The 62,244-nt window shown below is 38.4% G+C and overlaps 1 protein-coding gene across 2 annotated transcripts; it reads left to right on the top strand.

Moving 5' to 3' along the window:
- Positions 1 to 1,978: 1,978 nt before the first annotated feature.
- FAM135A (family with sequence similarity 135 member A) lies at positions 1,979 to 61,798 on the top strand. Of its 2 annotated transcripts, none has more exons than XM_063125006.1 (22): positions 1,979 to 2,196; positions 16,913 to 16,998; positions 20,212 to 20,336; positions 25,735 to 25,814; positions 26,611 to 26,750; positions 28,731 to 28,801; positions 31,134 to 31,307; positions 34,478 to 34,604; positions 35,163 to 35,316; positions 38,890 to 38,967; positions 42,441 to 42,496; positions 42,589 to 42,744; positions 43,742 to 43,815; positions 45,367 to 45,521; positions 46,203 to 48,489; positions 49,508 to 49,668; positions 51,031 to 51,122; positions 52,354 to 52,451; positions 54,156 to 54,307; positions 56,455 to 56,565; positions 58,932 to 59,045; positions 60,810 to 61,798. In XM_063125006.1, the coding sequence occupies exons 3-22, from the start codon at positions 20,260 to 20,262 to the stop codon at positions 61,013 to 61,015; spliced, it is 4,563 nt and encodes a 1,520-aa protein (XP_062981076.1). In that variant the 5' UTR covers positions 1,979 to 2,196; positions 16,913 to 16,998; positions 20,212 to 20,259; the 3' UTR covers positions 61,016 to 61,798. The 2 variants fall into 2 exon arrangements, with proteins under 2 accessions (XP_062981076.1, XP_062981075.1); XM_063125005.1 differs by having other exon boundaries at positions 1,979 to 2,215.
- Positions 61,799 to 62,244: the final 446 nt, after the last annotated feature.

Genomic DNA, 62,244 nt, shown 5'->3' with positions numbered 1-62,244 from the left:
AAAGCCCTGGCTGGAGGCGCCCTTTCTACATATTGATAGAATAATACTTCCCCCCACGTCTGCTAATATTTCTAAAGGCAGTGGCATTCCCACAGTCCTAGATAAATTCCATTTCTTAAAAAAAAAAGTTTTATATCATGTTTGGACTCTGCTAGGATTTAAATGCATAGAAGATAAAAATGTTTCCTAAAATTATTTCTTTCAGTAAAGCTGGGTTTTTTATTTCAGTAAACATAGGGGATAAAATCTAAATGGAGGAGTATACCCAGTTGAATTTCTGCAGAAACCCCCATATATGTAATGTGGGGGGGACACCATGAAGCAAAGCCAAAGGTGCCAAACTGATACACTGAAGAGAATGCAATTATTGATGTATCTAACTTAAATATTTATCCATAAAGATCAGAAATTCCAATGTATTTTGATACAGCTGTTCCTTTGTTTAATACCTCCCCCCCCCGTAAAATAAAACAGCAATTGTTCAATCCAGCTCACCTATGCCACAAACATAGTAGTTTGTAGCCCCAACGCAAGCCCCCATTTCTCAGCCTGTTTCCCATCTGCAACGTAGAGAGCAATACTGACCTACTTTACATGTGCTTTTCAAAAGTGCTGAAATGTATCTGACATGGTATAAACACACTCTAAAGTGCTATATAATTTATCAGTAGTAGTAGTAGTGATACACTCCAACTCTGCAGAGAAGCAAAATGGATCTCCACAATGCAACTACCCTCAAAGGAAAACCCTGCTTACAAGTAATCCAGGAGGGTAAAATTATGCCGATGCCAGAACTCGTTTCTGAGAGGGCAGAGGTTAAGCATTCCCACTTTCTAAGATATCTGCTGATAAGGGTGAGGAAACACTCTCATCAGCCGGTCAGGTTTTTGCTTGTTTGTTTTTCTTCTGGTGCTATATCTTGATGAGAAGGCAAAGGTAGATTGTTGTTTGGGGAGGGATTTGGGGTGTGTGTGTGGCTAAACTATTTCTTCTTCTTTCTCAAGATAACCTTTTCAAGTATGACCCGAGATTACTTGTGGTATCTAATCTGCCTGCCTCCTTTGAACATCCAGATTACTATTGAGAATTTACCTTCTCGTTTTCTGCCCGTGACTCACATGTGACCTTACAATTTGCTTTGCTTTGCAAAACTTTTCTTTTTCGTTTTGCTTTCTGAGTTTGGCATGCTCGGTGCATCTGCTGAGAGAAGGCACGTTGCAGAGAGACTTTGTAAGGCTTGCGCTGCAAGAAGCCAAGAGGTGGTGCGACTTGGCCTAGCGCGCTACAGCTGCTGGCTGCCTGAGAACCTCGAACCAGAGGCCACAGCTCTGTCCCTCGAAGCAGCTTTGCTTGCAGAAACCTCCAATGAGGGAAAGAAAGAAAAACCTCAGTCAGGAAGAATTACAGGTAGGTGAGTGAGTGAGTGAGTGAGGAGGCCTCTTCTATGCTGCTCAATAGCCTTGGGGTAGGAAAGAAAGTAAGGTTGAGTTCGGACGACACGCTAATCAACGGTTGTTTTCCATTTTGTTCCTATTACCCGCCCTCCGGTGTGACGTCCGAACTCAGCCTAAGAGAACCGGGCAATCCTCAAGTATGCTGTGGGCTAGCTACTGCTGCTGCTTTTTCCCGCTTTTTTTTTTTTTTTTTTACTAGTCTGCAGTGGGGGAGCAGCTAGCCACTCTCTCTAGCCCAGCCGGTCCCTCACCCACAGCAGCAGCAGGGGGAGCTCGAGCGGGGAGGGAGCAGCGGCGGCAGGAAAATCTTCTACTAGGACTAGATCTCGAGGAAAACCGGAGCGCGAAGGGAATCAAGCGCCAGAGCCGCCCCAAGATGCCGCAATAGCTCCTGCTGCTTGCCCAGGCTGCATAACTTGGGCGCTCCCTTTCAGCCCTCCCTGCGCCCGCCTCTTCTAGTGCCTGCCTGCTTGCGAGCAGGAAGCGGCGGCAACAGCAGCAGCAGCAGCTTGTGGAGGTGTTGTTGTGACCGGCGGAGTCGGCTGCTCCTAGTCGCTTTCCAACCGCGAACTGGAGGCGAGCGCGCGCAGTCAAAACACGGGCCGCTCTGCCGGCGAAGTGGGGCGCCGGCGTCGGATGCCTGCGTTACGCCACGCCGGTGCTGCTGTTGAGGCCTGGGCGCCTCTGGAAGCGGTGACAGGGAGAGTGAGAGCGCCGGACTCGAGCGACAGATCAGGAGGAGGTGAGGAGGGGACCGGCAGGTAGGCGCTTCCCCCCGGGGACTAAACGCCTCTCCTTTCTGCGCCTCTCTCTCAGGTGGGTCGATGGCGCTATGGGTGAAACCTGAGACGGAACAGAAGGGCATAAAGGGGCGGGCGAAGGGGGTTGATAATGCTGAGGGGGTGTTTCGGTCCTTTCCTGCGCCTCTTGCGAGCTACAGAGAAGAGGGTAAGAACTGAGATAGATGTGTGTGGCTTTAAAAGCATCGTGGGTGTATGTATGTATGTATGTATGTATATATATATATATTTAAAAAGCACTTCCCTTTGCCCTAGCGAGAAATGAGCACCTCTGGTTTGGGAATGTGAGAGAGGCTCGGGAGTCAGTCCAGTTCAATCCAGTCTAGCCCAGTCGAATCGAATCATCCCTAGTTATGGCTTTCTCTAAATTTAAGGAGTGAGCAGCAGAAGCCTGGCTTTTGGGGGGGGGGTGTGACTTTACCTTTCTCTATATTTAGCCTTGTTATTTAATAATAATAATAATAATAATAATAATAATAATAATAATAACAACAATAACAATAACAACAACAGCCACCTCAGGAGACCAGGAAACTTTCCCTTTAACGCCCCCCCTCCCACTGACACACACATATCCTGTATGAGATCTAGGGTACTGGGATGTCCTTTGGCCTTTTTGTCCCTATTAAATATGTTTCACACATATCTTTATAGTACAGGATAGCTGGGGCTGAGAACCAAATTGTGGTTTGTTTTTAATATTTGAAAATGTTGTGTACTGCAATTACATTTCTTACTAAATCCCCCCCTTTTGATAACCTTTGGTTTGTTTTTGTTCTCTGTTTATCAAGGCATTTTGCCCTTGAAAGATTTTAAGTTCATCTAGAAGAGAAAGTATTGGAAGCAGGGGGGGAACGGGACACACGTCATATATTGTACCTTAGCCAAGTACAACTTTTGTAAGTGTTACCTGGGATTATAAAACCTCATGTTGTTCTGTCACTTTTCCTTCCCTCTAGGGACTTCTACTATGTCTTTGCACCAATGTGAATTTCTGGCATTCCTAATGTAATATTGTGTCCTCGTTTAACTCTCTGGAAGCTACCTGATACCTTGTAAGACTAGAGTTGAGCTCTTTGCTCATATATACAGCTTTTTAGGGGTTGCTCTTGAAGGCCTTGCCAAGTACATATGGACTACATTAGTTAATGGACTGCAGAAACTTCACTTGAGTGTACTTAATATTATTCTATTGGCCCTTATTTTAACTACAGAAGCATATTTTAGTTTAAAACACAAACTCTATAGTTGTGGTACTTTTAGGAACATAGGAAGCTGCGTTAAACCAAATCAGGCCCTTGAGCCATCTAGCTCAGTACTGTCAACATTCCTTTGCAGTTCCTTTCCAAGGTTTCAGGCAAGGAGGAGTATTTCCCAACTCTACCCAAAGATGTGTACTAAAACTGGAATCTTCTGCATCCAAAACTGAACTCCATTTATTTTTTATGTGTTACCTGTTTTCCTACAGACTACACATGTGTCATTTTAATTAACTACAGGAACTATGTTTTTATCCAGTGGATCTGATTGAACTTTATAGACAAATGTCTGTGAAAAGGACACAATTATTGAAATTTTCCTAATTTTTATTCTATAAGGGATACTATAAAAAGGATCCACTGACCCCACCAATGGAAATATATTTATTCAATTAATGGCCGCTCTTTGCAGAGATTCATTTTGTGCAGCCTATGTGCAAGGGTGGATAAAAATCAGTGAGGTAAAAAAAATTAAACTAAGTGTGTCTTTTAAAAATAGAATCTGGTTTAACAGGAAAATGCAATTCAATACAAATTGGTTAAAGCATTCACTTACAATGATGATTTAGATGGTTTGGCTTTATATCTGAACCAGCCCCATCTGACAAATTGTGAAGCTGATTTAGACATACTGAGGTTTGGTGTTACATCCAAACTGATGTCCTATGCTTTGGGATGTTCCTTTGCTGTCAGAAGCCATTGTTTAGGATGGTTTCAAGGGAAGAGGGGAAATTGCACAAACCATGGTTTGGTGTTAGGTCCTAACCAACCCATAATTTCTTAAAACTCAGTCAAGGCCATCTGTCGAACACTGAGTTAAAGGCAGCTTTTCTGGGTAAAAGATAACCAGTAGGAAAATATGGGTGCTTCCAGATGAGGATTTTAGGGTGCAATCATACTGCCTCATTCCCAGAATTTTATGGTGGCTCCAGATAATGTGGTCTTCAATTTGTAGCTCCCATGATTTCTCATTGATTCTTCTTTTTTTATTACTAGAAAAAAATCCATCAAGGAAAAAGGAATAGCCTGGTGCTGAACACCTTTTGATTGTTAGGAGATCTCCATCTGGAAGCATCCTATTTGACATCTATGGTTAAGCATTATAAATGACACACTAAGTCATGTATTATATTATTGTAGGCAGATGCTACTGTCAATGCAGATGGTTAGTATGTAGGAGATGCCATCCCATTTGTCAGCAGGGGGATCATCCATAAGTCCATTGGATGACCTTGTGCTTCTATATTATGCTGTCCAACTACCAGCACTGTGTTCTGTTCTCAAATTTACTATTTAAGGGTAGGATCCAACTGCTAGTGGCGAGCATTGTCATTCCCAGTGCACATATGACTGGCCCTGGTGGTGGTGACATGCACACAGTCCCTACTGTTGCTGGCGGTGACATAGTGCTTCTGGGGGAAAGCCCCCAAACGACTGTAATCCTACATTTCTGGTCGTTTGGAGGCTTGCTTCTGGAAGCGCTATATTGTTGCCAGCAAAAATAGGGGCTGTGTGCCTTGCTGGGGCTGGCTGCATGCACATCACAAGCGGGTGATGCTTGCTGCTAATGGTGGGACATCATTGGATCCTGCCCTAAGACTCTACAATGCAATATGGTCACTCAGTGCTCGGTGGTATGGAAAGTTATTTTGCCTGGTTACTACTATTCCTTGCTTCTAGAACATTCTGGATACATGTTACATTCTGACTATGCATGCATTTACTCAGAAGAAAGTCCTAAATTGTTCATTGGAACTTCAAATTACGTCTGCATAAGATTGAAGCCCTAGCCTTTAAGTAAGTGATCTTGCTTAGTACACTTGTATGTGTAGAGAACCAAAAAAGAATGTGCCACTCAGCAGATATAATTCTGTAGTGCAAAAAGGCAGATGGACAGCATGTCCAAAGATTTTGAATTGTATTCCTAAGCTGTATAAAAGCTCAGTTGCAAACCAGTATGTTTTAAATTGTTATAGCAACCAGTTAGCTCACATGCTCATTTGGAATAGCTAATTTAAATCAATTACTTAAATTGGGAGGGTTTCCTTGGTGATTTCAATCATTGATGTAAATTGCCTTGTTTCAAGACATACAGACATAGGCTCCTTTGCAAATGGAACTCTGAATATGTGGAGGTTGGTGATAGGGCCAGTGGATGCAATCCAAAGTGATTCTTCACATGTTTAGTTCTAAAGAAAGTGAATGCATATACTGGGTTAAATAAATCCCTCAAATTATACAATCCAAAAAACAAACGATCTATATAAGAAAATATTTTATTATTATTTATTACATTTATATACCGCCCCATAGACGAAGGTCTCTGGGCAGTTTACAAAGATTAACTATAAAGAAATGGCATTCAAAATTTAGCCAGCATAGGTGATAGGAGAGAAATTATATTTTGTTTTCTAAAATGTGTAGTGAGATAGAAACTAATCTTATGATTAAATGCAGAGGGAAATATTTAACTGCACTTACATTGCTAAAGAAAGTGCCCAAAACATTTTTGTTAATTACATCCTCTAACCAAAAATCTATATATGAATTTAGGAAGGAGTTAATTTGCTCAAGTAAGAAGGTTGTTCTCCTTCCTTCAAAGGGATTCATACTTGTTGGGGATAATTATTGAATTGAGTTAAAGTAGTTTTTGGATGCAGTTCTATGTATGATTCCTTGGGAGTAAGTCCCATTGAACTTGTTTGGTCTGACATCCCAGTAAACATGCCTAGTCTGTTTAGCTTTGGAAGATTGCACTGTAAGCAGTAAACAGGAACGTGTACCTGTTATGTTATGAATGCACGGGGTCAGTCCTTGCCTTTCTCTTTACCTTGGTGAATAACTTAGATGGTTAGTCAAGAATCCATATTTGAGTTACCAAAGCAATCTGAGCTACTGAACAGCCTAACAAGGATGATTATGTAGTTAATTTCAAATCTTGTTTAGTCCCTTTATTGTAGTTTATTTTTGTGTCTATCTATTTGGTTCAACTGTCTGAACTTTATGTACTCTTCTTTCTGTAATTTTGGCATTTAAATATGAAGGTACTTAATCTCTATTATTTTATATAAAATGGAATGTGTTACTTTACAAGCACTTAAAATACTGAAATTAGAAGCCACAGATGAGACCTGCTATAAATTGTTGTCTAAGTTCCCTGATCTTTAATGGCAGTAGAAAAGATGTTCCCTTCCTTTTTCTGAGCTAGAAGGAGGGGGGGAATCTCTGTCACTGGTGGCTAGGTTTGAACGGACATGAAGGCGCTTTCTCCCTTTCTGTCAAACCTGGCCAGACAGTCAGGGGCTATCACTCACATAGACAGCTGTTCCTGTTTGTTGGGAGTGCCCTGAGAGGTAAGGGCTGCACGGACTGGTTCCTTTGTGCCCTATGGAGTATCCCTAGGAGTTGGGGGATCTTCCTAATCACCTGCTAAGTAAAAGAGTGTCTGTCCCCATAATAGATCATAGAAGTACAGTGCAGTTCAATATATGTCTACTTAGAAGTAAGACCCACTGAATTCAGTGGAGCTTGGTCCTAGGAAAGTTGGTAAAGAGTACAACTCAAGTCACTTATGGGACTGGAACAGCTGGAGAACTTCTTAATTATGTGGAATGTTAGGGTGGATTGATTAAATAAAGTTTCCTGTAGAAACTACTTTATATATTTCCTTAAAGCAGGGGTGCAGACCAAGGGCAGACTTCTATTTTGGAGAGGCTCTTGGGGTCCACATTCCCAGGGTAAGTGAGTAAAGACAAGATTGCTCCCTTCAGCTCAACAGATTTAATAGCGCCATTGATTCAGTTTAGAGATTGAGGGTGCCTCCATTTGAGGCATTTATTGTACAATCACTCTACCTCATTCATAGAATTTTATGGGGGGTCCAGAGTGAGATATTGATTTGTTCCATTTGTAATCAGCACATGTTTACCCACTGCTGAATGTGTCGTTTTCTAACTGCGAAAATCCAGTTAGGAGAGCAAGAGTGGAACAGCAGTGCAAGTTTTCAGCAGGTGTGGACAGGAAAATGTACACGAGGCAAGGTGGGAGGAATTGTCCCCGGAAAAGATGTGTGGCGTATTGGGGTGCCTCTCCTTTCTCTATTGCTTACCATGCATTTCTGGTTGCAGAGCTATTTCATATCCTTCAAAGCAAAATCTTTTCCCTCTTCCAAGGCATCTCTGAACTTAAAAGCAGGCAGAGAGTCCATTGAATGCAGCCACACTTACATCTGACTAAACATGTGATAGATCTGGCTGTAAGGCTGCAGTCCTCTTACTGGCGCGCTAAATCACTGGGTTAAACCCAACTTTCTCCCTCTCACCTCCTCTGCAGCCCTCTGTGCCATCTACTCCAGAGCAAATTTTGAGGGGACTGAGAGGAAATGGGAATTGTTCACCTGTCAGTTCTGCTGACAGATCTGATTCTGTCAGCAGAACAACCCAATTGGATTCAACCCACCATCATTTATTCTTAGAAATTTCACTCTGGTAGAACAGGGGCACTCTGTTGCTGTCCCTTCTCTCTTTGAAGAAATAATGTTTGGAAATAATGAATCAAAAGAGCCCCTTCAAATATGAGGAGAAGGGGATGTTGAGGACATAACAAAATTCTGCAGTTTTCTAGTCTTACTGTGAAACTGAAGGGAGCATTTGTAATTGATTTTGTAAAATCCAAAATCAGGCAAACAAGTTTCCTAGCTGGGTTGTGAGTAACTTGAAAAATCAAGGGGCCCATCGTAACCATGTTTGCTCAGAAGTAAACACACAGACAAACAGGGTACTAAAGTTATGCTGAGAAGCATCACTTCAAAGTTTCAGAATGTGAATGTGCAGCGACAATGAAGCATCAAAAACAGTAGGGATCAACACTGCCCTTTTGGCTGTGTCACATCCACCATGTGGATGGAACATAGTGAGATACGCACAGCAAAAAAAAGTGCTAGACCCCTTCTGAAGTGTGGACAAATGATGGAAATTCTGCATTTGGCTTACAGGAGAAAAACAATGATTGGTGGTGTTAGGGGCCATCCCTTTTAGTAGGACCCTAACAGTGGAGTAAACATACTTTAGTTATTTAGTATGTATGTTGCCTGAGCCTTTGGCTAAAGGGGTTAAAAAAAACCAAAAGTTGGCACCAAAGATAGGAATGTGTTGGTGCAGCTATTTTGGCTACATAATGGCAGGCACTCTCCCTTGAAATTTAGAAACAGAAGATATGTTTAAGTTAGTTCTTTTTAAAGAGAAACTTCATATTTATCCCTTTTTTTAAAAAAAGTTAAATTTAAACAATCTGATTTTTAAAAGCATAGATTTTTATTCATCCTGCTGAGTACAATTGTTGTTGCTGCCTGCTTCCATTTTGCTGAGTCTTGGGGGCATTCAGGTAGAATGTGTTTGAGGCCAGATATGCCCAAGGCCCCAGGACTGGCGTGTGTCCAGTTCCTGTTCCTCATGTTGGCCCATGTAGGCTTTTGTGGGTGGGAGAAGAGGAAGCCAACACTTTTTAGAGCTGTGTGTGCTGTTTATACTCTATAGGATATCTACTTTCTTTACATGCCTTCCCCCTACTGTGCCAGTTCAAACCACTTGCTGGCCATGAGGTTCAGACACATCTCAATTAGTGGCACAACTAAAGCGAGCAAACAAAGAATGTTCATGCCCAAGGCAGAGAGTATGCAAATTGTCATGGAGAGCAAGGGCATGATAGGGCTGCACACTGGCCATTTAACCTTGATTTAGGATTTTTGCCCCCTTTGGAACTTTTCTGGGGGAACATTTTCTACTTTTCAAATCTCAGGTTTCCCCCATGCATGCAGAGACTCCCTTCTGCCTGGAAGATCAACATAACAATGGGTAGGCACACCCCAACTTGGCTATTATGTGTAATAATTATTTCTTTTACTAACAACTTGCTGATATTTATCTTGAAACACCATTTGTGATGTCAGTAGTCAAATTTTGACAGGGATAACAAAGTACTTGAAAAGAAATAGCTGTTAGTATGACTTCATTCGCATGGGACTTTATGTTTTTGTCATTAATGCAGGATTGCAGTGCTTGTGTCCATATATTCCTCCTTCATATGGCATAACACTGGGTTTATACTCCCTCGGTAACTATTAGCCCTCTAATTGAGTGATATGTTACTATTTTTTGGAGATAATTGCCACCAAAGCACTACCTTTCACCTTGCCCTGAAGATCATTTATTCTGGAAAGTTTAGAAACAGATACCTGATTCTCTGAATTTAGAATGTTAGAGTTTGGATCAATAACTGCTTGGGGAAGGATAGCTATGGTAATAGGAACATTCCCCATAATTATTACCATGGTAAAAATTATAATACAAATAAACTTTCAGAATAGTGGTGAAACTGATAATAGTACAATCTTGAAAATCTAGAGTAACTAAAAATATTTTCAGCATAGTTTTATTGTGTAAAGTCAAATTGGGTAGTTAGCATTGATTAATGCTAAACAACATCAGCATATATTAGTCTTTGTTAAAAATATACAGAGTGCAAAACCAGGCAGCCAGAAAAACACATTGTTTCCCTTTGTTGTGGAACTCGCTTCTATGGGAGCTTTATCCAGGGCCTTCCCTGTCACTTCTGCTACTGTAGACCTTACTGGTAGTCTGCATGGTACAGGTTAGGGAATATCCTTGCTGATTTAAGTATTGGAGGGCTATTGAGTTACCTATAAAAGGACAAGAAAGGCATGATCAGTGTTAAGGACAATGGCTGGACAGGGAGTTCCTGTGTGTGGGTGCTGGTTGATTGAGATAATTGTTTCTGATCTTGCTAGTGTACCCTGGTTCTGATCCTGCAAGTAACAGAGAGCCAGTGTTTGGCTAGCAGTAGCAATAAGTAGGTTGGAGGGCCTGGTGTTCACCCACAAAGTACCTGACTCTGTTTTGCCTTTACTGGTGCATTGGGAGAGCTTATCTGCATTTGTGGGTTTGTGTCACTACCAGCGTATAGGCCTTTTGTCCCCTGTATGGAAGACCTGCTAGAACCTGTAGAATAAGGGAGAGTACTGAAGTCAATATGTGGATTGAGGGTAAGCTACCCTGTGGCCATAGGTATTTAAGAGCTTTGCACACTTTGAGGTGGTATTATTATAGCACCTTTCCAGGCATAAAATTCTGCTGTTGTCAGTTGCAGGATTGATCCATGAGACTAAGCTGCATTGTTCCCTTGCCACCAGTAAGCACAGTTAAAACATTAGTAGTGTGTTTTCTGGATGATGGTGTATCTTTGGGCTCTGCTAGTGCAGAAGGACTTAGGAGCAATCATCCCTGTCCAGCAGGCATATTTCAAAGATAGGATTGCGCTATTAAGATTCTGCTTCTCAGGAAAACATTTCCCATTCAAAGTAGTTTGATATGACATGGGATGGGTGTGTGTGTGTGAGAGAGAGAGAACAATTAGCTACTTTTAAAAAAAACCACTGGCCTATTGGTCTTGTATGAAGCCTAAGTATTTGTTTCTTGGCGTGTGTCTGTATACAGCCTTTTAGCTTGCAAAAGTAATGACAAATGACTCCAATCATAAACTGGTATGCATAGATGCTAGCAAGTAAGTTATTTCAGTAGGGTGTACTTCATTGTGCTGATTCAAGGCCACATAAAACTTGATGAAGTCTATTTCTATCTGTAATGATGTATGGTAACATAACATTTTATTCAGTCAGTAGGTTTCATCAACTTCTTATGTACTCAGGAATAAAATAAACTGCTACAGTTCAGCATGCAGATACATCTTGACATTATAGGCTTAATGTATCATATTCAGTGATATGGTTTTTCTGGAAATCGTTGAATTGGAAAACTTCCCAGAAAAATTTCCAGTGCAAATTTGGTTAATTTGCAGAGGGTCATTTGCACAGGAAAAAATACAGTTTGTATCAGGAAATATTTTGATTCCTTAGAGCAGGGCTGGGCAACCTGTGGCCCTCCAGAGATCTAGTTTAGCATGTTTATTTTACTTTTATTTAGTAAACAGAAAAGCTAAAAAAAGGACCCCATGTTAATTTTTTTGTCCCAATACACCACAAGTATTTGACATGAAATATATGAGAAATAATTAGAACATACAATGTGATTTAAAGGTTACATTCTGTACACATTTTTATTGAAATATTTATTAAAACTTTAAAGACAATAGCATGCAGTTTCCTTGCATTGTTTGACTTTAAGAAGAAACAAACAAAGTTTGTTTGTTTGTGTCAGTACAAAGGTACTGACACAGCAATTTTAGCAACTCAAACAGAACTGTGTATGATTTGCTGACAATCAGTCATCTATTTCGACAGCGTTCCTCTCTCGTTCACTAAGGTTGTTGGAGCACCTTCAGTTGTGCTGTCACTATTTATTAGTTCTATTGCACTATGATGTATATGTATTTCAAATGACAGATATGTATGCTAGGGATAATAACCTGAAAAACATTAATTACAATTTTGAAACTGCAAAGCTTGTCTAATACTGTATTTGCAATTGATATACATTCATTTTTACTGCAGAATTTATGAAATGGAAAATTTTCTACTGAAAAATAAAACATTGGGAAATTTCCCTCCTGACAGCACTTACCATATTTCATTTCAAATATGGTTCATTGTTTTTTGAAAGTTAAATAACTCTCCACAAAAATGACACTTTTATATACAGTAAAAACCTGCACAAGGAGAAATCTTTATGGCTGTGTTTCCTTATTCTAGACATACTTTTATGTTTCCCCGCCTCCTCAATTAGTGCTTTCTATATAACTCTGCTCATCTCTCTTTATTTCAGATTACAACTTACTTGCTTGCTTATTTAGGTTTCTGACTATTTCTAATACTTTTTTATTTTATCAAACTTGTACAATGTTATAAATTTTTAAAATATATTTCTAATTTTATTTTACTGTGCATAAAAAAATAATCAATCTTATCTACCTACTCCAGACAGTTGTGTTATATTCTATGGTTATTTCTTATTAAGGCAGACAGTGGGGAGGAGATGGAGGGAAGCAAAATATATTCTATGAGTGCCTAGGGGGGAAAGGTGTCTGTCTGTGTACCTAGAGGATTCCTGTCAGTGGATGCTAGGTTGCTCTGTCTGGGAGCAGAGTAGAAAGAAACAAGTGTGGCCACCACCACAGTGATGTAGGGAAACAAAGGAGAAAGTAGACATCATTGACTTACATGGGGAAAGCAAGGACACTGCTGGGAACCCAGATAGTTTCTTTGAGAGCAGCACTTAAATCTCACCCATAAACTTTCATTGCTGTCTTTCACTTGAATGAGGATAAGTAAACCACTGTTCTTGGGGAACGTTCAGGTGAGAGCTGAGTCTGTTTTGTGCCCAAGATACTGTTAACTCAAGGGGCATGTTTTGACCCCACCTCATCACCGCTACCCACTGTAGCAATTTATTTTCCACCGCGGAAGTGAATTGGATCCCTTCACATGTATGGCATAAAGTTACAGTCTGGAAGGAAGACTGACTGATTGCTATGGTGAAAAGCCCGCAAAATGTAGCTTAGCCATACTCTTTATTGCTGTTTATGAGGATAAGCCTTTGACCCTTAGCTCTTTAGCCTTCTCCAGTGGTTGATACTTCTCATGTTTACTGCTCTGATGTTGCTGCCTGTGACATCACAGAGATTTTGTTAGAAGACAGGAATGATGCTTCCAGGTCAAAGATGAGAGGAAGCATGATTCCCAGTGCAGTGTAAGGAGCAGGAAAGGAAGTGCCAAAGAAGGGCAGAGACTGAGGTGGGGTCAGATGCAAGTTGGCATAAGAATTGTGATCCCTGCATTGACTGGGAAGGTAGAGGTGGAACAAGAGAGACAGGAGTTGGAAAAGGTGCTGAAAGAACAAGAAGAGGAAGAGTAGAGCTTAGAAAGGTGGGGGCCAAGGGCCCAGCACTGGGCCATAGTCACTATGGTTGTGAAAGACCTGGCCTGGGCACAAGCCTGTTATTGGTGAGAAAGGCAAGAAACTGCATTCTGTCCCATTTGAGGGAGTTGGGGTGGGGAGAGGACCCTGTGATGGAGATCCAGAGGATGGTGTCTCAGCATCTTGGTGGGTGGGCGGAGATCACTGAGCCTTAAAGACAGAAAGCAGGCAAGTAACTACCAACCAATTGTGAACTGCCCAGAGAGCTTCAGCTATTGGGCGGTATAAAAATGTAATAAATAAATAAATAAATAAATAAATAAATAAAATAAATAAATAAACCAATACTGTGTAGCTACAATAATAAAAAAAAAGGTCTGGCTTTCTGCACATCGGTATTTCTTACGGTACCTTATATAGATTCCCCCCCTCCCCCAGCCAGCTGCAGGGAGACAGATCTTTATAAGCCTTGGGCCACAAAGTTAGATCAAAAGGGAATATTTGATTCTATATTCAATGATTAGTCATATGCAACTTCTGGCTAAATTGAAGAGTGGTCAGATGTGTATGCCAGCCGCTTTTGGGCAACATTTTGCTTGTCAGTTGAAGTGTTCTTGAGCATTTTTCTGGAAAGGACTCCATTGCTTATAAGGCAAGTTATGAAATGAAATTTTATGCTTGGAACGTCAGCTAGTCTATCACTAAATATTATGAGGCTTGCTATCCAATGGATTCTGCAATATGTTAACCAACAAATATGATTATTATTTTCAGTCCATCATATATATAAAACCTTTCAGCTCTCAAAAGGGCCCCCAAGGCAGTTTACACCATTAGAATAAAATAATTATAAAAATTAGAATATTAATACAAGCTTACCTGCTTGCTTTCATTCCCATGCTCACAAAAAGCCCCAATTGGTCTTTTTTGCTATTAAAAGTCTATTACATCTTAATATTCATGCATTAATTATAGTCATTAAATTGTTGTTCAATAAAATCACAGTTATTTCCCAAAAGGCTTAGAATGAGAGGCATCTCCAATGAGCAATATTACTTTTATTTTAATTTGAGGAGGAAAAGATTAATTGATTACAAATTATTTCAATTAACTAAAAACAGTGACCCAAGTATATAGTCACTATGTTCCTAAAGACCTGAAAGCATGGCAATTTCTTTATATTTCAGTTAGGCTGTAATTTAACTTATTTATTCTAGTTTTTAGAATTGCTTTGCCTCAACACTCTTCTCGTAAGTTACTGTCTTTTTTACTTGCATATTTCAACATTCCTCCATTCCATTGAGTAGACTTTTGAGTTCAGTTCTTTGATACATGTTTCTCTTATTGTTACAGTGATATGTCAGTTTGATTCTGCTATTTAAATCCAAAAATAGATAATCCTTGTTTAATATGCTATAGCGGATTTACAGGGAGGCACTCTCATTAAGGAAAATTTAATTGATTTAATCATATCAGTCATTGGTCCATCTTTTTAAATTTGCATATGGGTAAAACAGTGTTTCTGAAGCAAGAAGTATGTTTTGGTGTTCGATGAAGTGCTCATATGCTTAGAGAAGATAACCTTTTACAAGAGACATTCCCTTTTTATGTGAGAGAAAGGGGGAAATGCCTGTTAAGCTGGTGCTTGTTACCTGAAGATTTTATAAGCACTTGTATTAATATATATTGCCGTGCAGTTAATTGGGATAAAATGTTTTCAAATCAATTAACCTAATCAATTAATTGGTTAACATTGTAGCCCTAAACAAAGGAGTAAGTTTTAGTTATGACATGGAATTAAACAGGAAAATAACATTTCAGGTGACACATTCCTAAATATCTGATGTACAGGTAACTTTGCTTTTTTAACTTGTTAAACTTTGGACACAGTATTACCTACATAAGATAACCAGAGGATGATATATTCCCTAGTTTCTGTGAACACATGAAAATATATTGCATGTCAAAACAGCAGTAATTTCAGGAATGCTTCTGATCCCATAGTTAGTATATAGTAGATTTGTCAACCCTCAATCTTCACATGCTGTGCAATCTCCATGGAAAGCTTGCTGTGTGCAGCAGAAGAATGTCCTGAGGACAAAGTGCCTGGCTTTCCCTGGAATACTAGCAAGACATAGAGTTAAGAACTAGAGAGCCCACCTTGGAATATGAAGAGGTCCTGTCTGTACAAGTTTTTATAATTATATAGCTAGTCCTAATTCACTGCTGTCTTTGTAATTTTTTCAGCTTTGTAAATAAGCCCACAAAAGTTAATAGCTTGCAGGGTTTTTTCCTACTAGTCTGCTAAGAGGCTATTACTCTGAGTTTATATGCTGGCTAGAGAAGGTGGTATGTTATTCAGTGGAGGTGATAGTTACCTTATGTTAATATCCTGACCACCTTACCATTTCTATAAAAAATATATTGCCTACTTCTTAAAAAACAAAAAACAAAACCCTACAACAACAAATTGTTGCTTGGTCAACATACAAAGTTGTATTCTTTTCTGCAAAACAGCTTAATTCATATTGCATCTGTTTGTGCCATTTAAATGACCCCAAGGATAAACCCGCTTAAACTAGTTTTATTTTCAACTGGATATTGTCATTCAAAGTATTTTGAAGTTCTGCCACCACTTCTTTTATTAGTCTTGTTTTTGTCATTTTAGTAACTAATAAGTACTGTAGAACATACTTATTTCCCAACTCAGAGACTTGATTCTTCAGCACATAGGCTTCTATATTTGTGAACAAGAGGCATTATGGTGAAGGATGAAGACTGAAGTAAAAAATACAATCTGCCTACTACCCAGAGGATCGGGTATTGACACTGAAACAGAAATAATTATTTTCCATGTATTCTCCTTGTGAGAAGATTTTTGGGTAACTGGAAAGCATCTCTATGAATTTAGTTTAAAAAAACTGAAAGGAAGAATATAATTATTCCTGGTAATAAAATAAATATTTCTCTTATTTGACATGCAGCTGAAATGCTTTGAGTTTTTAGATGACTAAAACTTTCTGTAGTGTTTCTCCTACAAATGAATGGTATGATTTTCCTTGAAGAAGAAACATGCTGTGTAACAGATTATCTCTGGCTGAGGGAACAGAGACCTGGTTTAATAGTTACAATTTGCTTTAGTCATAGGCCATTGGACATCCAACATATACAAATGAAGCACCAAATTTGGACATAAGCTATACCAAATAAAATGCAACGTTAAATAAAGATCTTCTGATCAGAATATAAAATAAGTATTATCTGAACATTTTTTCTTGGATATAATTGAAATAAATTAACTGGTTGCTTTTACAACCCACCCAGTTAGTTTTCTTTCATATACAAACTATTTATTTTTCATTTAACAATTATTGGGCATTAACTTTGAAGTTAAAATGATTTTTTTTTTACTTGGATAAGAAAAACAGGAAAATAGGAGCATTATCTGAGTGTGTATGTTGTGAAGTTTCTGGCACACAGATGTACAATAATTTAATTTCTTTTTCTTGCAGAGCAAGCAGTATGTTTTTGACTGCAGAAACGGGGAACTGGAAGACTGCTTATTACCTGTATTAAAATGGATTATTTATTACTAGAGGTAAAAAGGAAAGTTGTTCTTTTATAGTATAGTGCACACTCCCATAAAATGCTTGTGTAACTTCTGTTGCATCGTTAGTATTATATTGTATCAAAAAGGGTAGAAAATCTCTATTTTATCTATTGAATTGGCAAGCTCAAGAAGGAAAGCATTTTCACTTCTATTGTTAGGATGTTCACATTTATATATTACCTATGGTGAATGAAATTTTAATGCTTAGAAAGAGCAACAGATATTCTACAATCACAAGGGGGACCTACAGCAATATGTTGTGAAAAAACTGGAGTGTTTCTGATCAGGGTGACTGCCAGGCAGCCATGCCCTTTCCCAGAATACTGAACCAGTGTGTGGTGGTTAGAATATTGGACTAGGACTGGAGAGACCTGGGTTCTAATCCCCACTCTGCCAAATTATTGTGCAAATTAGGCTGATTTTATAGGGGGGAAACAGTTTGTATTGTAAAATTTTTGGATACCCTAAAGAGTGATCTAATTTAGCATGTTTATTTTACTTGTATTTAGTAAACAACAAAGACCATGTTAATATTTTGTTCCACTACACCATAAGCATTTGAGCTGAAATATTTGAGAGGGGGAAATTAAAAGCACACTTAAGGCACAATCGTATGCATGTTTAGGTAGAAAACAGTCCTACAACTCTTAACATTCTCCAGCTAGCCATGGAGGCTAGGGAATGCTGTCAGTTGTAGGACTTTTTTCCTGTCTAAATATGCATATGATTGTGCCTTTAATGTGATATAAATGTTATACTATTGTAGACATTTTTTATGGAATACTTGTGAAAATTTAAAGACAGTAGTATGTACTTCCCTTATGCTATTTAAGAAAAAAAGGTACTGAAAACTGTTGACAAACTTACTTTAGCAACCCAAAGAGAACTGTGGATGATATGCTCACAACCTCTCATCTATTTCAACAGAGTTCAACTCTCTTCCGCTAAGGTTTTGGGGGCACCTTCAGTTTCATTGTCAATACTTACTAATTCCATTTCATCCTGTGATGTATATATATATTTCAATGGCACATACTTTAATTACAACTTTAAAACTGCCAAGCTTGCCTAATACTGCACATGCAGTTGGCACCCATTCATTGTTACTAATGAGCTGTAGAAAAATAAAGCACTAGAAAATTTTCTGTTTTGCAAAACTTTCTGCCCCACATCACTTCTGACGTTCTGGCTTGAATCCTGTCAGCACTCAACTATTTGAGTGTACTACAGAAGAATGTTATTAGGTGTTTGTTAAGGAGCAGGTGATAGTGCTTTTGCTTGCTATCTTAATAGGATTATGATTCAGCTTATTATTTATTTATTTATTTATATAGCACCATCAGTGTACATGGTGCTGTACAGAGTAAAACAATAAAATAGCAAAACCCTGCCGCATAGGCTTACATTCAGCTTGTTTTTAAAGCACAATCAGAGAAAAGCCAGCAGCCTGATTTGGACATTATGCTAAACCATGGTTTAGTGTTACATGCATGAGCAGGCCTGGCCCAAGGTATCTTGCCTCTGCAAGCAGGGCAGCATGCTGCTCCCCATCCAATCAGCCAGCTTACTGCTGTTCTTGGCTGCTGCCCGCATTCCTGTGTGTGTTCCTTCCTTCCTGCCAGCTTGCCTCTCCCTCATTTGCTTGGCAAATCAGTTCAGCTCCTGCCTTGTGCACCAACTATTGTGAGAGGTCCAAAAATCTCCTGGGAGCGATTGGCTAGGGCAAGCCTCTCAGGATAGCTTGTAGGAGACCTGCAGGTGGTTGGGGCACAAGGAAGTAGCAACTGGGCGGGAGCAAGTGACCAGCCAGCTACCTGAGCAAGTGAGAAAGTGGCTAATGAAGCAAGTAAGCAAGTGGGTGGTGGCAGCAGCTCCTACCCCGGCTGCCTGCAATAGAAAGAAGCGGTAGGCCCCCCTGGCAAGGGCAGGATGAGGAAAACAGAACAATTAACTTCTCTTTCACATTCCATTGCCTGTTGGGGTGCTTGACCTCGTATAATGGTGGGGCCAGCCCTGTGCATGAGCTACAGCAAACCCCAAGCTCACATACTCCCCTCTCTTTGGCAGAGCTAGGAAAAATTTGGGGGAACTTTGGTTTGTTAACAAGCCAGCATTACAAACCATGACTTGAGCTTTGCTTGTTTGAACAAACTGTGGTTTAAATTCACCAGAGTTCCCCCAAATTCAGAGTTCCTCATTATATCTGGTTAGTTTAAAAGTGGAAGTGAAATCTTTCTCCTGGCTGCAGCTGATGAAAGAGAGGGAGCACTGAATGAGGTCAAAGCTTGCTGCAGTTTGTGCACACAGTGCTAAACCATAGTTTAGTGTCCTGTCCAAAAAGGCTTAACCATAGGCAAATGTTTCTGTTGTGTGATTAAGCTACATGTATTTTAGTCACTGAACAGTGATGGAAGTGGAGGCAGGGGTGGTTTTTGTTTTTTTAAACTTTAATTCCAAAATCTCTGTATGACAGTGGTGGGCAACTTGTGTCCCTTCAGATTATTATTATTATTATTATTATTATTATTATTATTATTATTATTTTGGCCTACAACTCCCATCAGTCCATGCCAGTATAGCCAGTGGTGAGGAATCATGGAAGTTGTAGGCCAAAACATCTGATGGACCACAGGTTGCCCACCCCTAGTATATTGAATGCTTTTCTGTTCTAAGAGTAAGTCAAGAATGGATATTGGCTTTGTAGCTGAACATGTTTTAGTTGGAAGTAGTCTCACTGAATTTGATGGGGCCTATTTCCTAGCAGGTGTATTTAGGATTGCTAACTTACATAAGCAGATTCCCCCCCCCCATTCCCCTGTATTGTATACTGTGCCTATATTGATAAGTTATTGGTCGTACTGAAGATGGAGGCAAAGCTTAAGCATTAATTTCTGTCTGCTCTGGGTGGCAGATAGTGAAACAGAAGGACTCTGTTCAGACGACACACTAAGCCATAGTGGTTAAGTATTTTGAGCTAAACATTATGGCTTAGTGTGTTGTGTGAATCATTCTTAACCATGGTGGCTATGTGAGCATATTTAACCACAGTTTAAATATGCTCACTAATCAGTTGCTGCAAAAGTGTGAGTGGTTCATGTAGGTCTTGCTGATTAAGGCCATAATGTAAGAAGTAGGAAAGTTGTTCATGGCTCATGCCAGGTGTGGGGTACATCTCAAATGTCTTGTATTTCTTCTTTCAAGTAAATAAGGTGCTGACAACTGTTCTTCAGCTTCTGTATCTACATAAAAATGAGTGAAGTACAGGCAATGGTAGAATTCTCCGTGGAACTCCACAAATTTTATAACGTGGATTTGTTTCAAAGAGGGTAGGTATTCATTCATTTACTTTTGTACAATAAAGCTTGTGGTGTTCTTTGTTGTTGTGCTGTTACTGCTGAAATATTTGTATGGAAAAGATTAATGGGCGACTGTAAATCCTGAGAGAAAGGGTAGATGAGAGCACAGAACCCCTTGTTTCTAACCATATCTAGAGTCTAGTCGGAAGGACTTTTCTACATTTGAGGAGCAGTGGGGAGAGGAAGTGTTAGAACATTTTAATGTTTATTAACATTTGACATTTTAAATTTTGGGGGAATTTAAATTAAAGGCAAGATTATCAGGTACCAATATTCTCTTGGTATAGCAGATTTCTGTGTAGCATCCTTCATGAATATTATTTATTTATTTATTTATTTCATTACATTTTTATACCGCCCAATAGCTGAAGCTCTCTGGGCAGTTCACAGAAATTAAAACCATAATAAAACAACCAACAGTCTAAAAACACAAATACAAAATACAGTATAAAAAGCACAGCCAGGATAAAACCATGCAGCAGAAATTGATATAAAATTAAAATACAGAATTAGAACAGTAAAATTTAAATTTAAGTTAAAATTAAGTGTTAAAATACTGAGAGAATAAAAAGGTCTTCAGCCCTAAAATTCTAGGGTACTTAGGCTTTGTTCACAAGTCCTGTCAAATGCATGCGCTGTACCTTATTTTGCCCTTAACTTGCTCAGAGTTCTAATATTCAGAACAGTGAGTTGGGGCAAGAGAAACTTCTACAACTGATTTACAGAAGATGGGATGCTGTAAGAAAACCTTCCCCAACCTGGTGTGCTCCAGATGTGTTATGGGAATTGTAGTCCAGCACATCTGGAAGGCACCAGGTTGGGGAAGGGTGCTCTAAGGATCTGAGCAATTGCATAATTTCCCACAAATTGGTTGCACTGTTGTTGCCTGGAAACCTTACACTTCCATACTTATTTTATGCTGTGGCCCATGTGGAAGATGAAGGAACTGTGAGCACAAACTATTTCATAGCTGAGAGGATACCCTGGCTGTTTTTGTGCTGCTTGGATTGTATATTATTTTTCCAAGTTACTAAGTGTTAAGGGCACATCCAGTGAGAAATTGTTGGTGTTTTGGGCTGTAATCTGATGGAAAGTCAGTCTGAAGTATAGATTTTATTTGCGTCTTAAATGTAACACTTACTACTTACAGCATTATTGTGATCTGTGAGCTTACAAGGAGCAAACATTGTTTCATTCTATGATCTGTGTGTGACTTACGTTGAGTCATAAAAGTGTTGCCACACATTCTTATGCATGTCTTCTCAGAAGTAAGTCCCATTGAATAACATATAGCTTGCTACTAAATAAATGTGTACATTTATTTGTTTATTTGTTGCATTTCTATATCGCCCAATAGCCAAAGCTCTCTGGGCAGTTCATAAAAATTTAAACCATCAAGTACAATTCAAGGTATAAAAACAATCACAATATAAGAGTGCAACCTAACCCTAACCCTTACAGTGCAATCCTGCATATGTCTGCTCAGAAGTAGGACCCACTGAATTCAGATAATGTCGTGTAAGTTTTCAGTCTTGATTACAACATTTTATTCTTTCACTTTTATGGAACTAACTTACAGCTTCCGATTTTTTTAAAAAAACATTATTCATTCATAATTATTTTTATTGATTGTCCATAATGACCATATTTGATTATTCTGAGATGACAGAATTTTGATACTGAAAGTGGCCACAATCCATTCATGTGAAATTCTGGTTTTCATTGCTTATGATACAGCTGTCTTATGTCAATGTCTTTGGGGATTTTCTTTGGAATAACCCTTTTCTTTTAAAACAAACAAAAACTTGATAGAATGATGTGTTATACTATGCTAAATCAGTATGAATTAATTGCTTAATTAATGCTGACACATCATTTGCAAATCAGTTGTTAAATGCTTAGTTGGGTAGTCACATCTTCTTTCTGTGCTTTCTTTGAATAAATGTTATCTGAATTGTCTTTGTTAAAATCTGTTTGGATAAGTGAAAGACATTTTAAATTTCGTAGATTCGCTCCCCCCCCCCCCCCGCACAATATATTAATTCCCTTCAAGATTATTATGTTTTGGCCTCTGAAGCACTTCTTTAAAATGTTTGTTGAAATATCCCAGTGCTTTAAAAGTATTGGAAGTTGTACCACTAACACTGAAGGAGCAGCACATTTTAAAAACTGTATTGTTAATGGTAGTTGCCAACCAGTGACCTCAGTTGCCAATTTCCTTTTTGCCTCAGACAGCTGATGAAATCCCTCTAGGTATTCCAGAAAGTAATAATGGCTTGTCTGTCATTTTCATATGGGATTTCAATTCCTCGGATGTTATTCAAGGCTTTAAGCAAATTTATATTAAGCAAATACATACTTCTACCCTATAAGCTTTAATAAATTAAAATAGGAATAAATTTCAGAACTGGTTAGAAGCTCTAATTACATCTAAACACTGAGACCCTTTTTTCCCATGTTATCTTATGCCTGTTGTTATGTAGCTTATTGCCCTGACCAAGTGGATTTCTTGATCAAAGTGAGTTTTCTGGCCAGAAAAATGTCTCTCCAGTACAAAAGTATACAATACATGTTTGTATTTTAATGTAAAGTCTTACCTAATGTAATGGAAATAGAGTAAATTGGTCATTTCAGAGGTCTGATTCAGGGACTTCAGTTTCATATCCCATTTTGTAGTCTGTGATTAAACCACAGTTTCCCAGTTCGGATGTAATATGAAATTGTGTCTTAACAATCTCCAGAAATAGTATTACAGCATGCGAGAGAAGGCGGCAGGGAGCAAATGTGCATAGTTCTCATTTCCCATGGAATAAAACATAAGAACATATGAAATGGGCATTTGCTATTTTACTTGGGTATGATTTTGCCTTTCTAATAAGTTAACACTGTTCATGTTGACTTGGAAGATGTTTTGATCTGTCATGAGCTTTATGACATTTTCATTAATGGAGCACTGTGTACCATGTTATGCCTGGCATTTTTAATCCTCATTTTCTTTCATGGGCTATAAAATGCTGATACAATACTGAAAAAGCTTGTTAAGTTCTGTTGGAGACATCTATAATGAGTAAGATCAAGTCAAAGATTACAACTAAAGGCAGTATATTTTGAACTGAGAAATCTTCAGCTCAAACTAATAGTACTAGAATGTCTACATTTGGTGTGGCCTGTGTGCCTTTAAGTACTAAGATAAAACCAAGAGTTAAATCATTTTTTGGGGAGTAAAGTATTAGTGGATTAAATAAACAATTATTAAGTTAAATTAATTATATTGCTTTAAAACTTGTATCACTTCTTATAGCAATTCTTACAAAATGTACAAACATGGTTTCTATGTGTAGGATTAATATACTTTTATCCCTTGGTGTAGTTGGCTGTAGTTGGTCACAAATGTAATTTTAACTTGCTGGTATACTTGTCCTGAGTTGACCCTTGTGAGATTATCATATTAGGATTAACAGAAAATGTTTATGTATTAAAAACTGTATTATGTCATGAAGTAGAAGCATTCATTGAGTCATCAGAAAGCCACCTACCTTTGTATTCTTTAGGACTTTAGATAGTGATATATGGATTAAGATGATATGAGCTCCAAGTTTTTCCAGAGCTAAGGATTAGTAGTAAAAGAAACAATAAAAAATAAATGAGACATTTCCCCACTCCACCCCACCACATAACTTAGAAGCTTAATTGTAAACCCACTTAACTAATTTGTAAGAAGAGAGACGAATTTGGTTGGCTCCATACTAATGAGACAATTGATTCTACAAAATAGGTTGGAGGTTTGACTAGTAACATTATTCATCAAGTTTTTATGACATTTCTGCAGCAGGATCATAGAAGTGAATTATTTCCATTAACGTCTCTGGGGGAAACTATAGAAGAAAATAATTGGAAACATGGACAAAAAGTTAGAATGCAGAAGGCATGATTTGTCCCCAACTCATAATGTCACCAATTGCTTCTCCTTGTTTTCTCTCATGGAGTTTAATGAAAGCAAAAAACTCTATGGGTGTGTAAATAAATAAATAGTTTTATCTAATACTTTTGCTTTTGTTTACGGAAGGAAAATTGTGATCACAGAAGGAATCTTTCCATGAATATAACTCTCCTTCCCTAAATAGAAGTTTCTCCATTCATGGAGCAAAATCATTGAATACAGCCTCATAGTAATGAGGCTTATCATACAAGTGGGCAGAATATACTGTTTATTGGTCAGATATTGGATTGATCCATCCTTCTGTCCCCTCTGAATAGGATCACGGGTACATCCCAATGGAATAGGAATTTGCTCTCTAATAGAAACCTATAGTGATTTGTATCCTGTCTATTGCCCAATACTGGGCCTCAAGGCAGCCTTACAAAATTTTAAACATATACATTTCAAAACCTATTGTAATAAATATACAAAAGTTAAAATATATTAAATATGTTACAATATTGAAACATTAAACATTTAAAATACACAACAATTTACAAGTCCTTAACATTGACGGAGGCCCAGATTATTCACCAAAGGCCTGCTGGAACAAAGACGTTTTTGCCTGCTTCCGAAAGCACATCAAGGAGGGAGCCAGTCTAGCTTCCCTGGGAAGAAAGCTCCAGAGCACTGGAGCAGCCACCGCGAAGGCCCTCTCCCATGTTCCCACCAGGCCTTTGGGGCTGTGAAGAAGGTGGGACTGAAAGAAGGGCTTCCCCAGAAGATCTCAAAGTCAGGCTCATAAGGGAAAATACGGTCTTTCAGATAACCTGGACCTGAGCCATATAGGGCTTTATAGGTCATAACCAGCACTTTGAATTGTGCCCGGCAACAGACTGGAAGCCAGTGGAACTGTTTTAACAGGGGAGTCGTATGCTCCCTGTAACCAGACCCTGTCAACAATCTGGCTGCAGCTCTTTCGACCAGCTGGAGTTTCTGAACACTCTTTAAAGGCAGCCCCACGTAGAGCGTGTTACAGTAATCCAATCGGGATGTAACTAAGGCATGTGATTAAGACTATAATCCTGTACCCACTTAACTAGAAGTAAGCCTCGTTGAACTCAATGGGACATTTCTGAGTAGACATGGTTATGATGATTAAGAGACCCAGACCTGACTAGTGTTAATCTAAGTAATATGTTTTACTGCTATATACTGTATCTTATGTTCTGGGTTACTCTTGCTTCCTTTCCTATAATTAATTAGTATTGAACTATTTTAATTGCTTTTAACTGAAATGTAATTTGTTGATTTTTGTAATTGTTTTTATAATATGGAGTTTGTAAACTGTCTTGAAGCCCATATTTGATGGAAAGATGGGGTAAAAATGTTTAAAGTTAAAATAAGGGTGTGGTAAACACCCTTTGAGAATAATTTTGTCTACTTTAGCTTTTACCAGATTCGTGTATCTATGAAAATTCCTCCAAGAATTCCACACAAAATTGAAGCAAGCTTATTACGTGCAACCAGTAAGCGTGAACACTTTTTCATTACTATTTCGTATTTAATTACCATTTAACAATTATAGAAGAGCTGTCAATTGATTAAAGATTTGGCACTTTAATTAATTATCTGCCTTTTAACGGATTCATATACCTTAATATAGGTGGGAAACCCACAGTATAAGTACGTTGTTAATGATTTTGAAAAAATGTTAAAAAATAAAATTTAACAAATGGTAGCTACCAATTTGGCTCATGTGAATGCTTCTGTAAATCATATATTCTGTGAATACCATATATGTACATATTTTCTGTAGTTCCATAATGATCAACTGGATCTTAACAAATCACAATTTTAGAGAAGTCTTATTTCAGTGCATTAATACATAAATCAGAAATATTAATAAGGGGTTATTGAAAGTTTAGTGGACATAGTTGAAAAAGCAGAAAACAACTGAATTGCAAGAGCGTTTTAAGCTCTGCTCTGGTTCTGATGCATTTTCCTTTTAATTAACCCTAGATCTTATTGGTTACTGTTATCACCAGTTTTGTTTCTTCCTGGGAAATTTGCACTGGGTGTTGGATTTGATTTGCAAATGTTACTATTATTTATGAAATGAGCTAAGAAAGTTGTTCCTTACTTGCTCAATAACAGGTGTTTAACTCTTTAAATGGGTATTCTACTTGCAAAACTATTTATTACAAATATCCATTTGTTAAAGGTAGTCCAAAATATAAAGGACTCAGTTGACATTTTGTAAGTAGAGACAGAATCTTGACATTTTGAGCATTGATTGTCTCTCATGCATATTCTTGTCTTCAGGTGCAGATCTTGCTTTCCCAGCGTCAGTCCATGACAATGTAATCTGCAGTAAGACTTTTCAAATTCTCTACAAAAATGAGGAGGTGGCTGTGAATGATGTCATGATCTTCAAAATTAAAATGCTGTTGGATGAAAGGAAGGTAATGTTCCATTTGCATATATTTAACTGTTAAAATACCTTAATGACCTACCAAGTAATCCTATAATTCTGCTGTGCAAGTGGCCAGTATGCCATGGATAGTGCAGGCGTAAGCCTGTGCTCCACCAGCAGCAGATTCAACAGCACACAATCAATGCAGAAATAAAAGCTTAATATAGCAACACCGACAGTCGCTCCTGCAACATCTCCGGAAGCTGCACCCCAATATCACTTCCAAATTACCCACGGAAGGAAGGCAGCTAGTCAACATGCAGCTACAGCAGGATTGACAGTGATATCATCCTATCCAGTATACATACTCCTCCCATACACAAGGCAGAAGCATGCTCCTGGGAATAGACAACAGTACCTCACCCATCAAAGACCTGCCATTGTACCAGTGGTCAGGAAGCAAGCATGTAGAGAAAGAAGCTTCCAAGGAGAAAAGTTTGAGCCCCACTGGAATGTCAGTTACTCTACGCTTACAATTCTACTATTATCGCAGTAGTAATAAATATATCAGGGGGTATATCACTGAGCAACCAGAGTGGATTGTTTTAAGTGAGTGATTTAAGTCAACAAGAAAAAGGGTCGATCTTAAATCACTGATATAAAGCAAGTTTCCCATTGAATTTTTTTCAAATATTTTCTGAAAAAGGGTGGAACTAACAACAGATTGGGGTATTATTTACACTATTTCATTCTTAACATGCAGTGTCTGCATCTCTGTCTCATTGCATGTTTCCCTCTTTTTTAAAAAAAAAACAAAAACAAAGTATATAGGGAATATCTTTAAAATATTCCTTTCTTATGACCAGCACCCAGGAGTTTGAGATCAACAGCACAGTTATATACGTGTCTCTTCAGAAATAAGTTCCATTGAGTTCAATGGTGCTTACTCCCAGATAAATGAGCATATGGTTGTAGTTTTGGTATGGGAAGATGCACACCGGACAAATTTTGTCTTGACTTTTCTTTCCAGGGTTACTCCTTTCTGATTCATCCTGTCTGGGCCCAGCCTTGCACTCACAAAAAAAGCAAAAATGAAATGCTCATGATTTATAGGTCAAAGCAAAGTTTAATAGTTACTGGGCAGGGGGAAAATCTAATGTTTAAAAATCTGGTTCTTGGGATTTTTTTAAAGCATCGATTTTTATCCAACCTGATATATTGTTATTCTGTCTTAACTAACTCCTCTGCCTTGCTTGGCTCCAGTCCACCTCCAAAAAAGCACAGAACAACAACAATCATATCTAGCCCTTTGCACATGTGACTTTAGTCAGAGAAACTGAAAGCCCAGAACTAGTCAGAGGCATTTTCATGAGCTGAAAAGCTGAAATGACTGGCCATGTTTGATTGCCAGATGTCAGTTTGCACCCATGGGTTGTCGTGCACGAGCAGGAGAGAGTAGGTGTGCTGCCTGCAGTGCGCCAACCACTTCCTATTTTAATCAACAAACTATAATTAGTCCTATCATGAGTTGTAGAATGTGACATATGAACCTGGAGTGCTGGGTTGTTTAGCCCCTAAACAACCCAGTGCTTTGGGTTCGCATGTCATGCTCAACAACCTGTGAATGGGTTATATATGGCTAGTCTGCAGCAGGCAGCTCTCTCTCTCTCTCTTGCGTGTTTCAGACAGCCCATGTGTTTTTTATATGAGATTTAATTGTAGATGTAATTTCCTGAAGTGTGAGTAATTTAGTATTTTAGTTAAGTTTTTTTAAAATTAAAAATCAGTTCCTTTCTGTTCACCCAGGCATTTTAATTTCTGCTAGTGACATCTAAGAGAATTGCTGTTTACACTTCTATCTGCTGTTTTATTGTAGCATATCTTACTGTGTTTCAATTGATTGTGAACAGCTCTGAAGGCAGTATATAAATATTTTAAGTATGTTAAGTATGTAAATAAATCAGGGATAAAATTGCACAGTAAAACTATAGTTAATATTTATCTTTCCCCCCCAAAACGTCCTTCTTAGATTGAAGAGTCTCTTAACGAAATGAATTTCCTGCTCTCTTTAGATCTACACTTCACAGATACAGATTATTCGTAAGTTCAAAGCTAACCAGTGTTTACTAATAAAATATAGTTCTTCTATAGCTGCTTTAAGTGGAATGCCTTTTGTTCAAAGTCCTGTGTGCATCTGCATATGTAAGGAATTCCTTGTTTGTTTCAGTGGTGGTGCAACATTCCACACACCGACCACTTCAAACAACACAATAGGTTTGAGTGTGGGTTGTCATTGAACCATGGGTTGTTGAAACGTGGGTATTGTGTTGTCGGAATCCAGCCATGCTAATAAACCATTGTTTGTTAACCATGAACAATCAATGAAGAGAATCCATGATTAGTTGTTGGGTTGTGAAATGTGGGTTGTTTGTGGTTAACAAACCATGATTTGTTATTGTGGCTGGGTTCAGACACAGCAATAACCCACAATTCAGCAACACCTTATTGTTCAACAACAAGCTACACTCAACCCTTGAGTGTGGGTTATCATGTTGTCTGAATCAGCCACTGAACCTCATTCTCATGTAGAATTGCACCAAATGTTAAAGTAATGGGAAAAACTGTGGATGTGTATTTTTGAGATCCATGTACATACCCCCTTTCCTGTGTGCAAAATAAGTCCTGGATTAGACTATATGACATAATATATGTAGGACATTGTAGAGGTTATTGAAATTTAACGTGTATATAAAATATAATTTTATTACAGATTTTCCAGAGACAAATGCCTGGACTTGAAGTTTTCATTTTCTTTTATATTTGTTGCTAATTTTATAGATATTTTGATCACATGTATATATACATAATTCAAATTCTGCATAGGGCCATATATGTCTATTATTGTTGTGTTTCCTGTTCCCTCCGGCATTCACACGTGCTGGCAAACTGACACAGGACATCGACATCCATGAGACTTCTTTTATTGAGGGAAATCTCATGGTGAAAAGCTTAACACACTTCAGAAATACTTAAAGCTGATTGATGGTCAGAAAGCTTTAGGCTCCAAGATAATGTACAGTTAAAATGCTACTCGCTACAATAACAACCTGGTTTTCCAGCTGCCATCTCAACGGTTCCAAAACGGCCTCCAAACCCAGCCAAGGGAGAGGAAAGATTTCTGATTTGTTCCATCAGGCAATCAAAATGGAACATTCTTGAAAGGCTTAACAAACAATCCCAGGGTAGCTAGTCCAAACGTGGCTACACATTGGTAACTCAAGGAACATGGCCAAAGCCTAAACAAGATCACAGGCTGGGTAAAAAAATCCCAGGCACAAGAACTCCCGTGCTTGTACTTTAGCACCGGGAACTCCCTGCCACCTGAGTCTGCAGAGAAAAAGTGCAACACTAAAAATCAACCCCAGTCTACCCTTCCACTGAATGGTTGATAACACACACAATCACAGGGAAGCTAAAACTTCAGGCACAAGGAGTCCTGTGCTGGTGCTTAAGCATAGGGAACTCCCCACTGCCTGAGTTGGCAGAGGAAAAGTCCAACAGTCATAATCAATCCCAGCCTGCCACAATGCTGAGCTTGACTGCTAACAAAAAAACACAATCTACAGCAAATGCAAGTTCAAGTATATAAAAAGCCTCACAGTACTTTTCATGGCACAGTCCTTAGTAATTCAAAGTCCAAATAGAAGAGAGTCCATGTGCAGAATGCTTTCGAAGTCCCAAACGGTGATGGATGCAAACAGGGAGGGGTTTCAACCCATGAGTTGAAAGATGATCCTCGCAAAGGCTCCTCACCTTTGCTCCAGCTTATAAAGGGAGGTGTTGGCCTGTTCAAAGCCACTTGACAGACAGGGGCTCTGGCCCATAAATCATGCCCGTGTCCAAACAGGGAGGCACTGCTCAGCCCACCAAGATGACACTACAAACTGAATGACTTGTTCAACAAGGCCCCCAACCTTTCTAACATTCTCAAGTTCCCAGGGAAACCATGTACCTTCAAGGTTGAGACAGGGAGTGAGAACTCTGACAGAGATAAGTTTGCACAGATTCTGACATTCCAAACTAGTTCTAATTAAATCTAACTACAACCTGCAAGGCCTCCCAGCCTTGCTGAGACTTATACTTGGCAATTATATTGATTTCACTAAGGGTTACACATGGATAATTATATGCAAAATTATCCCTAATACTCCCTATATATGATGGTTTCCAATTACTTCACTGGACGGAACTCTAGAAGTTTATTAGAAGCCCTGCATGTCCAACATGTTCATCCATTAGATGTGGATGAACATGTTTTGCAGAAACAGATAACTGCACAGCGCAGAGGATTTAAGGCACTGATTTTCATTCTTAAAATTTAATATTAGATTACTTTCAAAATGGTGGTTGTGATTATACTCTTGTTTTTTAGGCCAGAGGACCTGAGCACATTGCAGCTAATTAGCAGCCGAACACTAAAGTTGCACTTTACCTTACACCGAGGCCTTCATCACTATGTCAACGTTATGTTTGATTACTTTCACCTCTCTGTCATCTCTGTTGTAGTCCATGCCTCTTTAGTTGCTCTTCACCAACCATTGATAAGGTAATTAATATAAATGTTGCTGTTTGATATTTCCCCCCCATAAGTAATAGTTTAATAAGATGTAATTCATTACTAATTGCTTGTTGGTTTCATCATTCAAGTAATAATTACTTAGTTGGAATGGTGTTTATTTGGCTTGTATATTATAGGTAAAGTCTGTGAAATATTACTATCATAAATTTCCATACAAGTTCATTGAAATTTTTATCCAAGATTCATTAAACATCCAATAAACCTTGGGTAAAAATTCATTTCATTTTTTATTTTATTTTTTGGAATAAAAACAGAAAGAAAAGAAAGCACAGAAGTTATTGAGGGTTAAACTCTACAGCCATACCTTCTAGAAAAATCTCTGCCCCAGTTTTTTTTAGTCAGAAATGGTAAACTGATACAGTTCATATTCATTTTGACAAGGATCAGATTGACTGGTTCAATTTGGCTGACTAGTCCATGACCTTTTCGTTTGTATTTTGTAGTACAGCAATTGACGAAATTTATTATAGATTCAGTATAACTTGCACAAAGAATTTTTTCCACATTGTCTCCAGAGTACCGAGTGTATGATTGCAACCATTTTCCTCTGGCAGGCACAGAAAAAGTCTTACCTGCATAGGTTATCACCTGTTTCCACTTATGGAAGGTGATTGTGTGGTAAATTCAGTGCCCCATTGTTAACCCACATTTAAATGTTGGGGAGTACCAAAAAGCTGAATGCAGTGCCTGAGAAGACATGCACATAACCAGCTCAGCACAAGCTGAAGCAGCTGGAAGTTAGCATGGGCCAATTTTGTCTTGACTGAAATGGTCATGAGAAGAAGCCCTCAGTCTGTCTCTAGAAGCCACTAAAGCATATTCTTTACTGCAGAAAGTGAGACCTTTAAAATACTAAAGATAACCATATTAGTGGTAACATTAATTATTTTAATGCAAAGAAAACACTGTAGAAAAGAACAGGGTGATGTAAGCATAGATGCCATATGAAATCTTTTGTGCGTTTTGCTTCCTTTTAGTGAAAACTGGAGAAATGACTTAAAATTTCACTTGGCAACCTTGTAATTTATTGATACGTTGTTCAGATACTTTGGGTTGTGCCCCCCTATGCCACACTCACAGCCCAACCCATTCAGCAGGGTCCCCTGACTGTCTATATATCATTTTGGGGGCGGGGGTGGCTGCTGTTAGGATGAGGAAGTCTGGATCTGCCAGCCCCATTATGCATATATAACTCTGGATCCAACCCTTTATGTTTCTGTTGGAAATATCAAAAGTATGTAAGTGCTTCATGTGAACAAGGGCATCCAAATGTTCTGCATGTATCTAAGGATTTCTCTATTGCATTTTCTGAGCATTCCCAAAAGGAAAGTTGTTGCTTTCCTGCCAGATCCTCTGTGTGAGCACTGAGAACTCTGGAAGAGATCCAGTAAAGTAAGGATGGGTACACTGTCTCAGGTATTTTTTCTTGAAACACTTCCTTTGTTTGGGCAGAAAATGGTTTATGCTTATGGCTGCCTGTATAGTTTTCTAGCCTTTATGTTTTGAGAGAGAAGAATAATGCACCACATATCTTCCAATCTGTGCTCATTACACTTGGAACGAAGTTAGAGGGGGAAAGCAGATAACAGTTTCATTGCCCTGTGATATTTCAGTCTAGGTTCTCCATCAAACTTTAGAACAGGCTTGGGATCTATGGTATTCATTGATGAGTATATATTATAAATGAACAGGAAGCTACAAAAGAGCAAAACAGAGATCAGTTAAGAGCATCATTCCATTATTGTAAAGCCACTAATATTTGTATATGTGTTTAATCGTATAATATCATACACCCTTCCTTGCCAAGATTCGTATGCCATTGTTCTTCAAGGTATACATAATAGCAATAGATAGATGTTAGTTGTTCGTGCTCTGTGTGGTATCTTTAAATAGGAAAGACAGTATTACAGCAGAGATTGGGAAGATGAGCTAGTGAGTATACACCCTACAGTACGCAGGGATTCTATGGTATACATGGAAAATTCACTCTAAACTTCTATTGTAAATCTATAGCCCTTTTTCCTCTTCTGTGCATTTCTTTTGTGTAACCTACATACTGTAACATGCTATAATAAAAAGCCAGCAGTGAAAGAGGCAAAATGAAAATCACAGTAAATTTAAATAGGTTCACTCTTTACAAACAGAGAAACTATTCTTTAGAAGATAATTTGTGTGCTTCATTTTGCAATGCAGCAATTCATGCCACAGACTAGTCACTAGTAGGAAAAGGGAGTGGCTCATTTACTAGCAATGGATTATTGGAAGGGGAAGAATCCTCCTATCCTGAATTGGAAACTAGGAGGATTAGGTGCTGACCATGATTAGTGGCAAATAGAGAAGATGAGGTGTATCCCATGGATAGCGTTAGCGCCTTCACTGTCCATTGCCATTGCTGTCTTTGGCTAAGGTCTTTCATCTGATGCAATTCTTCCATCATGTTGGCTCCTGTGTTTTGATTCCTCTCTTAGGAAGTCAACAACTCTGTTGAAGGGTGGAAAGGAAACAAATAATGGTACTAGCATTCTTCCCTGACCCATCTTTGCATATACAATACACTTCTCTTACCCCAATACATTAATCAAAACTCATTTTTCCTGGATATGATTTGTCAGTAGAAGGATTATCAACTCAGAACGCTTACAGAAATTAGTCTCATGCAAACAACCAAATGTGTAGTTACACCTGGGTTAGGATGGCAGTGCAAGGGGGTGTAATTGACAAAGGGGGAGATGATGCAGATATGTTGCACAAGCTATATGTGTAGCTACAGCTTGCACAGTCTCTGTACAACTTCCTGGTGTAATACGGTCATATCGCCTAGTTCCAGTCAGAATCCTAGTGACCATGCTTTGCACTAGCTAGCCCAACATAGTCTTTGCTGCCCAAATCTATTTGCATGGTTAGGTGCATTCCAGTCGTTGTTAACCAATTCATTTACCTACCACCATTTAAGTCATAGTTGCAAGATTTCTATATTGCTTATCATAATCTGGGAGGTACACTGCCAGGTACCCCAAGTTGCAGCAGATACTAAGCAAATATTTTGGGCTAAGAGATAACGTGCTGTTTATTTTTTCCATGTGCGTCTCATTCACCATATAATTTCTACTCTTTAATTTTGTTTTCATTTATTTTAGCTTTCCTCGTCCAGTCAAGAATACTTGGCTAAACAGAAATGCACCACCACAGAACAGAGACTCTGTGATTCCTTCTCTTGAGAGTGTTGTCTTTGGCAACAATTACAGCAAGCAGTTGTCAGCAGATGTAAGATGATAATCATTTTGTCTTTTTAATATTTTTTTTAATAAATTGGAAGGAATAAATATTCTACAGGAATAAACATTTTTTAACATTCAGAACATTTGTATTGCAATTCAGTCACACAATATAATACATTCTGTCAAGAATCTGTTATTTTAAAAGATGACTTCCTTGAAGTGTTAGCTTCTTTTCCAGTTTTTGTAGTTTTTGTTAAACCCACTAAGGATTCTTCTGTATGCGTTTACTGAGAAATAAGTAAGTTCAATGAGGCGTACGACTGAGAAAGTGGTATCAGACAGGAGTGCAGGCTTTGATCCAGATGCTCTGCATGTGCATGGGAGGATAACAACCTTTTTTCCAGTCTAGCAGCAGTGCCTTATGATTGCTGCTCTCAGGGGCTCCCAGTCTTCGGGGAGCCTTTTCGCAGTGGCTGGGGGGAAGTGGAAAGACATGAATGCACAGCGAATGCTATGTGTGGTGCTTTGGATTCTGCCATTAATCTCTAAATGCAGCTTTGTTGTTGCCATTGCTGTTTTGATAACTGTACAAATCCATTTTTAGGGCTGCAGTTTTATAATAGCAGAGCCTTTCTTGAATCACGCTTACAATCTCCACCGTACACTTTGTGCCAGTTTGCTGCTTGCGTTCAAAGGATTACACAGCTATTTCACTATTTTATCAAAAGAGCTGCCTTCCTGTCTGAAATTAGATGCAGGTATGTGAAATAAATACTTTTTGCTTCTGTCTGTTGACAGAACCTTTAAGCTACTTAATTTCTATGGCATGTTTTAATATGAATGCAGATATAGTTAGAAATAGTTTAAGACAGTATAAACGCTTTAGATTTAATAAATTGTGCAGGATGTCTGTTCTTATTTTATTTCTTGAATTTTGAATTTGCCCTCTTAGTTTCCCTTTTTTAAAAAAATGAAAATCTCCCAAACGCAAGTATAGTAATAATATCACGTTGTGCTACCCAATCTGTTTTAAGATCATCAGGGTGAACCTTAAGTTTAAGACCTACAAGGCAAAAATACTTTTAGGCTGACTGTTCTGTAGATATTAAAAAGCTGACAGGTTTTTTATTTGCTCATACTAGGGTAGCATACTTCTTAGGGGAAGGGAGATTGTGATTTAGTATGAAGTCCATATAGGGATTTAAATATTGTTGCCTCTTTGATTTTAAGTCAAAGTAATCCAACAGTTTCTTAGCAGAACATCTTGTGCAAATATCATTTTGAAAGTAGTTTTGAGAGTGGTTTTCAGAGGACTTGAGCTAAATTGAGAACGCAATGTCTCCACAGTTAACAGCTAAACCAGTTTGACCTAAAAGACAGAACTGTGTTTGTGCATACACTGTTTTTCTTCTTTGATTTTAGTCCCCACCCCTCAAAAAAGATCCCCAGCCATACCATCAGGCTCCTTTTTAAACTTGGACATTATGAAAATGTAAGTTGCAGATCAGTACAGCAAAAGAGATACTCCCAAGTGTTTCTGGTTCCTAGTTCAACACTTCAGAATAATTGTAGCTTTATAATGCAGAATTAATCAATATGTTTGAGTTCAAATGTGTTTGGCCTTAATAATAACAACAATCAAAGCCGTAGTCACCCTTGATCAACTACCTAAAACCTCCAAAATATTGTAACATGTTATAGACATCAGAGTCTGATTCCATCATCTTGAAGGGTTTACAGATGTTTCTAGGCTATAGCAATTGATTAAAAAAGTATAGTATAAAACAGCAGATTTATTTAACATATGTTTGTAAAAACAATAAAAAATAAGGAATATTTAGAAGCTAAGAGTGACAAAGGAGATTACAAAATTTTATTATATCCACCATTAGTCTTTTAACAGTATAGGAATTAGATACATGGGCAGAATTACACAGCCGCTGACAATCCATGTGCAAGTTATGCACACTGACTTGGTTCAAGTGTAGTGAACCCAGTCTGATATTGACAACTCACAATTCAACGACAACCCATACTCAACCTGTATTCTGAGTTGTCATTATGTATAAAATAGGCCAGTGACCTGGCTCGCACATAAATAGAATAGAAATGCCAGTTCTGCCTTTATTCCATTATTGTCTTGTTTATAGGCTATTGAGTGTGATGTGCGAACCTGGTCACCTGGCTAAACAATCCAGAACTTAACCCATGGTTTGTTATAGTGTTAAGTGCTGGGGTATTTAGCTCCTGAACAACACATTGGTCCAGGTTCATACATCACATTCAACAACCTACGAATGAGGTGATCGTATGTTGTTGCTTAAATGTACAAGTGCTCTTTTCCTCTCATCCCCAACAGCCTATGGTTTATTTAAGTTTAACTGTGAACAGCATCAGTGAATTTGTTCACAAGCAATGGTATGCCAGGTTTCTGGATAAATCTGGTTTACCTTGAGCAAACTGCATGCTAGTGCATGCAGCCTGTTTGTGGTTGCTTGGCTCGTTCTGCTGGCATAATCAGCTAAATTAATTAGGAATCAATAGTTTATCACGTTGTCTGAAAGAGATGCATGGCTTGTTATTTCCAAAGAAACCAGGATTTGTAAGTCAAGAACATACCCTGGTTTGTGATCCCAGATTGTAAAAGTTGCAACAAGCCAGGAACCCAAGCTCAAATGACATGGTAAGCTTTCAACTCTGGTTTAGTTTAGCTGGTCATGCTAGTGGGAGGAGCCAACATGGATGAATTCGCTGCATGTGTGAGCACACATTTTGTTCATAGTAAGCCAGGATTCATGTGGTGTCTGAATTCAGCCAATATGTATACAGTATTTTTTATATTTGAAGTATAGGTAGTTGGCCTAATCTAGACTTCCGTGGGAGTAGCAAAAGGCTGCACTCGTGCTGCTATACATGTGAAGATGCAGGACCTAGTATGCAAACATGGGAATTGCTTCCATATCTCTATGGAGTAGGACACACTTAATGCATGTGATTCCACATTGCTTGATATGTTCTATTGCCCCCTGCATACTAAGCCAATTTTCTAAGCATCTTGCACATTAGTAATTTGCATTCAGAACCCTGTTTCTGCATATGGATTGTGTTGACTGGATCTAGAATGCCCATAACTTTCCTTCTATGCTGACTAAGCCCTAAATTTTACTTTAGCTGGGCCTTTTGTGAAATTAGTAGTATGTATACCAGTCATGCAGTTGTGAGTGCACCCATCTAGCTTTATAAGTTAATAAGCTTAAATGTTCTGAATATTTTACCTTATATTTTACCCTATACTAGAATAAAAATGTGTTACAAGGGAATATCCCCATCCTGAACCCCCCCCAAATGAGGCTTCTTAAACCTCTGTAAGAATAGAAACAAGTCCATATGTTAGTAAATTACTAGCCTGTTTTAAAAAAGAGAACTTCAAAAAAGAAAAGATGTAGTTTTTAGTATATTGTGCTTCTACTGCTGACATTTTCTGTATTTAATATTCTATTTGTGAATTTTTAAAGAGTGTTCAATATTTTAATTTGGCCTATATATGACAAAAAGTTGAACCCATTGGTGATATGTACTGTACTAATATTACTAATATAGTCCTAAACAAATCTATTTCTAAATGTACTGAATCCAGTCCAGTCAATGTTGCATGTGTATAAGTAAATGAAGTCACTGGGGCCTTCTTACATGCAACTGTGCTCCCAATGTGCACCCTTTGGCAGGAAATAGTATTCTGAATGACTTGTATCATGATGATGTAATATGCAACTTGTTACAAGCTATCTAGAGTTTTTCTCTTGAAAAAAAGTGCTTTCAAAATATTGAGATTCAAATGGGATTCTGGAAAACCCGTTCTGAAATCCTATTTAAATTTCAGGAAAAAACCATTGCTATTTTCTTTTGAATTGCCTTATATTGTCTGTTTTCCCTTTTTCTTCTATATACTTATTTCTCTGATGTACATTTTTGTTTCAAAATTGGCTTTTAAAACAAATTGAACTATGTACAAATATATGCCTCAGACTGCTATATATATCTATATATCTTTTAAATAACAGAAATTGTTAGCATTTGGGCAATCATGATTTAACAAACAAACAACCCAAAACAGGTGATAAGAGTCCAATAACCACCATAATGTACATCACCAATAACTCCATATCTAGAACTTTACTAAATTCTGTACTTCAATTTTTCTTATCTAATTGCACTAATTATTAGGTGAGTGATAAACTTTCTTACTAACTTTAAGGCTAATAATAATAATAATAAACACAGATGGAAAAAGGAGTGTAGTAACTAGTCGTGTGTACAATCCTTATAACTAGCCAAGTCCAGCATGCAGGTCCTTTATGAACGCCTACTCAGAAGAAAATATCTACGAATCCAGGGAGACGCCTATCTAGGTATGTTTTTTTTTTAAGCGGGTTATATCTAAAACCCATTAGGATTTATTATAAGAAAACATAGCTTTTTTGTTGTTTGTAAAAAAAATAATACCTTTATTTCATGGTTAAGCAAGAGCAAAGAGCTTAAGTTGCTATCCAGCTCTAGTGTAAGAGGGTTCATAACTTTAATGAATACATTAAATTAAAGCTTTGTACAGCTCTTTCTGACCATGCAACATTGATGAAATGAGCTCATTTCGCTAGTAGTTCAGCCTCTGTTTCTTTTTTGTCTCATGTTATAAACCAGAAATTATTTCGAAGCATGACATTACAAATGCAAATTATTACAAAGCACAACAAATTATTACTGCAAAGTCATGGGGTAAAATAATATAGACTTAACTCTGAACACTAATGTTCAATGGGTTGGATCCAGATTTGCCATGAGTGGAGTTCTGCTTACCGGATGCCCCACTGGAGGGAAGGGGGGAGTTGACTTTTGCTGATACCTCCTTTCCATTGCAGCCTCCTGAAAAGCTGTGCTTGAGGAATGGGAGACCCTCTAGAACAGCATGAAAGAGGGGAGGGGGACTCAGTGAAAATTGTCTTCTCCCTGCCCCTTTCCGTGGGAGCTTCCACTGGGTTGGAATTCCTTCCAGGAACAGAAGGAGCCCTTCCATTTACAGAAGGGCATGCTAGGATCCAACCCATTATCTTTTTACCATTTGGGAGAAAACATTTGGAGCCCCATTGTCCCTCTGCCCTATTTCTTACGTGGCTATTGATGAGAACTCATATATTGCCATTATCTTTCTGAACAACAGTAGCCCGCCTGTAAATTCTGAACTCTTTAAACTAGCAAGATGCATTGGTAACTACTGTTGATTATCTTAAATACAAAAAGAAACATTTCTCCCCAAAATGAGTTATAGAAGTCCAACAACCTGACTCTGAATATGATTGTATTTCATGGGTTGAATTCTCCTTGTGAGCAGAGGGATTACTAGAGGCACCAATGGAACCCCTCCCTCCAACTCTTTCTGTTTTCCCCACACAGCCCCTCTCTCCAATCCAAAGCATCAGTCAGGCAAATTCTGGGCCAGACCCTACGTTGTCTTAAGCATTTTACTCATCATTCTAAAAGAAAATATTTCACAATCCAGATTATTCAATTTAGCAGGAGAGGGCAGGGACAAAAGGTTCTTTTCTCCAAAATTTTCATTTTTCCCCCCAGGCCTTTACATCTGTAGTTGACAGCCTTCTATATATATCATCCCATTCCCAAAAATTCTCTGCTGTTAACAGTTCTACTGCAGAAGATGCGACTCTTTGCAAATTTGTTATGAATACTTAAAAGCATGCACTAATTCACAGCATAATTTCCTGGTTCATCAGAGGAAAAATATTAGTATTCAGAGAACTGTACAATTAGTGTGGGAGCCCAGGGAATTTTAGACATTTTTTTCTCAAATAACAGACACCCCTTTTCCCTGTCTTAATGTCAAGCTGTTACTTTATTATTCAAATACTTACATTCTGCTTTGCTAGTTCAAAACTTGAACCACACAAAATGACTTACAAAACAAAATTTAAAAACAAGAAGATTGAAGGCTTTCAAAAACAGTTTTGATATGGTATAGTGGTCAGCACTTTAAAAGAAAAAGTGTAATTGAGTTAGATCCAAAGCTTCCCTGCTGACAGAAAGAGTCTCCTGATGGAGAACCATTGGATGCATGCAAGCTCTTAGTTGAACCTAAGTAGCTCTTTGTATCTTCGCCAGGATAACTGAATGTAGCATTTAGGGAAAATGTAAGGTGGATGTTAATGTTCTTCTGTCCATGCTGGAATCTCACTTCAGGCTCCCATAACATGAGCTTTCCCAATACTGAACAGCTTAAAAGAAAATGTAATGGGTTGGATCCGGTGGTGTGTGCTCGTCAAAAGACTGGCATCTGTTAGTGGAATGAATTCCCCCCTCCCCTCTGTGCCCTCCCCAGAGCAGACTTGGCGAAGTCACGGGGGCTGCAGTGGGGAGGGGGACAGTAGAGAAAAGTTTATTGTGCAAGTAGATGGCTGATTACATCGTGTCGAATCTTGCCCATCACATAGTTGCTTTTGGGACCAACTTTCAGTTCTAACTCATCTTTTAAGTTTTTGCTTTTAAATGCAAAAAAATTACTAGAACAATTCAAGTAGTTGGAAAGCTATTCAATAGGAAATGTCTCAAGAATAGCTTATGTTAACTTTTTGTTGCATTATTTTCTATATTTTGTGTGTGTGCAAATGTTCCATATTTTCAACTGTGAACCTTATCAGCTCAATCTTGAAAGCTTCTTCCAAATTCTTTGCAGAAGGTAAATGCTTCCCATTCCACCCTTGTATCCAAAATAGTTCTAACTAACAGTTGTCCTATTTAAGATGTATTTTAGGTATATTTTATTTCTAGGTGGAAAAATACGTGCGGAAAAACGTGACGTGACTTTTAGTGCTAAATACTTAATTTTGGGGGCAGATTGCTACAGAAGGGTGAAACAGATATAGTTTGAAAATAAACCTTGAAAACAATTGTTTATGCTGCCACTAAATTCAGTGGTGCGATGGCACAAGAGTAGCCCATGGGGTGGAGGTTGAAAGTTGCTCCTGGACCCCCCCCCCAAATTTCCTTCCTCTGATGTACATAGATATCCTGTGGGACTCCAATCCAGTGGAGGCTGCTGGTGGTAGGTAGGGAGAGGTGACTTTCACCAGTTCCCCCTGCAGCACCTAGCATCACTGCCCACGTGGTCCCAGAGAGTCCTCTAACTGTTTGGAGTAGATTGACAGGGGAAAGAGAATCAGCAAAAATCTCCTTTACCTTCCTTGATTCTGCCAGTGGGACCATCCTGTGAAAGGAATTCTCATGGGTACATAGAATCCAAGCCTATGTATAGGAAAACCCCTCTATTAGTCCTCTTCTTATACTCCCTACTCCCCTGCCCCTGTATTTTGGCATTTTTTAAAAAAGCAAAGTCTTCAGATTTTAAATGCAAACGCCTCTGAATTTGTTTCTCAAATGAGGAGTTACATGGTGAGTTAGATCCCCACTTTACTTGTGTTCAACCTTAAGATCTTAGTTTCATTTTGGTGCATTGTGCTGTGTTTCTTTTTTTCAGGTTTTCCTAAAATATATGATGAAGAGAAGTGTAAGGGGGGATCTGTGTTCATATACTTTCTATAGAATACAGATTGCATTCAAAACAGCATAGGAATAAATATAGCAATGGGAATTTGAATACAGAAACAGAACAGTCCTGACCTTAACTACAATCTCTTTAACTTCTTTTAGAAATTTAATAGATTTCGTATTGACCTTGGTGTTTAAGAAATATCAAAACAACATACATCTTTATTTTTTGAAATTGAGCTGATTGAATGATGTCTTGCTCTGCAATTTATAAAATGTAATTTAGAAGTTCTCAATATTAATTTTATATACACTCTAATCTTTTCAGATAACATAGATGTAGATGTAGAAGCACGCCTGTCAGAACTTTGTGAAGAAATAAAGGTATTTTCCTCCTAATCTTAAATTACTGCTTGCTTCATACTTTCAGCCTACTTTTAGAAATACAAATGTATTTGTTTTCTCTGTTGGTGCAGAAAATGGAAAATCCTGATGAACTGGCAGAACTTATAAATATGAATCTTGCGCAGCTTTGTTCACTTTTGATGGCTTTGTGGGGACAATTTCTCGAGGCCATTAACTTTCAAGAGGATGTCACTGCATTGCTGGCACAAGAACATCATACGATGCGTGTATGTATTCAACCTGTCCTGATGCAACTTTTAGGAAAGAAGTGTGTCATCCTAGTTCTGTTGCAGTAAAGCTGTGTTCTAAAGCTAGGTGTTAAATTTAGGTCTTAACACTAGGTCTCTTTCGGTGTAAATTGGTACAAATTTGGCAAAGTACCTAAGCAAGACATTTAGAGTGGTTTCACTGACTGATATTGGTTCTAGTGCTTTTATGGAAAACAGGGTTTTTTGAGCAGGAGACTAGGAACTGGGAAATAATCCCTTGGAAAGTGTTGCTGTGTAGGAGGGCCATTGGAGATGTAGACACATGGGTTTGTGATGGCCATGTTAATGTTATAGTGATGACTGTCTTAAGGTAAAGATTGCAGACATAATAAGACCTCTAAATATATTCTTAGAATGTGCTGAGGAAGAATCTGTGAACACAAGGACCAATGACATTGGGAAATGTAGTCAAAACTAACAACGTTATGGCATAATTAGCTTTTAATTATGTGGGTCTGTGGTGGGTCTGTTCAGACAACATGCTAAGCCTTGGTTAGGCGGCTAACCCTTTTGCAGCAAAGATATATGTGTAAGTCATTCAGTAGGATGTGTGAACTTTTGAGTCTAAGACAGCAATGACCTTTTTTAATGTTGCCTTGTTATATGTATATACATTTGGGATCTGGAGAAATGGGACATAACCCAAAATTCAGTGTGTAATTTTGCCACCAGATTGCAATATAATGTTCCCTCATTAATTGTCCAAAATGTGTGTGTGTAGCGGGGTGGGGATGGGACTAAGTACTTGTTAAAAGCTTTGCTAGAAGACTTTGACCCACCTAAAGTCACTATTTCATGATAGTGTTATATGTCTAGGGTTTTTATGTTTACTGAACATATTTCATTATTTATTACTCAGGCATAATGATATAGTTGTGCTATTATGTGTTTTTTAGAAAACAAAACAAAAATTCCTTCATTGTTAACTTTGTATTATTATCTTAAAACATTTTAGGTGCATAGATTTTCTGAAGCATTTTTTTGTCTTGAACATCCAAGGGAAGCAGCCCTTGCATATCAAGAACTACAGTAAGTAGCTTTAAATAGAAAATATTAAGCCAGAATTCATTAAGCTTCCTAATTTATTTTAAAATTAACTAATTAAAAATCATGACGGAGCATAACCTGTGGTGGGTCTGTTCAGACAACATGCTAAGCCTTGGTTAGGCGGCTAACCCTTTTGCAGCAAAGATATATGTGTAAAATCTTCCATTATTAATATTGGGGTGAATTCAATGCAGTACTTCCATTCACAGAAGGCTCTTTGGTCCAGTGGAGACTTCTGTGAATGGAACAGGAAAGGAGGCTCATTTTTGCCTGTTCTTCCTTTTTTCTATGGCCTCCTGCATCCCCCATAATCTGCTTTCAAAGTTTGGAGGACCCTCTAGAACAGTGTGGGAAGCAGCATACGGGAGCTGCAGGAGAAAGGAGAATTGGCAAAAATCACTACCCTCTCCATTCCATTCACAGAAGTCTCCATTGGATCAAAGCCTTTTGTGAACAGAAGGGCAACATTGGATGCAACCCATTGTGCCTATGCTATATATCAAGACTTCTCGAACATTGCCATATTGAAAAACTCTCTTAAGACAAGCAAATAAATATTCAAGCCTCTCCTTAGGTAACTAAGGCAAAACAAAATACACTTCACATAGCAGTGTCCTCAGCCTAAGGGTAACCATATAAAAACAAAACAGCAGGGAAGCACGTGCATGAGACCACTGTGTCATTTAAAAATCCTTGTAAGAGGGACTCCAGGAAATCATACCACTAGAAATAGATAATATTCTAGCATTGATAATTAACAAAAGATATTGGGGAGCACAATACTGATGACTTGGTGCTCTGTCTCCTACACCAATCACTGTACTTATTTGGAGGGAGTTGCAAAGGCGCACTGGACTCCTCCATCAGCTGTCTACCACCATAGGGAGGTCCGCTTTTTACTATGGGAACATGGCTAATTACATAATTATGGTTGTATGTAAAACAGATAATTTGTAAAGAACACTTACTCCAAACATGGGTGTGAGATGTCTTTCATGGCCAGATGAATTGCTTTGTTCCATAGACGTAACTACATTAGGCATCTTCAGTTCATATCACTGAATGGCCAAGGGGATCATAGCTATTTATCCAATAGCTCAAAAGATTGAAGGCAATGTTTACAAACTCTAAGGAGGGTGATTGTTCAAGTGTTGGAGATTTGCGTTGGTCAGGGAAAGGATATTTTTATGTTAACCAGATCCTTTACTGTCTCCATGGATCTTAACCTCAATTTCTTTGCTCTGTTTACTGCCTCCTATATATCCACCTCTCCTTAGTTTTTACTACACATTGACTGCTCTACATGTGCATGAGAGGCACAGTTCTAAACTGTTATTTTTTCTGGTGATGCATATAGATTTTAACTAAATTTGACAGTTATATTGAGTATAATTTTCAAAACTAACACCATAAGCCTGCAGAATATTGGATTTTGACTAGTGTTCCTTAATAGTACATGGCTACAAATAAGTGTCGTTTATTGTGCATGTATTACTTTTTACAACTATTTTGACATACGATGGTATCTTTCAGTGCCCAGAGTTACCTTCAGATGTCAACTGCAATAAAAAGCACCTCCTTCTGTAGTTCTCTTCCACCTCTCCCAATTGAATGCAGTGAATTAGATGGAGATCTGAACTCCTTGCCTATAATCTTCGAAGATCGGTATCTAGATTCTGTCACTGAAGGTAAATCAGGGCTTGTTGGGTTTTGCCTTAGTGGAATGCAGTAAAAGTTTCTATTTTGCAATGTTCTTAAAATTAACTGGGATCAGAATTTAAAGATGTGTGCATTGAAGCCTCCCCTCTGCACAAGTCCTTATGCTACATTGGCAGCTTCTCCTAAGGATTGGGAGCAGCTTGTGAGGTAGCACATGGTATTGCAGTTGGGAGGGAGGCCTCCAAACTTACTGTGCATATGAAAACTCTGCCACATGCTCCTTTAGAACTCAGTCTATCTAAATACTAATTAATATTTATGCGTTTATCTGCTTTATTTCTTGGATGCAGAAAAATTGTGGAATGGCCATAGCTTAGTGGTAGACCATGTGCTTTGTATGCAAAAGTTCCCGGGTTCAGTCCTTTGCCTCTCCAGGTGGAGCTGGGGAAAATCTCCTGTCTGAAAACCTGGATAGTTGACTATATTTATTGTAGACAATAGTGTGCTAGATGGAGCAAAGGTCTGACTCACTATAGGACAGTTTCCTCGGTTCTTAGAGATAAATTAATGATCTTGAACTACATGCTTTTCTATGTCATATTTTAAATCCAAACATTTGTAATGTAGTAAATATTATTGGTATTAATCAGTTACATTATCTTGTTTTAAAATGTTTTCTCCTCTCTTTTTTCTTTTCTTTTAAATTAAAGAGATGGATGTACCCTGGTCGACAGCTCATCAGAAGTCTGAATCTAAGAAACCAGATAAACAAGATACCGAAGAAAATTTTATGGCTGGCTTTTCGAGCCCGGAGTTGAAAAATAAAGCTTTACTTCCCTCCCATACTTGGCAGTCAGAAAGTGAAAAGCAGTTCACAAAGTCTGCAAAAGGAAAATGTGAAGATGCAAACAAATCCAAAGTTAAGGTTACCAAATTGATGAAAACAATGAAACCTGAACATCCCAAAAAAATAGTAAAACAAAATTCTAAGGACTCTGTAGTCTTGGTAGGCTACAAATGCTTGAAAAGTACAGCGCTGGAGGACATCTCTAAATGCTTTGAAGGCATGCCTTCAGGTAACCAGAAGGAAGGGCTGGATTCTACAGCTGGTGGGCATACTTGCGATGCAAAGAATTTCATACGACAGATCAGTCAAAAAGAATTTAGAGATTTACCATCTAGAACTGAACAAAGAATTACCAAACTGGAAGGGAATGAGGAAAGCCAGTGTAGCCCTGTCATCTCTCAATGTTCAAATTCAATCATTTTTGGTAAATCTGATATTGCACCAACAGGCGTTGGGGGTACTCATTGGGAAAGCTGTTTGATGCCCAGAAGTACTGTTGAAGATCGTACTGGTTCATCAGGAGTTACAAAAATAGAAGTTAAACCATATTGTAAGAATATTTATGGGGGAGAGAAAGTGTTTGTTCGTATTGGATCACGGACAGACGTTTTACGAAGTGGAGCATCTGGAGAGAACTTACAGGAAGCCACTGTTAAAAGTTCAGAGTCTGAAAAGAGACCAAAATCAGAGGAAGAGGAACAACTGCTTGAAAAGGACATTGTGCAAGAAGCAGACTTCCAACATACTGAAGATTCCTTGGCAAAGGTCACAGCTAACCAGTCCACACTGCCATCAAAAGAAACTCCTGTTGGAGTTTTAAGTGGAGACATACTTAAGTTGCCTGATGTTAGTGTTACCTACGCATCATCTCGGTTTTCAGATTCTGGTGTAGAAAGTGAACCAAGTTCTTTTGCAATGCACCTAAGTACAGATGTGGCTTTTGAAACACCTCAGGGCCAAAGTGCATGCAGCAGTGAAAGAATACTTCCTCAGCTTTTGTTAAAACCAGACTACAATATTAAAAACCCAGTAGAGACTCACTGTACTGAGAGTACAAGTGCTGTCAGTGAAATACAATCCTCTCTGACATCGATAAACTCTCTCCCTTCTGACGATGATCTGTCCCCTGATGAAAACTCAAAGATATCTGTTGTGCCTGAATGCCAGTTAAGTGACAGCAAAACTGTATTAGACCTCGGAGCAATTGACTTGACAAAATGTGATGACAATGAAGAAACAAAGGTTTTACCAGAACAGTGTGTAGTATGTTCGGAACAGTCAGACAATGAAACTATGTTTCTGCCGTCCTTGCCCTCAGCTATAAAAGGTCCTTTACAACTACTTTCAGATGAAGATACATCTACAGATGTATCTTACAATCCACTATTGAACATTGGCACAGTTTGTAAAGATTCCCAAAGACTGAAGAAAGACTTGCATACTATAGAAAAAGCAACTGAAATTCCTTCAGAAGTTGTTTATCTAGGGGAGTCCTGTGTTGTATCAGGTTCAGTATCTACTTATGCTGAGGGGGATGTAAAGAAGCCAAGTGAAGGAAGTTTTAGTGAATCAGAGGAAAAACAAATGGCGGATAAATTGTCAACTACAAAAAGTGAAAATCTCACAAGTTTGAGTATCCTCTCATCAGAGGGAAGTACTGATATGCTGAAGCAAGGACTTGTGGAAAACTACTTTGGCTATCAAAGCTGTGCAGATATTTCCAATATATATTCTGCTGACAATAGCAATACTGTTAGCCCCCAAAGGGGAACAATCTGTTCTGTTTCAACAGAGGATGATGATGAGCAAGAGCAAGACATGGTTGAAAATGGTTATTTTGAGGAAGCAGATGATAATAATTTATATGGTGCTACAAATGATTCTGATGAGAGTTTGCGGTTAATCAGTGAGACAGCTTTGAGAACAGAAATAATTACTAGTGACCTTTTTGGGGATGTGACAAATATGACTCCACTGTGTAGTCCAGGTAGTTTGGTTTTCCCCTCTACATTGAAAGGATATTCATGTAGTGTGTTATGGTCTTCAAAGGACAAATCTAATGCAGTTCTCAAGCAGCCCTGCAGTGTGTCCTGCAGTACAGCTTCATCTGTCCCCTGGTATGAATACTCCCCCAAACCTCAAATGCTGGCGTAAGTGACATGATTTTAAACAGTTGTTTTTAGAGCCCAGTTTAGAGGGAATATATACATAGACTTCTTGTTTGTTTGTTACTACTTTCTTCACTTTGCTAGAACTGGTATTCCAAATTATTTCCTCAGTAAGATATGCAAAAGCTGTAATGTTTGTGCATAAGGATCATGGCTCAACCACCTCTGAGGAGTGGGAGAGATAATTTAAATTGGAGTTTACCCATTTAGTAAAAAGAGCCAGGATGCTGCTAAAATGAAAACCTTGAGCACTTTCTAAATCGGGTGGGCAACTTCAGTAGGTTGGGGGGGACACGTTGTTCCCATCATCCAGAACTCACTGTGGGCTGCTGGGGGAAGTGTCTGCATGGCTGGATTCCCAATAGAATTGATCCTCTGCGCTCGAGGATTTCTGCAGAACCACACTCCGTCTAGCCTACCAAACAGCTGTTTAGTGGGCTGAGGGAGCACAATTCCGCTGGGCAACAAGGCACATGTTATGTGCACACCTTGTTTCCCAGTAAAATTGCTGGGAATATGGCAGCAGTGGTACAGGACCCAGCGGGTCACTCACACACTCACACACACACACACATACATACACACACGGGGTGTATACATATGCATGCATCTGAAAGGTACCAAGTTGGGGAAGGCTGGTCTAGCTATTATATCACAGAATGTTTTCAAGACTTCTAGTATTACGTTTTTATCTTTCAAAATGATCTGGAAATGGTTCCTTTAGCGCAGTGGTGGTCAACCTGTATTTTGGCCTACGACTCCCAACAGACCTAGTAAGCATAGTCAATGGTGAGGGATCATGGGAGTTGTAGGGAAAAACACCTGAAGGGCCACAAGTTGCCCATCCCTGCTTTAGAGTATCTTCATTCCCAGTTCTTATTTTACCAGAGGAGTCTATAGAAGTGGTACTCAAGGCACTACCTTCAGCCTCTTCGCTCTTACATTGAAAGAGGTGAATCCTAGTTACCAAATTGAGTGAAATAAAATCTGTTTGTTTCAGATTCATTCAAGCTAAAGAGGAACTTAAACAACTTCAGCTCCCTGGATTTATGTATAGTGATGTTCACAGCCTGGCATCTTCAGTACCATATTTCAGCACAGAAGAGGAGGAAAGTGCAGAAGATGGAATACATCTCATAGTCTGTGTGCATGGCCTAGATGGTACGCTGTGGCAGCTGATCATGGATTAGAAGGGAAAAAAATAGATCAAGTCATGATTTATTTATTTATTGCATTTTTATACTGCCTAATAACCAAAGCTAAAACACAAAAACTAAAACCATTCAAAGTATAAAACAAACAGGCCTGCACGTGGCTGCGATATAACGCTTCCGAGGGTACCAACGTGAACGAAAACACTGGTTTCTGGAAGGGCAGGTTTTATCCTTTTCAAAAACAGGCGTGTGGCAGGGGCCACATGCAAATTGGGGTCTGGTGGAGCAGCCCGGAGGCGCACAGTCTTTAATGAATACTACCCATAGCTTGGTAGGTCCAGGGACAGGACAACTAACTGCATATGTACCCCACTATTTGTGAAAAGCCATTGCCACAAAATGTAATTCAAGCCTCGTGGGATTATACATTTAGGATGAATGAGAAACTGCTTTTAATGTTGATATTCTTAATATGCCTTGTATGCCACAGTCTATGAAACAAGAAAAAGTGTAGTAGCACCTTCAATGGTTATGGCATATGCCAGGTTGGGGAACCTGCAGCACTCCAAATATTTTTAAACAGCAGTCCCATCAGTTTCAGCCAACGTGGCCAGTGGTCAAAAGTGATGGGAGTTGTAGTGCAACAATATCTGAAGGGCCACAGGTTCCCTATTGGCATAAACTTTCATCAGAGTTCATCACATGCATGAAGTTACACCCATGTAGTAGGTATTTATAATTATAAACCTTTTCCATTTTACAATTATTAGTAATAGATAGGATTTTTTTCTAACTGGAAAAAAGAATCATAAGAGAGTGGGTTATCATTCCTGTTTTACATTATAACATATTTTTACTTCCAGATCTGTGCAGATAACTTTTACTACTAACTTTTACCACAGACTTGGAAAAAATATTTTTGTTTGTTTAAAGAAAACAACAACACATTTCCCCCAAAAAGAAACATAGTGGCTTACAACAATAAAATATACATAAACCAAAACCACAAAATGCTATATCCTAACAACCTTGAGTATCATTTCCTGCTTTACCCTCCATTATAGTCAGTTACACCCTAAATCACTCAGAACCCAGCTGTTCAGAATAGTGTATACACATATTTCAACACTTGAGTACTAGGGAAGAAACTTCTTTCAAAATATTAATTGTCTACTTGATTCTCCCATATTTGGAAGCAAATTTTTTATTTTATTTTGTAGTTAATAGAATGTTGATCTTACAGTGAGTCTGAATCCAAGATAATGCATATAGCATTTCTACAGTGCTTGGAATAAATATTTAACTTCAGCATGTTTTATTTTCTGAAAGTAAGCCTTTCTGAAACTTGATCTTTGTCTCTTTATTTTAGGTAACAGTGCAGACTTAAGATTAGTAAAGACTTACATTGAACTTGGCCTTCCAGGAAGTCGTATAGATTTTTTAATGTCTGAAAGAAATCAGGTATTTGCAACTACTGGAAAGATTGTTTTTTTAATGATTGATTTAATTAATTATGATACCATCAACTATGGGACTAAGTTATGTCTAATTACTAAACTCTTTTACTTTGAAGTGACCTTGCAACAAAGGCTGTGGTTCTGTGCACACTTACCAAGTAGTAAGTCTTATTGAACACAGTGGAACTTACTTTTGAGTAAGCATGCAAAGGATTGTGCTGTAGTAACACTGATTATTTTTGTGCAGCATATGATTATAGGACTTGTTACTCTGGGCGTAATAATTTTTGGGAAATGGGTTCTGTGACAAATTGTGATGTGAGATAGTATTTTCATTTTAATCAGAGGTACATATTGTTTTATTATCCTCATAGTTAGATTTATTGTAAACCTTTTACCCTGCTTCTCTTAAAGACTGAAAGCATCTTACAAATAACTAATGCAAATGAAGCAAGTAAGGCAAATCTAATGTGAATCTGTACACCAGCGTGGATCTGCACAGTATATAGAAGTGTAATAAGTTATAACAAATCCCCTTCTTCATCACGTTCAGTCCACCTCCAGCTTAGAGCCAGTGAGTGGCTGCGGAGGCATGCCGGCTTTCTCTATCTCTGCCAGGCGATCGGAGCTTCCCGTGCACACCGCACCAGCAGGCCCAGAGACAAGCCTCCACCATCCCTCTCCAACTCAGAGCTGATTCTCAACTGGAGAGCAACAGTGAGGCTTGTATCTGTTCCTGTGGTGCAGTCAGAGCTCTCAACTGCTCAGCAGAGGCAAAGGAAGCACCTTTCCGCTCCACCCATGGAGAACCTTAAGGCAGCGTCACCCAACACTTCTGCCCATCCAAACTTCTGAAAAATCTGGCTATGGGCTGGATGAATTTGAGCCACAACCTGGATCAGGCCTGCAGGTCAGAGGTTCCCCACCCCCTATTCTAAGATATTTTCACTGTGTCTTGAAAACAAAGCCATGTCTTATCCTTCTTAAGCAAATGGCATTTTACAGTTATGCATTTGTAAATTAGTTGTAGTTCTGAGGCATTTGAAAGCAAACTATCTGCTTTAAGAATAAAGAAGCATTGTACATTTCTTCCCCTAAAAGTTCTTTCTGCCATGGGATTACTACTATTGTCTGATGGATTAGAACAATGTTGCCAATGCTGATTATTAAGAAGTTATTTTTATCATAAAAATAAATGTTTGTTTAGAAACACTTGACTTTTTCCCCCCTCACAGAATGATACATTTGCTGATTTTGATTCGATGACAGATCGCCTTTTGGATGAAATAATACAATATATTCAAATTTACAACCTAACAATTTCAAAAATCAGGTAACCATTGTATTATGTTTTGATTAGTCTCACTAGAACAAGCAATGTAGCCATAATCTTTGAGTTTCTATGCAGAACCCTATAGAACCCTTATTCTTTCCTGTCACACGGATTCTCTTCTGTCACACGGATTCTGTTCCGACCATCCCCTTGTACAACAGCAATGTAGCTCTTCCAGGGCAACCCAAAATGGGTGGAAATGCTCATTTCTGGAAGGAGGCAGGTTGGCAGAGCTCGCATCTTCCAGAATTAGTATTTCTACTTGTTTGGGTGGCTTCCCCAGGAAACACTAAAATCTCCCTTGTGTATGCGATGGGTTCTGCTTGGCAGGGAACCACTTATGCAGTGGAATAGGTGGGGCAGTAAAGAATCAGCAGGGGAGGTGTAAGCATCACATTGGACACTTCCCTCTGAGTCAAGCACAAACTTAAAAGAAACTACTAGGCTATGTCTTCTACCAGCTGATTTGCAGATTATGTTTCTTGATCATGGGTGTAGGAAATCGTGTGTCACATGTGACGATCAAGCACATATTGACTTCACATATTGGGAAGCTGCACTTGTCAGCAGCTTCATAATGGATTTGATTCACATCTTTAAAAATAAAGGTTAAGAAAAATCATCATAATGGTTTAGAGTACCATCCTAACTCCTGGAGGTAGCTCACTGGATGGTTTGGGCTGGGCAGAGGTGCTCTTCCACCAGTGACGAGGAGCTCTGTTGGAGAGGGAGACTGGCTCTGTCTGTTCCAGGGGGCTTTGTTCCACCCATTGAAAGCTCCATGGGTAGTGTCCTGCCAGCAATAGCTAGCAGAGGCCCCCAAAATGGGAAGCTGAATCACTTCTGTGTACCAGTCTTCACTGCAGAAGATGTTGGGGAATGCCTGCATTCAATACACTGTTTTTGCAGTGCATTTCAAGAATTATGTCAAATAGAAATCACAGTTTCTAAGATATGAATTGAAAATAAAGCTATACATTCTACAATGCCATTATATAAATCTGTGGTGAGGTCAGGTCATCTCAAGAAGGACGTAATGTCCTGATTACATTTAGACTACACTATCAGCACACACTCTACAAGGGGCTGCCTTAAAGGACAGTTCAGAAGTTTCAGTTGGTAGAGATGCCCAGATGCTTGTGAGGAATCGGTGTTCAGAGCATATTATGCTAATTCTATGTTGGCTGTATTGGTTCACTATGTGCTTCAAGTCCCAATTTAAAGTGCCAGTATTGACCTCTAAAGCCCTGAATGGTTTGGAACCATGTTGTTTGAAGGACTGCCTGCACCTGTATGAACCTTCCCAGGCTATAAGATTGGCCTGTTCACAGGCTCACCAGTAACCTCAGTTAGGATGGCAGGTACACCTTTTTTCAATGGACCTGTGTTTATGGAACTCCCAAGAGAAGTTCAGTTGGCTACTTTCCAATTTTCCTTCAGTTGGGCTTTAAAAACTTTTTGTTTTCATTTGCCTTTGGTTAAAGTAATTCACACAATCCTGAAGTTGATAGGAACCATCTTAAGTGTTTTGAAAGTCCTTCTATACTACTTTGTGCATGATCATTTATAGGCACTGAAGGAAATGCATGCTATTTATTACTATGTATATGTCTGTTTTATAAAGCTAAGATAATGCACCAGTTTTCATTTGCAAACCTTTTCAAAAGCAGTTTTCCAAAATGTCTGTTTTTCTGTTTTGTTCAGTTTTATTGGGCATTCATTAGGCAACTTGATAATCCGTTCAGTACTTACAAGACCCAGGTTTAAATTTTACCTCGGCAAACTTTATACCTTTCTGTCTCTGTCTGGACCTCATCTTGGTACACTCTACAACAGCAGTGCTCTTGTTAATACAGGTAAAAAAAATGTTTTTCGAGTTTATGTTGGAAGTTCAAGCAATCTTTTGACCCTGTTCAGATAATGAGCTAAGCCACGGTAGTGAAGCTTTTTAAGTTAAACACTTTGGCTTAGCATGTTGTGTGAACCATTCCTAACCATGGTGGCTACACAACTCACTAACCATTTGCTGCAAAAGGGTTAACCACCGAACCATGGCTTAGTGTGTTGTCTGAACAGGCCCATTGTGTGATAGATATTTAATTGGGTATATTTGGACCTGCCTCTCTTTATTGAAAATGAATGGGGAAGCCCATGTGTACTGGACCTCCCACAATACAGATGGATGTTCAGGAGCAAAAAGAGAGTTGGACAGAAAACTTTGCAATAAGTTTTAGATGTCACCACTTTTTATCACTTTAGTGCTGAACTTTGTTTGGTGACCTACAAAGGGCTGTACAAAGAATCTTAGAATGAACAGACATTATTTTCAGGAAGTATTAAATTTCTGGGAAGGGCAGTCCTATGGCCCCTAGACAGCATCTGGGAGGGGGGGCATAGAATAGTTCAGATTCCTGGATCCAAGGTTGGAGATAGTGCTTTGACCTCGGACCCAGGAGTCTGAGCTCCCCACCCCCTCCCCTCGCAGCAAAAGCGACCTTGGAAAGGAGGGAAAGGGGTCGGTTCCGTGGTGGGGGAAGCAAGGATACAAGCTATCCCCAACCCTTCCCAGCCTTCTCTCCTCCACAGAGTCCTAACAAAACAGGCAAAAACGTCTGCCTAGCAAAAATGCAGGGCGTGAGAAATGCAGAGGAACCAATTGCCTTTGTGCTCCTCCCTCTCTGCAAAGGGTGCTTATCAGTCTTGAGTTTGGAGGCTGACGGGTTTGCATTCTCTTCCCCTCCTTATTGTTTTACTATGATTTTATTAGATTGTAAGCCTATGCAGCAGGGTCTTGCTATTTACTGTTTTACTCTGTACAGCACCATGTACATTGATGGTGCTATATAAATAAATAATAATAATAATAATAATAATAATAATAATAATCCAGATAGGATTGCACCGTAATTTGAGTTTGGGGATCTGAAGAACTATTTCATTCCATTAAGGAAATATGAAAAAATAAGTGTTCTGACATGCCCATCAAAAGTATCCCTCCATAACTTGAAATGCTCTAAACAGACAATCCATAACTCTTAACCAGACAGTTGAAGACCTCTGAGTTTGAAGACCTCTGAGTTGAAATTCTATTTCTGGACAGAGTAGACAGGAATACGCAATATCTTCCCATCTGAAGATATACTAATCTTTCTACTTGCATAGAGGGTAGGTATAACCCACCTAGCATTTTGTTCTAAAACACAGGGCTTTTCATAAACCTGAGAACAGTTGTGTTCGTTCAGCCTTTTTTAAAAAAATACAGTTTTCCAAAAGTTCAAAGGTGGATGTTTGCACTATTATTTTAAATGCTTCATAGTAAGCTTACTGATAAGAATGTCTCACTTAGTGAAAATTCTAAAAAAATATATGAAGCATTAAACAATATACAATCTACGCAAAATTGAACATTGTATTGTGAGATAATTGAGGGAGCCAATATAATTTGCAGTTCAAAAGCAGGAACTGTATGTTTTTATTTATAAAATTTATATATCACATTCCAGCTGATGCCCCCAATGTGGGTTGCTTGTGCTTCAATAAACATACATTAAGTGTTAAAATAACATTTTAAAAAATCAGTAAACGCATATGTAAACAACAAAGAGTAGCAGTATAGAGAAATATACAAATACTAAGGAGCAGTTCCTAGCAGAACAAAATTATTTAAATCTGCTTTCATAACATAATAAGAGAGTGAGCTACCTGACAATCCCACGAATGGCAATTATGATTGGCCTTGCTTTGGGGCATTTTAAATTGTAATAAACATATTACTCACCTGGAAAGACATTTTTGGCTTTTGATGTTCATTTGATATGTGTGCTCATTATTTTAGTATGTGTACTTGAGATAAGAGAATAGGGATGGAGAAATGCATAGAACTTTCTTATGATGTGAACATCAATTGGAGGATTGGTTACTGGTGACACATCACATTAAGTATTAGAGTAAATATTTTTACGATTCTGTTGTGTACTCACATGTGCTGTACATTAAAATATAGGTCTGTGGTTTATGCAGAAGTGGAAAAAGTCAGGGTCTTTGTTGCAATTGACCTGTCGAGATCATTCAGACCCCCGGCAAACCTTCTTGTACAAACTTAGTAGAAAGGCAGGTAAGCAGTATCAACATCTTTAACACATTATGCTCCTTTTAATGAATCATGTGGTTTCATTTATATACCAGTGTGTTGTCATAAAGCACCTCGGCTATTCCATGAACATAAAGGTGGTTTAATTCTATACCAATTCAGTCAGTTATTTCAATTCTAGCAGGTATTCTAAGGAGTTTACATAAGTCTTTTATTAATCAGGCAACATGTGATATTGATCTTTTAAAAGGGTATTGATGGAAAGTGTACATACTAAAGTAGAAGGAAGTTCATATATTTACAACAACTGTTTTATGTTAGATCCTGGAGGAGTTCATCAAAAACATGTAGCCCATGTTGGAACATTTGAACAAAATTATGGTGACAACAAAACAATATTTCTCACAGAATACTTTCTCAGGCTAAATGTTAAATAAAAAGGTTTGCGGGATGGGAACGGGGGTGGTGTTAAGCCCCATGCAGTTGTTTTAAGTCTTAAGATAGTAATGGCTAATTGGGTTTAAAATGGTACCTTGTGCAATCAATGCCAGGTTTCACTGAGGCATGCAAATGACTGTTGCATAGAAATAACAAGTGTGAAAAGAAGGAAAACCCCGTAGGGGAGTAAAAAGTAAGCCAAGGGCAAGGGCGGAACCAAGGAATCTTCTACAATAATATTGTTAGTAAAAAGTTTATTAAAGTGCCAGGTGCCTGCGCATTTCGAACACGGTTGCGTTCTTCCTCAGGGCTTTATAATGTTAGTGCAGTTGTCTGCAGAAGCTTCTGCTTCTGCAGACAACTGCACTAATGTTATAAAGCCTTGAGGAAGAAAGCAACCGTGTTCGAAATGCGCAGGCACCTGGCACTTTATTATTATTATTATTATTATTATTATTATTATTATTTATTTATTTATTTATTTATTTATTTATTTATATAGCACCATCAATGTACATGGTGCTGTACAGAGTAATAAACTTTTTACTAACAATATTATTGTAGAAGATTCCTTGGTTCCGCCCTTGCCCTTGGCTTAAGCATTAGAAATAATGACAACAACAACAACAATACCAGAAATTATATGACTCTCCCTGTAGCTCTTAGCTTCTTTATAAGGCAGAGAACAGAACTGATGAATTTTGAATTTATTTCTTGGCTGGAATGTAATCTTGTGAACACATTTCCTATAAACAAGCTCTGTATATGTATGCAGTAAAGTTGTGTGCTTGCCTTCATAAAGCAAAGGACTACAATGATTGTGAAAACGCATTTCTGCCTTTTCCTTGCAACTCAGATTTTGCTCAGGGAAAGCTTCAAGGAGCCTAGCTTTACCATTTTTCCATAAATTGATTGTCCTTGACCTTTTTATCTGTTTCAATTTTAATTTGTCTTTCCTGAATTATGTGTGCATTAGATTTTATCATTAATATGTATAATCAGTTTAATATTTCTTTGTCTCTACTTAGCATGTGTTGCCTGATAAATCCAAGATTCAGAGGAGCTTTTCACTTAACTTTATCTCATAAGCTGGAGACCAGTAATAGTTTTGTCAAAAAGGACAGTGGTCTGCTCCTTCACATAGGCTTTTCAGTTCCCTGTTCCCACAGAATCCCTCTATGCTAACCCTTTAGAGCAGGGTCCTATAAAGTGGAAAGGGCTGCTGCCAGAAGGATGTAATTCCCTCTCCTCACCCCCTGCCGCCCCCATGCAGAGAAGTACTTTCTGCTCAGCCATAGGAGGGGCTGCGTGGATCCCAGTCTTTACGCCCCAGCAGAGCAATCTTTTGGTCCATAGGATGCTGCGGATTTCCCTTCCCAAGGCCATAGACATAGCTACGATCTCAGGGAGGAAAATCTGAGTGCACATTTTGCATCCTCCACCTCCATCCCCCTGCGGTGGCTTCTCCTTCTGAGGTTGTGACCTTAGAAAAGAGTTGGGAGGGTGAAATGGGGATGGGACTGTGAGAGGGAGGGGGAAGGAGAGGCCTTGGGCCCACAGTATCCAAGATCCTTTCTTTTCCCTTCCCATGGAAAGTCTGAGAGGCCCATCTAGCAAAAAATGTTAAAAAGCAGGAGTGAGCGCCTTTCTCCTCACCTGCCTGCCAGAGCTTAAGGATAGGTGGAGGGTTATGATCCTGGAACCCTTCTCTTTAGGGTCAGTCCCTTAGGATTATTCTCTGAGGGTGCAATCCTGTACATGTTTAGACAGAAAAAAGTCCTGCAACTACCACCATGCCCCAGCCAGTATCTTCTCTACTACTCATACGCAAGTAATCTTTTTTGGTCAACAAAAAATCATCACGTTTGTAAAATGTACGTGTATTATGAGATAGATAAAGATACACACACACATATAGTTGTTGTTTTATCTTTACCATTGTCTTTTCACAGGTCTTCAATATTTCAAAAACATAGTATTAGTAGGATCTCTGCAAGATCGTTACGTCCCTTATCATTCTGCTCGCATTGAAATGTGTAAAACAGCTTTGAAGGATAAACAGACAGGTAATAGTTAAAATGTAGACATCTGTGAGGTAACCTAAGCGTTTATCCTTAAGACAACATTAGAGAGAATTTTCCGGTTATCTTGGGGCTTATGCCCAAAGCATACAATCCTGATGCGAAAACTCCTGTTGACATATGAAGAATGTCACTCTAGAGCAGGGGTCCTCGGTCTTTTCAGATTTGGGGCCCAATCTTTAACCAATCTGCAGAATAGAAACCATGTACAGAAGTCCAGTGCACAAACAGCCTGGCCCAGGCCATTTAAATATGAAAAATGGAAAGTTGGTCTTACTATGAAGTGGTGTTCTGCTCTGCGAGGTGTGGAGCAGGGAGGAAAAGGTGGACTCTCACTTCTGTAGAAGGCAGGGGCGATCACATCTAACAAGCCGAAGGCAGGGACGGAACCAAGGATAATCTTGCAAAATATTATTTGTATAAAAAAGGGTTTAATGAAGGTGCCTACACATTTCGGACAAAGTCTTTCCTCAGGGCTTATTCAACAAGGTTTTTGCAGATGTCTGCTCAATGAAATCATAGACATCTGCAAAAACTTTGTCAAATAAGCCCTGAGGAAGGACGTTTTTTGTCCGAAACGTGTAGGCACCTTCATTAAACCCTTTTTTATACAAATAATATTTTGCAAGATTATTCTTGGTTCCGCCCCTGCCTTCGGCTTGTTTTTTCACTCCCTCACAGGGTTTCCCTTCTCTTCCTGCATCTGCGATCACATCTAAGTCAGCCTGAGTCACTTGCACCACCAACGGAACACCCTCCAGGTCCTCTCATATGTCTTAGATGTTGACAACTTCATGATGCAAGGATTATACCTTGTGTGACAGGCATTATTTAGGAGTTGTTCCCTCTCAAGCTCCATGTGTAGAGTTGGAGCCACTCGCCATTCAGATGGAGGGATGTCCTCTGGAAGATTAGATCTGGTCTTCCTGGGAGTCTCCAAGAAGGGGAAACACTAAGGCTCATCAGGTCTGAAAACTGGGGCCTCCTGGAGTGATCATTAACTTCTCTACTTCTAGAAGCCTGAATTTGAATAGCATTCTTGCAATCAAGGGAATTGGTGGAAAAGCATATAAGAGACCCATTGGTTATACTGAATATCCATCACAGCCACATGATGATCCTGATAGCGGAGCAGAAATATTATTATTATTATTATTATTTATTTATATAGCACCATCAATGTACATGGTGCTGTACAGATTACACAGTAAATAGCAAGACCCTGCCGCATAGGCTTACAATCTAATAAATAGTTGTACCATTGAGTTTTCTCTTGTGGCAAATAAGTCTATGATTAGGAGACCCCAGTGTTGGGTTAGGGGTCAAAATAGCCCTAACCCTCACCCTGGTCCACTTTCTCTCTACTTAGCCAATCTGCCTGTATGTTGAATGTCCCCTATATGTACTCCGCTGTGATCGAGGCCAAATTCTTTTTTGCCCAGGGGAGAAGTAGTGGAATGCCCACCCTAGAGATCCTGTTGGCCCCATCTGCTTTCATTCTGTCAGATGTCCAAAACTTGGTTTTCCCCCCAACAGATCTTCAGGCTAAACTAACTGGTTGCCATATCTGTTGTTTGGGGGGGGGGGAAGAGATTTTTGCTTTTTGTGGCTATATTTTTCTGTTTATTGTTTGTTTTAAACTGATGTCTTTAAATTACTGTTAGCTACTTTGAGGGTTGCTTGATGGAAAGAAGGATTATGAAGGTTTTAATAAAATCAATAATGTATCTTCCTTGTTTTAATATATAGGTCCAATATATGCTGAAATGATCCAGAATCTTCTTCTGCCTGTACTTCAAAATAAGGAATGCAATTTGGTTCGTTATAATGTACATTGTGTATTGCCAAACACAGCTGATTCTCTCATTGGAAGAGCTGCACACATTGCTGTTCTGGATTCAGACATATTTTTGGAAAAGTTTTTTCTGGTTGCTGCCCTAAAATATTTCCAATAGAAATAAAAACATTGTAACAAACCTGGTTATTACCTCATTAACAGATGAATAAAATAATGTGTGATATTAAACTATAGCTGCCGCTGTATTTTAAGAGATATTTATACTTTTTTATATGGAAGATAATTTATATCATCCATGTGAAGAGCTTTTTTAACATCAACTTTACTTTCTAGGTAATGTGGCTGTGCAATATTTTTTTTAAATGTTTGTTTTTACTTTTTTCTATTTTTCTTATTTTGGGTACCTGATAATTTCAGAACTGAGATTTAAGCACAGTTATGTATAGTTGGTGGGTTTATTGGCTCTTAGACTGCAAAAGTCAATGTTATTTGACTCCATTTTTAAGTGTCTTTGGATGCCAAAAACAAATCCGAATTTTAAAAAATCTAAAAAGATATTAAATTTGATAGTTCTATTTAGTATTGTAGGAAGTTGAACTGGAAAAAAAACCTGTTGGCTGCTAAAATAACTACGATAACTGTAGGTCTGTTTAAGACCACTCTTGAGTCACCTATTTGTTATATCACTACATTCTAACCGTTTTCTATAGAATCATTACTGAACATGCTATGCCTGTGGAAACTACATTTTTCTACTGAACTCAATAGCATGTTGGTTTACATTTTCATCTTTATTACTGGAACTTCAGTTTTCATAAGCAAGCAGCAATTAAGGATTTTGAATGTTGAAATGTGAGCTGTCTTCAAATGGAATTTTGCAAAGTTTAATAAAATTGCTCTTACTGTCGGTTCAGTTCTTCTGTGAACTTTTTACATGGGACTTCCTTGTGTGTACATTTTTTAAAAAAGTAAAGGTTATAAATTTCTGCAATACTTTTATGAATATAGATTTTTAAATACTAAGTTTTATTGAAAACAAATTACTGTAAATAGAAATCAATTGCATCTTGAAATGGAACAAAATGGTAAACTTTAGTGATACTGGTAAATGTTTTTAATATACAGGAATGCTAAAGGTCTGTTGAATTCTTATTGGTGCTGAATAGCATTGAGTTCAATATTCATCCCTTTTTACCTGTTTCAAACAGTAATGCACTTAATGGTCTTGTGCATTGTAATGAACAGTTTTCCTGAAAATATAAATTTGTTGTATATCTAGTGCATGTTTATTTTTTAGCATTGTGTTATTGCATCTAGTGTGAATAAACTGAACAAACTTCTAAGAGATGTAGAGAGAAAGCAGTGTTTTGTTTTTTTCACTGAGCT

Source organism: Elgaria multicarinata, chromosome 4 (assembly GCF_023053635.1).
Source record: "Elgaria multicarinata webbii isolate HBS135686 ecotype San Diego chromosome 4, rElgMul1.1.pri, whole genome shotgun sequence".
NCBI classification, from domain to species: Eukaryota; Metazoa; Chordata; class Lepidosauria; order Squamata; family Anguidae; genus Elgaria; species Elgaria multicarinata.
The sequence above is the reverse complement of the archived record's forward strand: the minus strand, read 5'-3'. Positions and strand labels throughout refer to the sequence as shown.

Coding starts and splice junctions, on each gene's coding strand:
- FAM135A (XM_063125006.1), top strand. CDS start 20,260: ATGAGTGAAGTACAGGCAATGGTAGAATTCTCCGTGGAACTCCACAAA. Junction 20,337..25,734: donor GTGGATTTGTTTCAAAGAGG/GTAGGTATTCAT, acceptor TGTCTACTTTAG/CTTTTACCAGATTCGTGTAT. Junction 45,522..46,202: donor TCTAGATTCTGTCACTGAAG/GTAAATCAGGGC, acceptor TTTAAATTAAAG/AGATGGATGTACCCTGGTCG.